This window comes from Lissotriton vulgaris, chromosome 2_1 (assembly GCF_964263255.1).
Source record: "Lissotriton vulgaris chromosome 2_1, aLisVul1.2, whole genome shotgun sequence".
NCBI classification, from domain to species: domain Eukaryota; kingdom Metazoa; phylum Chordata; class Amphibia; order Caudata; family Salamandridae; genus Lissotriton; species Lissotriton vulgaris.
In genome coordinates, this window is record NC_141687.1 from 1,657,421,216 (window position 1) to 1,657,493,304 (window position 72,089).

Sequence of the window (72,089 nt, forward strand, 5' to 3'; positions counted from 1 at the left end):
CAACTGTACTAGAAAGTTGTGGCAGTCCCGAAGAAGGATCGCTTTTTACGAGGCTACCAGGAGCCTAACTCCCCCGCCCGGTAGAAGCGCTACGACTTTTATGGTGGCCGTGCTGGACATCGCTGCTTTAAGGCTCTCTTTCAGAGTTCTTTACAGCCATTCCCATTTGTCATTACAAATGGTCACCGACATCTAGTTGGCGGAGGTGGTCTACACAGACTCTCCCAGATACATTTATAGGAACCACATGTGTGGAGGCAGGGTAATTGTGGACATTTTAAAACTAAATGCAGTAGCTTTATTATGAAAAGAAATGAAACTATTTATAGAAATGTCTTCTACTATTGGCTAGGCTGTGTTTGCTAATGTGATTAATGCAGGTGGAGGCAAGGGTGGAAATAAAGCATGACACTTCCCCTACTCTCCTAGAGCTCACTTGCCACCTACCCTGCCCCCTAGCCCACAGCCACTTACTGACGCCAGCAATTGTGCACGAACTTGCAGTATCTTAGAATCGCTGTCAAAGAGAATTATAGAGAACACAAGTGAGGTGCCAGTTCTCCTCACCACGGAAATGTAAATCGGTCGAAAATTCAGAAGATTTGATTATAAAAAAACAATCTTTCAAGAATAATGGGACCTGGCGAGAGGGTTAATGAAGATCCTGGCTGAAGTGCAATGCATTGAACCTCGGGGGCCTATAAAAAGTAAAAATCTACTATAGTGTGGTGGCAGAGAAAGTACAGAGAGTGCCAAGTAGTCAAACAAGCACCAAGGCGCCTGGATACGTGTGTGATCTGCTGCAAACCTCCCATATTTACCATTTTAAGTGGGAGTGCCTAATTAGAGCCAGTGGTTTCCTGTCCTCGGCACGGGCACTTAAATGTCAAAATACATAAAAAAGAGCATTGAAAATGCAATAGGTCTCACCTTTGATTAAGTTAAAGCCATTTGCTTTGCTAATGGTATTGTATAGCAAAGCAAATGGCTTTAACTTAATGAAAGGCGCAATCTATTGCATTTTTAATGCTTGTTTATTTTAAGAGGGAGAGTACTGGCACTTCTCAAGAGTGAGGTACAGGTACTTTGGTACAGAGTACCTGCTCTTCTATTTTCTCATTTCAAGCACTGCTCACAAGTCAAAGATATTGCAACCTCAATTCCATACCTTGAATGGAAATGGTATTCAGGCCTAACACGGACCAAGCGTTTACGATACCAATGCTCAAGCTGCACATCCGACATGCAACACATTTTGGTGTTACTCCGCATTACCTCAGCTGCTATGCCTCCAGGTACAGGCCAATTCTGTAATTGTTCTCAAAATTTACTTCCAGTGAAGCCAGCCAGCATGGTGAGTCTGCGTTCTAGCCTCTTGTGGTACCCCTTATCTTTTAGGAACATCGTATTTTCGTCGGCGATGTTACAATTACATAAAATCAATCAATTTCGAGAGAACAGGTACCCTAAGATAGTCCTACCAGTTCTTAAACACACGTCACTGTGTAAGCATAGTTTGTCCCGAGACATTAAAGAAGGAAAGGGATGAAACACGGATTGCGCCGTGTCCAATATGCTTTAAAAACACATGCACCAAATACTTTAAGATGCTTTTAAGTAAGAACCTCCCTCAATTCCTTATGCCCTTTTAAAGGTGTCTTTATATCACAGTCTCGTTCTGTCCATTGTCACTGCTGCTTTGCATACACAAACAAAAATATTTGGCTAAGGCTCCTTGCACTCAGGTCAAATCACCTTTAAAATGTGTATCACTTTCTAACCTGGATAAAGTAGTCGTTAAGCCTGATCAGTTATAACCCATGCTACAAGCTTATTGGGCTTTACAAAGGAAAATATTCATACACACTTTGAGACATTTCCGCGTAAAGTGAAGTGCTAGAGAATGTCCCATTTGTTATAATTTCAAACAGGAAAAACTGTGTGTGTGTGTGTGGGGGGGGGGGGGGGGGTTTGACCTTCTCATCTTTCCCTTGGCGCCTCGAAATTCTGTGACCCGGGGATAGTGCTCAAAGCATTAAGCAGCTATCACGCACGTTTTGGTCTGTTGTCGCCCACTGATGCACCATATTTTAACCCAGCCTCTCATGGTGGCTTGCCCCTGCACACTGACCGAGTAAGAGAAACTGTAGCTGTAGGCACTTGAAAAACAAAAGCGCTCACGCCTGGTTGCTCGCTAGCTAGGGTTTAAAATAAACGAATTTATCTGGCCTTCCACTTTACCCCATTACATCCATTCGCCCGTGTGTTATATAATGTATAGTCTGGGTAAATATGACTTCCATAGGAAGCCTCTTATCGTCAATAACCTGATCGAAATGTGGCTATTCACTGCAGTGGTGGTGCAACAGGAGTTACTAAAGTGATTATTAGCCGCTGTGTGGTGGCGTCACCCAGGGCAAGGCTGGCCTCCCTTCGTTTCCACAGACCTGGGCATGGCAGCTGGCAGTCTCACCAGAGACGGGGGTGGCTCTGTGTCTGCACTGACTCCCTCCTCTCCCGCCGGAGCAGGCCTCTGCAGCCCCACGCGAGGTGAGATAAAGCCGGGCAGACTTTGACTCGTGCTGAGCTGCTCTCAGCGTGACGAAGAGGTGCATGCAGTCCCCAGTGATGTAGGCTGCGCACCAGCCAACACGAGCAGACCTGTTTGCGCCTTAGGGGATCTCCTCGCCTGTAGTCTGGGTGTCCTGTCCAGTGCGTCATTGCCTTGGGGGACGGATGAGCGGCGCAGGAGACAACGAGGCGAGCATAGAGCTCCTACGAGAGCGGGCACGCACGGCTCCCGCCTGTGGCGCCGAACGTGACGTCACGCAACCTCACGTCACGTTGAATATTAGATGGCGCTAATGCGCTTTCAAGGTCGAAAAAAGTTCACTCAAGGGGCAGCGCCGTTTCTATCATTAGGCAAGACTTGGCGGCCATTCACTCAAGGGGATTTCCAAATTCCTGGTTTTTGCCGCCCTCCCTTTTTTGCCGCCCTAGGCAGCCGCCTAGTCTTGCCTAATGGTAGAAACGGCCCTGTCAGCTGTCTGAGAACAAGGACGTCACGTCCCCACAACTAATACCTGTCAATGCTCACTGCAGGCTGCCCAGAGCCCTTTCCCACACAGGAGGGCGCAGTCTTCTCCAGTGAGAGCTATTCATGCACGAGACAGCCTCCCACAGAGGGCTGTGCGCGCAGGAGGCCCTCATCCCCAAGGACGGCTGTCTAGAGCAAGCCCATTAGCCGTAAAGTGTGCTGTCGGAGTCCTGTGAAGTCTTTTCCATTCAGAATTGCAGATGCAGCTGTCGTTGGGCCTCCTGCGGGCTCCCCACCTGTGCCGGTGACATACAGGCCTAGGGACGCTGCTCTGCCTTCCCGCCCAGGCCGCCGCGCCTCCTTACTTTCCTAATGCTGCCATTAGCGCTTTTATCGCCGTCAGTTAACGGACAACGCGGCTCGCGCTGCAGAGACAGCAATCACGATGAGATAGAGATCCAGCTGGAGCAGAGCAAGCAATCAGCCCCCTGGAGAGGAGCCCATCCCCCCTCCCGGCCGTCATCCGGCGAGGCACGAGAGCAGAGCGGCTCGCGCCGAGCACCTGACGTCTCTTGTTCGAGGTCTTCGCGCGCGACCCCTCCCCACAGTTCCCCCAGAACATCCCTATCTGACGCAAATAATCACACGGAGTGTTAAGCTTCGGTTGGCCGAGAACGTTGCACCTTAATATATCAAGGCCTTGCACCCGTCCCACGTTAACAATAAGGACCTTCTCTCCCATCTAAGCAGTGGTCTAGGAGCCAAGCTGCAGCTACAAAGGGAGGGTCCCCTGGTGATGGCGGTGATGGGCTTTTGTTTTTTAAGCAGTCAATCAGCCAATCACAAACATGCAATTACCCATCAGGCTGGAACTTCTAGTGTCTGCTAGGTCTTTAAAAGTAGACGTAGCCGCCAAGTGTTGAGTTGGCTTATACAGGACATTCCCACGTGTGCAGTGTGTTCATGTGTGCAGTGTGTTTATGTGTGACATTTTTAAAGCTTATGAGTGACACTTTTTTGCGAGTGAATAACACTCTTTTGTTACCGGTTATGATTTAAGATGGACTTGAAAGAACTGGAACAACCTGAAGCCATCACACAGGTGGTGTGGGCTATAAGACCTGATTCTGTGATCCACAGAGGATTCATAAATTGAACCTGTTGTTACCCAGTCTGTCACTCTTATAGTCCTCCCCCTCCTGTCACTCACTCCTTTCGTTCCTCTTTTTGTTTCTCTCACCTCTCCCTCATGTTCACACTCCTTGTCTCATTCTTTACTCCCCTTGACCTCCTCCTCCTTCCATTCTTTCTCCTCCCCACATTCATTTGTCTATTTTGATAAATAGAAGAGGCGCATCCCATCCTTGTCTCCAGTATTATAAAGAGAAGAGGCTCTGAGTTGAATGGGAATGTCTCTGTTAAGCCTCATGCAGTAGCACATGCTCCAGTCAGCAGGAGTCAGCTGTGGAATCTTCACATGATAGTTGGTTAAGGAATATTGTGATGTGATGTGATTGGGTTCTTGTATAGCGCGATCACTCCGAGGAGTATCTTGGCGCTGAGACTTCCTGTATCTAGCAGATGACAATGTCTAGATCGTTCGAGAAACTGGAAAAGGATCATATTAAGGTTTTACATACTGTGTCTGGCAGTGAGTAGATCCTTTAGTTGTTTTCTGAAGCTTAATTCTGTATTGGCTGCACGGAGAGATTGGGGTAGTTTATTCCATGCTTTCGTGCCAACCACAGATAGGGATTTACCACCCTTCGTCGTCAGCCTGAACTTTGGGACGGTAAGCAGATTTGATGAGGATGATCTCAGTTCACGTACAGGATGGTATTGTTTAAAATATTTTTGTAGATAGGCTGGGCCTTGATGATGAAAAGCTTGGAAGGAAATTGTCAGGACTTTGAGCAAAATACGCTTTTGTATTGGGAGCCAGTGTAGTGCGCCTAGCGCGGCGGAGGCTGAGGATGTTCTTGCCCAGCCTAGAACTAGCCTAGCTGCGGCATGCTGTACCATCTGCAGTCTATGCAGGGCAGATCTATTTAGCCCTGCTTACAGACTGTTGCAGTAGTCCAACCGGGATGTAATCAGTGCCACTGCAACAGTCCGTCTGGCACTCAGAGGGAGCAGCTTGAAAAATTTTCTCAGACCTCTGATAATATTGAAACAGTTTCCAGCTACTTCTCTGGTTTGTTGGTTAAAAGACAAAAGTGTTGTCAAATTTAACCCCCAGATTTCTTGCTGCATTGACAGTTTTGGGTGGAGCTTCTGCCTCCTTGGGCCACCAGGATTAAGAAGAAAAACAATTATTGGGGCCGAAAGGTATTATTTCAGTTTTGCCAGAATTACATTTTAGATGATTGCTGGTCATCCATGCAAATACTGCCGAGAGGCATTCTTTCAGAGTGATTTCAGCATTCAAAGCATTTTTATCCAGTGTTAGGATTAACTGGGTATCGTCGGCGTATGCTATTGAGTCAATGCCAAACGAGGAGATAAGTTTGATCAGGGGAACCATATAAAGGTTGAATAATGTGGGGCTCAAACTTGAGCCCTGCGGAACCCCTGTAGTCAGCATTCTCTCCTTGGAGCGGAATTGACCCAGCATAATAACCTGAAGCCTGTAGGCCAGAAAACTTCTGAACCATTCAAGCACGGTTCCTGCTATGCCCGCATTTGCTAGGCGATGTAAAAGGATAGCATGGGATACCGTGTCGAATGCTGCAGAGAGATCTAAAAGGATCAGGACCGCCTTCTTGCCTTGATCCAATGCAGCTCGAATGGTTTCGGTGGTAGAAAGTAGGGCGGATTCGGTAGAATGGTGTGCTCTAAAACCCACTTGGCATGGGCGGAGGGTTTCGTTCTCCTCCAGAAACGTCATCAGTTGTTTATTTACACAGGATTCAGTCAGTTTACATAAAATTGGAAGAAGCGAGATGGGGCGTAGGTTGGTAAGAGTGGCAGGATCTTTAATAGCTTTCTTTTGTAGAGGTCTGACTTCTGCTACTTTCCAGTTTGAAGGGATCTCGCCTGAGGAGAGAGAGGCATTAATGATGAAATTTATTCCGGGATTTACTTCATCTACTATTGCTTGCAGCAATGTAGGTGGACATGGATCAAAAGGAGATCCAGATTTCATATTCAATATCGCCTTATGCGTATCTTCCAGACTGATGGGGTCAAAGGTGCACCAGCCGGGTTTTTGAAAGCTTAAATTGGTCTTATGTTTTTTATAAACAAGGGAACCCCACTTAGTAGAACCTGGGGTGGAATGATGCTTTTTCAAATACAATGGTTCAGTTTTTGGCCTGAATAGGTCCTAGAGGACAGGTATGGGTAGCGAGTATTCAATAAACGCTAGGGAGCAAAGGCTGTAGGTATAGGTAGAAAAAGTTATTTATTTTGATCTTTTCTTTTTTTAGATATACATAAATACTTGAACTTATACTGTATTTTCAGGTGCTCAGGTGAATAGTACGGTGCAGGACGTGACAAGAGTGAACAAAGTGAACGGACTGTCACACAACAACAAACAAGGTTAAAAAACAATGATATACAATAGAGAGAGTAAAAATCCTTGGGTATGTCGACGGCGTTTCGATCTATGTAACTTTAGATCATCATCAGGAATGATGAGCTTCCTGAAACTTGCCAAGGCATTTTTCAGACAAGGGTGATATTTGGATACTTTAGTTGAAGGTTGCTTTCTGAAGAGAGAATATAGTAGTTAAAGAAAATGTTCTCTCAGTTAGATGATCCAGGTAGCGCTCTGTCACTTTAACTTAGACGAGGGTCCTACATGGATTGAATGTTTTGGCAGAGCGAGGGAAATTGTTTGTTCCTTGTCCTCGCTTTGGAAAGTTCAATTACGGGCGCCTAAAAAATTGAATTTCGGCGAGATTTGAAGCAGGTAGGGGGTCTGCTTAAGCGCGTTCGTCGCTATGCATGTAATGGTTTGGGCGCCTGGAAATTATTTTTGGCGCGTTCGCGGAGCAGGTAGGGGGTCCGAGTCTCTCACCAGCCGTTAGGCGCCCGTAATTGAACTTTCCAAAGCGAGGACAAGGAACAAACAATTTCCCTCGCTCTGCCAAAACATTCAATCCATGTAGGACCCTCGTCTAAGTTAAAGTGACAGAGCGCTACCTGGATCATCTAACTGAGAGAACATTTTCTTTAACTACTATATTCTCTCCAGAAAGCAACCTTCAACTAAAGTATCCAAATATCACCCTTGTCTGAAAAATGCCTTGGCAAGTTTCAGGAAGCTCATCAGTCCTGATGATGATCTAAAGTTACATAGATCGAAACGCCGTCGACATACCCAAGGATTTTTACTCTCTCTATTGTATATAATTGTTTTTTAACCTTGTTTGTTGTTGTGTGACAGTCCGTTCACTTTGTTCACTCTTGTCACGTCCTGCACCGTACTATTCACCTGAGCACCTGAAAATACAGTATAAGTACAAGTATTTATGTATATCTAAAAAAAGAAAAGATCAAAATAAATAACTTTTTCTACCTATACCTACAGCCTTTGCTCCCTAGCGTTTATTAAATTGGTCTTAGCCTCAGATTTCTCTTGCTGAAAATTTGGAAAGTCTTTTGTGATAGTCTCTATTTTCTGAGAGAAGTAATCAGCTATCTTATCGCATAGATTCTGTGACGGCGGGATATCTTGTGTTAATGCCTTGGGATTTCTGAAACTATTTACAATATTGAATATTTCTTTTTGGTTATTTCCTGTTGCTTCAATCTGTGCTTTAGCATTTTTGATGGCGGCATGGTATTGTTTTCCCCCTGTCTTATAAGTTCTTTTATTTTATTTTATTTTATTTTGCGTGTTTATAGAGCGCTTGAATAGACTCCCAGGGGAGTATCTCCATGCTTTATGACTGCCAAACCTACCAGAGAACAAGTTATATAACTGTAATCCAATTCTGAGACTTGTAAAGCTAGACCTGAAACAGAAACGTCTTCAACTTTTTCCTGAAGGCCAGATGATTTTCAAGCTGCCTAAGCTGGAGGGGGAGGCCATTCCAAATCTTCGGTCCCCTTACCGACAGAGCCTTACCCCCTTGCCTTGCCCGCTTGATCCTAGGAATCATAAGAAGCAATTGATCACTGGACCGTAGAGCACGGGAAGGGACATACGGCACAAACTTGTCTGCGAGATAAGAGGGACCCAAACCATGAAGACCTTTATGTACCGTACAACAGATCTTAAAGGTGACTCTCTGCCGGATGGAGAGCCAATGAAGCCTGGCAAGAAGAGGTTTTGATGGTGTTCTGGGAGGAGCATTTACCACCAGCCTAGCTGCAGTGTTCTGCACAACCTGCAACCTGTCCAGATCCTCCTCATTAGCTGACAACAAGAGGCCATTACAATAGTCGAGACGACTGATAACCAGCGCCTGGACCAGGGTCTTTCTAATAGTGTCTGGAAGCAGTGGAAAAACTCGGCGTAGTAGCCCTATAGTTCGAAAACAGGACCCCACAATGTTGGTAACATGCTGCTTCAGGCTGAGTTCTTGTTCCAGACGGACCCCTAGATTCTTAACTATCTGCTTAGGCTCAGGGACTGGGCCTAGGTCTAGAGGCCACCAGTCGGGAGCCCAGCAGATTTTAGCCTCACCAAAGAGCATAACCTCTGTCTTTGAGACGTTGCACTGCAACTTGTTCAAAGACATCCATTGGGAAACTGCTCTCATCCCCTCAGAGAAAGAGTGTAATACCTCTGGAGTTAGATGGTCAAAGGGAAAGAGCAGCTGAGTATCGTCAGCATATGACACTGGGCAAAAGCCAAAGGCTCTCAGGATGTTCGCCAGGGGGGCCACATAGATGTTGAATAATGTAGGGCTCAAACAAGAGCCCTGTGGCACCCCCTTAGTAATCCTGGTCTCCTTGGATCGAAAGTCTCCCATGGTGACACATTGGGTTCGATCCAGAAGAAAGCTCTTTAGCCAAGCCAGTGCAGTGCCCCCTAGTCCAGTCTCAGTCAGGCGCTCAACCAAAATTTCATGAGAGATGGTATCAAAAGCTGCCGATAGATCTAGCAGCACCAGGACAGCTGATGTTCCTTTGTCCTGGAGCATGCGTAGATCATCGGTAATTGACAGCAATGCTGTTTCCGTGCTGTATTTTGGTCTAAAGCCCGACTGAGATCCTCTAGTTCATAGTAGCGTCGCCACTTTCGCTCTAAAATTTTCACAGTGGTTAACATATCTTTGAGTGGGCCTGTAAACCATGGTGATGAAAACTTTCCTTTGTTAGATTTAGAGCCTGCTCTTGTGGTAGTAATCTTGTTACCCATTTTGTTCATCCAACCATCGAATTTCTGGTTATCAGTGTGTATATTTCCTGTAAAAATAGGTTTGTTATCTTTAGCCCAGTTTTGCAGGTCAGGATGTTCGATGATTTTGCCCCAACAGGGTGCCGGTTTATCCTTAATGTTTAAATCCTTCTTATTTCTCTTAGTTTCATTAGTGCTAAAATTAAATTCAATTAATTTGTGGTCCGTCCATATTTGTTGTAGCGGGGATTTCACATTCATCATCTCAATATTGGTACCAATACAGTCAAGTATGTGTCCTGCCGAGTGAGTAGGCTCCGAAATGTGCATCGCCAGACCTAGAACCTGCATGATTTCTTTGAAATCTGCGGAGTGTTTATCATTGGGATCGTCCATGTGGAAGTTTAAATCTCCTAGTACAGTAAGATTTGCGAACCTGAGAGTTTGGCCACTAAGTGCTTCCCCTATAGTTTCTAAAAATTGCTTGGCATATCCTGGAGGCCTGTACAGTAGTACACCAGCAAAGGAAAAGGAGTCTCCTATTTTAATGCAAAAACTTAGGCTTTCTGCTCCTATAATGTCAGTCCGCTCTGTCGTTGTGCATTTGAACGTATCCCTATGTATAATTGCCAAGCCACCGCCACGGTGGACTGGCTTATCCTGCCTCTAAATTAAATAGCTGGTGGGTAGAGCATGGGCTATGTCAGGATTCGACCATTCACGTAGCCATGTTTCTGTGATGAATAAACAGTCCAAGGCGTGTTCTGTGATAAGGTCATCGATGTGGAGAGCATTTTTACACATAGAACGTGCATTTATTAGCCCCCCTTTTATAGATATGGATTTAGCATTCCATTTGGGTTTGCAGTGGGGTAATAGTGTTAACTTACACTTCAGACAGCTTGTCGGGCCTTGCCAAGAGTCCACACTGATGGTATGCTGACAGTGTTTGGAGTGTGTGTTTAGGGATAATAGCTCCTCTCTTGACTAGATAATTGATGGGGCAAAGTGTTGAGCCCTAAGCCCGTCCTTAGCGCGGACGGGCGCAGACGGGCAGGACTTTGGCTTGACTTCGGTGCGACTAAGGCACGACCGCTGATCGCGTCCGCTGCGCGGAGGTGTGGCCATCTATTTTTATACTAACTTTCTTGAGGGCAAGAGCGCTGGTCCTGGGTCTACCCCTAAAATGGCTGCCGGTTTTGTGCTCGATCCTACCCCCTCACCACTCAGTACCTAAGTCGTCTGAGTGCGTGGCTTTCAAAGGAGCATGAAATCGGTATGTACAGAGTTTAAAATTCTGTTAATGCGGCGCAAAACAACATTGCATAACTAAAGTAAAACTGCAGGAATTAACAGTGCTGGTGCAGACAGTCTCCCGGCTTTCCGCCTCAGGAGCGTAGGAAGACACACGGGGCAGCGCGTTTCCTGTTTTTATACTAACTTTATCGAGCGCTAGAGCGCTGGTCCTGGGTCTACCCCTAGTATGGCCGCCGGTTTTGTGCTCGATCCTACCACCTCACCACTCAGTACCTACGTCGTCTGAGTGCGTGGCTTTCAAAGGAGCATGAATCCGGTATGTGCAGAGTTTAAAATTCTGATAATGCGGCGCAAAATGAGAAAGAGGAGGGGGAGAGGGAGAGAGGGAAGCAGAATGGAAAAGCACAAGTAAATTACAGCATCTACCCATTTCCTAATCTTTCCTTCCCATTTTGTCTGTTTTATCCACTCACTTCCATCCATCCTACCTTTGTTTCTCTCATTGTCTCACTCCTCACTCCTACAGTTGTCTCTACTCCCTCTCTTCTAACTCTTCCCCGTTGTCTATCTCCATTCCCTCTAACATTTCCACCTCCTCCCTTTTTTTCGCTCAGCTCTCCCACAACCCTTTGTCTCACTCCTTCCTCATATCTTTTTTTATTTTATTTAATTTTAGAAATTTTATATAGCGCTAGTTTGACCCGTAGGTATCAGAGCGCTTTACATACACACTCCTCACCCTCCTCCATTTGGGATCCTTTTTCCTCTTACACCACGTTTCTCCTTTCTCTCACTCCACCACTCTCCTAAATCATTGTGACTCCTGTGCATATTTCGTGTTCCTGCCTCTTTTGTTTTAAAAAGGTGTCCGTTAGTTGAAGTTTTGTTTCTAAACAGTCCTTTAGCATGTGTGACACATTATTCTAGTTCATATATTTTCACCTACATCATGTTGCATTTTGGGGCTCGTAGTTTCACTTTTCAAGTTTCACTTTAAATGGCCAAAGTGCAAAATGATGTTTGCTAAAAAGCTATGTTGGGAAGTGGCTAACAGTGTCAAACATGAGGAGTCACTTGGCACCTGTGACAAGTGAAATACCTGAACTGGTTATGTGAGAGTGGGTATCTGAGTTGCATGCCCCCGGGATTCTGTGGCCTCTCAGGGTATCCTTCGCAAATGAGGAACTTCCTGCGGGATAGCTGTCTGCGATCTAACTGCACGTAACTGCAAAGTGGGGGTTTGAAAGGGTCATGCTGATTCAGAGAGAGGCCTTCAACTGTACATGACCAGGCCCACCTACTTTCAGGTAATGCCATCAGAAACAAGGGAAGAACAATGCTTGAGAGGGGGAATAACTGGTATGAATCATGACCTCTGAGCCACCAGAAATCCGAGCTTACTGCAGCCCATCCAAGGCGTGGAGAGTGAAAAAAACTGTGCTGGTTGTGAGGCCTGGATTCCTGTGACCACTGATAGATCAAAACACGCATTTGCAACTCAATAGGTTTCGCATTTGCGAGAGTTTGAGCCATTGGCATTGTAAATGACTATGCCTTTTATTTATGTGTTGTTTATTAAATGGATAAATAAAAGGCATTGTCATTTACAATGCCAATAGCTTAAACTCTAGCAAATGCATTCCGCACCCGTGCTATAAAGCTTTTTAAAAAAGCGTCAGGAGAGATCGTGTCCTGCTTGCAACAGGAGGCCAGACAAATCTATTTGAGAAAATAGTGCACAGAGGTTGTTATTAAAGCCGACAGAGTAACAACACACATAACATTGGGCATCCTCATGGGAGGTTACAAAATGAGATAAGGAGGAACTAAGGAGGGACTGCTAACCCTATTGTCCAATGAAAAGCCACAGTTTACAGTGGATAATCACACAAGCCAAAGAAAAATATGGGCGGCGAGTGGGCGGAGCTTCAAATCCATACCTGAATAGAGCATGTATCACAGACCAGCGCCTGCGCAGCCCAGGCTCAACCTAAAAATCTTATAGAACAGATTGGCTTGCAATCTAGCGAGTATGGTGTCTGTTGAGACAGGTTAGATATGTGTGCTTCCATGTACTGGAAAGACATAATGTGTGCTCTAAAACTTGTAGAGAAACCAATGTGATTATAGGAGTGTGTGAACCATGGGCTTCTCCATTCATTAGAAGTATAAAAAAAACCTCAGTTTGATTGCCTAATTGTACACAATAACCTTTACGTAGCAGCAGTGGTCCTCATAGCTTGGATAGCTGCCACCGACCATTCCTGCACAGGGAAAGTTCACTTGCTCTCAGTGTCTCACCACACTCACAACTCTGCTGTTACCCTGCTTGTCTCTGGGTCGTACCACCGGGCATGGGAGGGGGGAGGGATGACCCCATTGCAGTTATCGTACCCGTCACTCAATGTGATGACTCAAAAACTCTATGCGTTTTGTTGCTGAAATTGATTGCAGGAGGGAGTGGTGCCTTTAGCAATTCGAAGAATCTCCTGCAAGCACTGAGAGATAGAATCCCAGTTTTCTAGGATGAAAATATACCACTCCAGAGTACGGTAACACATACACAGGTCTAAGTTCCTGATATGGAAAGCAGGATTGTAGAAGGCTCAATGAGCAGAAATAAACATAGGACTATTCATGAAAAACGACTCTTCAGTTTAGTGAAAAGCCACCACGTATTGCAATAGGATTTTGTGTTAAAACAGCTAATTAAAAATTTGCAAACATTCGTGACAAGAATTTTCAATTCTATTAAGGACACGGAGGCGAGGATTATGCTTTCTTAATTTCTTTACTACCAACAGCAGCCAATAGGAACATAGTAAAGAAAAAAGCAGACTACAAATCCCATGAGCCCTTAGGCAACCATAGAGACTACATCCTATACAAACAACCATAGAGGACAACACTTCCTCTTTCTTTGTCCAGTAAATTGAAAACAGTCAAAAGTCATTGGAGAAATACCGCTGAACAGCGTGAAGGAAAAGAGCCAAAGGCTACTGCAAAAGGACCAACAGGAGACACGTAATCATCCAAGGGCGAAGAAGCCGTATCAGGAAACACAGCAGATCCAGGATCCAAAGTGGCGGAAACGATGCAGGAGAGACCACGACGGAGAATCACTTCTGGTCTGAACCTGAAAGAAAATCAGAGCCGTAATACACAATCTCAAAACCCTGGAAGGTAGCATCACATAGGGCGGGGAAAAAACAATGCAAGAAACATTTCAGAATCATAGCAAAGCAAAGATGCAAACATAAGCAATGCAGTAGAATACATTTGGGTGGGATAATCCTCGCCTCTGTGTCCTTAATAGAATTGAAAATTCTTGTCACGAATGTTTGCAAATTTTTAATTCTATGGCAGGACAGGAGGCTCAGATTATGCTTGTTTAAAGCTGGTCCACCACAACAGATGCAATATTCACAATGGGTTTGAAATAATACATTTTAAACACAGTATCGGAAGACCAATCAGCGGTCTTCACAATGTCTTGCAAACTCACACCAGCATGAAAAGCCTTAGAGGCCATGGCACCTCGCGCGGAATGAGCTCCAAAAATGGGGACATCAATTCCTGCTTCAGACATAAGCCAGCGCACCCAACGAGCCAGGGTAGCTGGCGCTACAGGCTTAAAAGGCTTTTGCAAAGCAATCAACAACTGTCCAGACAAATCTTGACGAAAAGGAGCAGTACTCACCTCATAATCTTTTATGCACTGGACCACACATAACTGTGGGTTCTGAGGAAAAGCCGGATAAGTCACAGTAGACAGATTAGTCTTGGTGCGCTGGGAAACCGTAAAAGTAACCGCTTCCGGGGAAAAAGAACGGCCCGCGAGGTCTAACGCACGTACATCCGAAATGCGTTTACAGGACACCAAACATAAGGGCATCGTCAACTTTTCTGAAAGTTGCTTACGAGACAGAGAAGAGTTGGGAGGCCAAGCTTCCAGAAAACGTAAGATAACAGAGACATCCCAAAGAGCCACATACTTTGGACATGGCGGCTTAGCCATCCGAATGCCACAAAGCAATTTAGAAATAAGATGATGTTCTCCAACAGGCTTCCCGTCGACAAAATCGTGGCCCACAGAGACAGCGGAGCGAAAAGAATTGACTGTCCTATAAGCAGAACCAGAAGCAGCGATGGAAGCAAGAAAATTAACAACTAAAGCGACATCCGCTGAAGCGGGATCCAAGTCTCGTTCAGAACACCAACCACACCATCGTCGCCAAGCTGATGCATAACGCTTGCGCGTGTTGGGGGCCCAAGCCTCATTGATAAATCTCTCAGCGTCTCCAGATAAGCCAGGAACTTTCCAGCATTCCCTGAAATACGCCACGCCACCAGTCGGAGCTGGCCCGACAGAACCAGAGGATGTGGATGGAGCAGAGGATCCAACAACAGGTTCCACTTCTGTGGAAGCAGGAACGGAGTCGAGCAACTCATCTCCAGAAGGTCCGGAAACCATGCTTGAGCCCTCCAAAGAGGAGCAATCAGAATGATCTCCGTTTGGAACTGCTTCGTTCTGGCCAAGACTCGTGGAATCATTGCGAATGGGGTAAACACATAGCAAAGATGAGGAGGCCAAGTCTGGAGAAAGGCATCCGTGGCCAGAGCTTCCGGATCCAGACGCCAGCTGTAAAACTTGGGCAACTGAGCATTGAGGCGAGAGGCGAAAAGATTGATCCAAGGCCGACCCCAAAGGCGAGACAGATTCTGAAATACACGGGGGTGAAGCCGCCAGTCGCTGAAATCCAGCAGATGGCGAGAGTTCCAGTCGGCCACTTGATTCTGGCGACCCGGGAGATACTCTGCAATAAGAGTGATCTTCCATTGAAGGCAGATGTGCCAGAAATCCTTCGCAATCTCCGCCAACAGTTTCGACCGTGTTCCCCCCAGTTTGTTCACATACCTCACCGCAGAGATGTTGTCCATGCGGAGCAGTATGCAACAGCTGGTGGCCCGAGGAGCAAGGCTGCGAATCACAAAAGATCCCGCCAGAAGCACCAGACAATTGATGTGAAGGGCTAGTTCATCCTGTGACCAACGGCCGCCCATCGTCACATCCCCGCATCGGGCTCCTCAGCCCCAAAAACTCGCATCCGACTCCAGCACCACATCCGGAGTCGAGCCGAACAGGGCTTTCCCGTTCCAAGCCTCCATGTGATGGAGCCACCACAGCATCTCAGACTTCGCGTCCTGTGACAGAGGAACAAGGTCGGAATAACGAAGACCCTTCTGCAAGTGCCGGATCTTGAGACGTTGCAGGGCCCGATAATGTAAGGGACCTGGAAAGATCGCTTGAATGGATGAGGCCAACAGTCCGACAATCCGAGCGATCGACCGCAAAGATACATTCGGTGCGGACAACAGTAACCTCAACTCCCTCTTGATAGACCTGACTTTCTGGGAAGGTAAGAGAAGCTGGCAAGATATTGAGTCGACTATGAAACCCAGGAACTCGATCGACTGAGTGGGATGTAAATGAGATTTTTGAGGATTCACTAGAATCCCGAGAGACTGCAACAGATCGATCGTCCATGTCAAATGGGAACGTAGTTGTAGTGGACACTGAGCCATCAACAAAATGTCATCCAGATACACGATCAGACGCACCCCGCGCGCTCGCAACGATTCCATAACCGGTCTCAGGAGCTTCGTGAAGCACCACTGAGTGGACGAGAGGCCGAACGGAAGAACCGTGTACTCGAACCACTCCCCTGACCAGTGGAACTGAAGAAAGCGGCGATGAGGCGGAAAGATGGGGACGGACAAGTAAGCGTCCTTCAAATCCAGGCGAACCATCCAGTCGCCCTTGCGAAGAAGATCCCTGAGAAGATGGATGCCCTCCATCTTGAAGTGGCGATAGACCACCCCGTTGTTGAACTCCTTTAGACTGAGCACAAGGCGAGAACCTCCCCCTTTCTTGTCCACCAGAAACACATTGCTGACGAACCCCTGAGGATGCAGGGACGTCCGCACAATGGCCCCTTTGAGCAGAAGAGAGTCGATTTCCCTGGATATCACCTCCCGATCTCGTTGGGAAAAAACAAGGGGAGAAGGGAAGTGACCTTGAAGGGGAGGGTGATATAATTCGATGTGATACCCTTGAACAGTTTGTAATATCCATGCATCGTTTGAGATCGTGCGCCAATTTTGCAGAAAAAATTGCACCCTGCCCCCCAGAACAACACTGTCGTAGGGAATCAAGCTCACCTGTAGAGGAGAAATCCTGGCGACCTCCTTGGTTTCCACCATAGCCTCCTTTGTTGCCTTGACCAAGACCTTTACTGGAGGGATAGAAAGTCGTTTTGGAACCTGAATAGGATGATTGTTGTTGTTGCTGTCCTCCGCCCTGGTGGGACTGCTGGCCACGCTGCTGGCCAGAACCTCGGCCGAACGAACGTCCCCTGGATCGTCCTGCCCTGCCAAAAACCGTCCGGAACGCCCTGCGTAATGAAGACTGCGCCTTGTCCAGGCCACTAAAGGTTGCCACAAACTTAGTCAACTCCTTTAAAAACGGTTGACCAAACAGGAGACCCTGAGCCAGGGGACCCGACTCAGACGTAGCAAGTTCAGATAACCTGGGGTCCATTTTCAACAAGATGGAACGTCTACGCTCGGTAGATAGGGCACAGTTCGCGTTCCCCAGTTGACAGATAGCCCGTTGGGCCCAACCAATAAGCTCATCCGGGTCGATGCCAAATGCAGACCCCTGAGGTTGATAACCTAAATCCAAAATCTTTGTTAGAGGGCCAAGAAGATCTAGCAACTTATCCTGACACAGGCGCCAAGAGCGGTCAATTCCCTTTTTGGGATCCTTGGTGAATTTCTTGAGGTAGGTTAGAATAGTCGGGTCCACCTCCGGGGTGTCATTCAACTTATCCGCCAACTCCGGGCGAGGGCACTCGGAGCGCAACCGAGAGCGCACCTCCTGATCGAAGGGCTCACGGATGTGTGCCTGGATATATTCCGCAACCTCTGGTGCAGGGAGCCAAGACTTGGAATTTGGATGGACTATACCAGTTGGCTCAAATGTCAGGACCGGCGGATGCGAAGAGGCGTCAACAAAATGTTCTTTTCTAGATCTTTTAGCAGGGGGAGGACCAGAGGGACTTGAAGAAGAAGAGGAGGAGGTGTTGTCCGTGTCCGGAGGAAGTGGACGAGACTGTTTGGAGTGGACACAGTGTAGGCAGACAAAGACTTGGCTAATTTCACAAAGTCAGACTTATGTGGGTTCTTTGGCGACTTAGAGGAGTGCTTGCCTGAAGAGGACGGTATCCAGCCCTGTTGCTGAGCATAATCGGTCAAATGGCGTTTTAACGGTCCAACAGAGCGGACTAGCGCAGTATTGACCGAATGCTGGACCCCTTGGTCAAGGGCGTCGACCAAATCGTATTCAAAAGACTCTTCCGGCTCCTCATCATAATAGTATTCCTCAGAATCGTCATAACCAGCCATGGTGGAAAAATGACAGTGCACACAAATGAGGAAAATAATATATAAATATATATATGCCCACTAGTCAACAAGACAAAGGTCCAGGTGTAAACTCAAGTGACTCTGTCAGGGGGAGTGACAGCCCCTGGCAAGCCAGAAAGGCAGAGCAACTACTCAAACCAAATGAAGTTCAAATTCGAGAGTGGAGGGACAGGCTTGCAGAATAAGTCACCGCCTCTAGAAATTATACAGCCCAGAAACTCTATTGTGAGGTACAGGGCGTCACGAGGGACTCTCCGGCAGGCAGTGGGCTGAGGCTCAGGAGAAAACGCCACCTCTCAGCGTGTCCGGGCTCCGTGAGACACACGGAGCGTAAACAATGCCAATGCGCATGCGCGGAGGCTCGACTGAACTCCGGAAGAGGAGCAACGCGCGACGCTAGCTCGCGAGTCCCCGAGTCCCGGTCCTGCTCCACTAAGGAAGATATACGGGCACGAAGCGCCCAAAATGGCAAGAGAGGCGACACGCGCTCTCATAAACAAACAACCAGAACCAAGGCCGACCAAAAGACGGAATAGAAAAACGCCAAAGGCAAAGAAACAACTACACGGCGAAGCGGCAGTATAATCAAATCATGCAGCAGAAATGCGTCGTACACAATGCAAGTAAGCAGTAATACAATATACATGAACATGCAAATACAACAAGAAGTTCAGAAAAGGACAACTGGCTGCAAAGCAGCAAAGAAAGAGGAAGTGTTGTCCTCTATGGTTGTTTACATAGAATGTAGTCTCTATGTTTGCCTAAGGGTTCATAGGATTTGTAGTCTGCTTTTTTCTTTACTATGTTCCTATTGGCTGCTGTTGGTAGTAAAGAAATCGAGAAAGCATAATCTGAGCCTCCTGTCCTGCCATAGAATTCAGATGTTACTATAATCATGTACAACGTTTTAAAGGGTGATCAGTGAGCCCTGTCTTGATGGCTTGTACCCTCTTTCAGCAATATGCGGGTGCACAGCTAATGCAGCTCCTCTCCTAGGTCTCGGATTGTGCCTCATAGTACTAGTGGTGTCAGGAGGCACTATAAATGTGTCACCAATGCATTTTAGTTTGGTGATGCGGACACCAGCACCAGAAAGCGTTAGTCTAACATCTCATTGTTGGCAGGTGGCAGAGCTGATCAAATGATGCATGGGCCTCTAGCATCTCGGGAGGAAGTGTGGCAAATCTCCTTCCCACCTTGGCTTTCTTCTCAGCAAGACCTGGAGCTAATCTGGTAGGCAACATTACATTCCTCATCCTTCTTCCTCATCACAGTCCTGACCTTCGAACACTATGAGTTCGGGGCACAGCATTAGCCCATAGGAAAAAATCCTCACCCACAATGTTGATCCAACAGAAAGTTCCTGTCGCCTGATCTATAAGGGTGGGGCCAACTCAAACCACATCCTGTTTTTGTCTTCTGTGTCTAGATGCAAACGCCCACAGAAGTAAGTCATTTAAAAAAAAAAGAATAATATGCTTTTGCGGACTGCTGTAGCGGCCGTAGGTTTCATGTTGTTATTGTTTTTCCCACCACACTAGCACTGAGTGATTCGGTGAGGCAGTTATTGTTTTTTTGTTGCTTTTAAAAAAACGTATTTTTATTATAATACTGCATTGTAAATCATAAGAATTAGCACATTCTACATTTCTCGTATTCTGCCCTTGGGGCCATTAGCAAGGAATACATTGTGGTATGCGTAGTGTACCAGAGTTTACTCACCCAAGCACCATTTGTGTGCAGTAGTATTAATTAAAATCCACATGCAGTAATTACAGTGGTAAGAATCATACAGTATGAGGAAAACAAACCTATAACATTATGCAGCAGTGATTACATTTTCTCTAAATATTGTGACCAAAAGTTTTAATCGTTCGTTTCGCAGGACCGGGTGTCTGCCTATCATTCAACGATTAATTTGTCAGAGGAGGGGGGCACTGCCCAGCGATATCTGACTTCCCTGCGCACGAGTGCCCAGGTTATCCCCCATGTCTGTATGTGCCAAAGAGGTGTTTGGTTGCGTTCCTTGTGTGTTATCTGAGTCAGATTCTAGCTGAGAGTCTGGCCTTTGCAGCGTTTCCAACATGTGTCCCCAGTACTCTAGGTCTCGTTCTACATTCTCGTCTGTATGTCCTGTTTCCACATGACTTTCTTCTGCTACACCCCACTCCTGCATGTCTGACAACCATGTATCAAGCTGTGGGGGGGAGGGTTTGAGTCCAATGTATCGCAATGCGCCGTTTTGCCAGTACTAGGCCTAAGAGTACAAATTCGTGTCTTGTGCGTGTTCCCTTTTTTGGTACCGGGAGTACCCCCAGTAGTCAGTGTTTGATGCTTTGTTCTAGCCTAACCGCTGTGACAGCAGAGTATCTGGAAGACCTGATGCCAGTACATTTGTAGTCGGATGATTGTCCAAGTCATGTGCATAAAAGATGCAGGGTCTACACCCCACTGAGAGCAGTGGGCAGGGCATTCTGGGTTAAAACAAGCTGGTCTCTGAGTTGTCAAACAAGTGCGATATAGGTAGTGGAACTGGGTAAGTTTGAACCTAGCGTTGTTAGCCACCTCCCGTACCTGTGCAAATGCCCTTTTCCACTCTCCTTCCGTAAGGGGGACTATTGGGTCTTCAGACCACCTGTCTTTTATCAGGGACGTCTCATTTGTGCAGTCTTCTTTAAGGGCCTTGTAGATGTGGGAGATTAGGCGTCTAGTGGACCCCGGGTTGAGCAGCAGCACCAGTGTGAGTGACTCTGTCAGCTCATTTTGAGAGAAGGGCCACATTCCACAGACTGAATGGGATATTTTAGTGTTTTGTAGGAAGTGCCTTTCAGGTATTTGGTACCATTTCATCGCTGTCTTATATGTTGGGAAGGTCCCATTAGCAAATAGATCTCTGGCCAGCAAGCATCCACCTTCGTGCCATTTGGAAATATCCATAACTGATTGGATTTGGCAGATCCCTGCAACCATTGTAAGGGAAGTGAGTTTGTATAATGAGCCTTGCGGATAACCCGGGGGACCTGTTCCGAGATTGCTGCTGCCTTCCGGATTATAAATGGGCATGTGTTGGGGACCCGAGCGCCCATCATCAGGTACTTCGGCAGGTCTGAACTTTTGTTACGGCCTACTAGTAATGAGCTCTCTATGTTGTGCCCCTCCATGCACCACCGCGCAGCATATTGTAACAGTCCAGCAAAGTAATACAGCCTAAAATCTGTGAGGCCTAGCCCCCCTGAATCCATGTCTAGCTTGAGTGTGTCCAGGTACACATTACTTTGGCCTCCAGCCCATACCTAAGCATGGGCGAATTTTGCGGATCTCGCGTTCGCGAATTTTGCGGATTTGCGAATTCGCAATCCGCAAAATCCGCGAATTCCCGCGAATTTGCGGATTTTTTTTTTGTGTTCGCCCGTGTTTCTGCCAGTTCGCGAGGGTTTTTACAATTTCGCAATTTGCGAACTTACCTGTCGGGTCGCAAGTTTTGCGAACTTGTTGTTTCTACGTGTCCAGACACTCTTCTTCATCACTGCCACTCTCTGTCACCACTGCCACTCTCTGACTACTCATGCCACCCTCTGGCCCACCCATGCCACCCTCTGTTTCATCACCACACCCTCTGGTTGTCCAGTGTACATTATTTTCGGCAAAGCAAAGCACACCTTCCCTGCCTCAAGTGACCTGAATTAATTTGGGGCTGATTAATGTGTCACAGAATATTTTTTTAGCTGGCACCTGCTTCCTTAGTGCGCCCTGATTAGTGATCTTTTGCACTTGCTAAGTGCTTTCATTGTTGCAAAATTAGTTACAACACCTGCCCTGCCCCAACTGACAATAATGAATTAGGGGCTGATTAATGGATTTTAACTTCCAGCCTGGCTCCTGCTTGTCTCCCTTAGCTGTAATTCAGGACCTTTGTGGCATATGTGTAACTATTCTGAGGTTCAGAACAGGGTCACATAATAGTTGCAACTGGCAACTGAACTCTGGAGGGGCCCCTCAGGAAGCACTACAGGAAATGGCTACTAATGATGAGCCTGAACTTTTGAACCTGGCAAGTAGTTTCAGTTTTGCTAAGATCGTATTTCTGCAATTTAGCACTTATTCGCGGGGCGCGAAGTTGTACTGGGAAGCCGCAAACTCACGCGAACAGTGCGAGCAGTGCGAGCAAAATCCGCTGCTCGCGGATTTGCGGATTTTGCGGGAGATTCGCGAATCTCGCGGATTGCGGATTTCCCGAAAATCCGCAAAATCCGCGAGCGAAACGGATTTTCCGCCCATACCTACCCATACCAGCGAGACCAACAGCTTATTCAGGGTAGCGAATATAGAATTTGGGATAGGACAGAATGTATTCTGTAATACATACAGGCACCTAGGCAACATGACCATTCTAGCCAATGCAACTCGTCCTAGGATGGAGAGGAGAAGCTGGTTCCAGAACTGGATTAACTCCATCAGATTGGCAATTACTGTCCCTATGTTTAGGGTATATTGATCTTCGGGAAAGTGTGTCGCTTGCATGCAGAGATACCTAAAATGGTCTATCTCCCAGCCGAACCCTACTGGTAGGAGGTCTTGTACAGCCACCTGCATCAGGGCAGCCAAGGGGAAGATGACAGTCTTATGATGATTTATGCAGAGACCTGATGACTGTCCGAATGAGCGCAGTAACCCTAATAGAGCTGGTATCGCAATGTGAATGTGGCCAACAATTGTGATTCCCCATCTATCCATATCTCTCTGTAACCAGATTGCCAATGACTCCATTGCAAGGGTAAAGAGCAACAGGTAGAAAGAACACCCTTGCATGGTACTTCTCTCAATAAATATGCACTCCAATATTTAGTCCCCTGTGCGCATGTAAGCCTGCGAACCCTGATATAGCAGCTGCACCCAAGTGATGAACTCATCACTAAGTCCCATTTTTCTGAGAACATCCCACTGATATTTCCACCGTAGGGTGTCAAAAGCTTTCTCAATGTCAAGGGCAACTACCGCCGCCCTATTGGCTCAGTCAGTCAGTGAGTGCAGCACATGTGAGAGGAGGTGAATATTCATGTGCATTCCCCTTCCTGGTATAAACCTGCACTGTTCTTCATGGACCAGGTGGGACACCACAAGGGTGAGGTGAGTAGCGAGAATCTTGGCTAGTATTTTTGCATCAACGCCCAGCATTGATAGGGACCAATATGATCCCATATCTCGCGCGTCTCTACTTGGTTTTGAGAGCATAACTATGCGGGCTTCTCCCATAGATTGTGGGAGGGTTCCAGTTACCTTCACTTCCTGCAGGGTCTCAAATAATCTAGGGAGTATTAATCCACTGTACGTCTGGTAAAGTTCTACTGGTAGGTCGTCTTGGACTGGGGCTTTGCATCTGGCCATTCTCTGCACAGCCTCACGTAGTTCATCTAACTGAATCTCTGCCCCTAGGACCTCTGCCTGTTCTCCCGTAATTGGAGGCAGAGGTATGTCCTTGAGAAAATCAAGATTGGAGATCTGTACAGTCTCTGGGTGTTGAAGGTATATTGTGGCTAGGTGATTGTGCAAGCAGCTGTTAATTCCTGCCTGTGTATTTATTATGGTCCTGTCCAGGAGTTTTAGCATAAGGATCAGTGGAGGAGAGCGTTCCCTCTCCAGTAACCATGCTAGGAGTTGTCCCAATTTGTCACCTTCTTTATGTAAAAGCTGGCGATATTCCCACCTGGTGAGACAGTCGAGTCTGTCACATATTTCACTCAACTGGCGATGGGCCCTCAATAGGGAGTCAATATGTTGTGCCGGCGGTTGCAGGCCATGTGGCAACCAGGACAGTTTGTCTTCCGCTTCTTTTAAGTTTTGTTCTAGCTTGCATCTCATCCCCCAAACTTTGGAGATGCACTCCCCCGGATCACCACTTTAAGTGTTTCCCATTCTAGTCCTCTGGAGTTGGCAGTGGACCCGTTCAAGTTAAAGAATCCAGCTATCTATTCTCCAAGTTCCGTTCGGAACATAGTGTCCTGAAGCACATCAAGACTTAGCCGCCAAATGGGCAGCTTTGGCCTGGCACAAACTGGAACCACTCAAGCAGGACTGGGGAATGGTCAGAAAGAAAGATACAGGTTTGTATGGCAGCTGGTACGGCCTCGCCGGCATAAAGCAGGTGTATCACTGCGACTCTGGGTAGGTCTCTCGACAGATATCTTCGTATAGCAGGTGATGCATCACTTCCTGCAGTGTAGATATCATGCTTGGCTTGGTGTGCATTTTGGGGGATGGTGATTCTGCCATAAATTATGCAGTTGAAGCCTCCTACCCAGATGGTGGGTATAGCTGCATTTGGGGGAACATGTCCGCCTCCCTGTTCCAGGTGCATTGGGCTTGCAGGCATCTCTTTCATCTGGTTTACCATCTGATGGCGCACTGGAATCTGGGATCTCAGGATTACAATGGCTTGGGTTCTGTGCCAGCAATAATTTCTCTGCAGCTTCAGTGGTGTTTGCAGCTGTAGAACTTGGCAAAGGGGTGCCCTTGGACCCACCAGTACCATGTTTCATGACGACCGATGAAAGCCTTTGGGGGCCCACACACGGGTCTCTATCTTCTCAGAGATTTTGGTCAACTGTGGAGAGCTGGATGACTTCAATTGGAAAGAACTGGCAGCAGTATTCAAGGCTCTTCTTCTACACTTTGCCCTGCTTCTCATGGAAAAGTTTGTTCAGATCAAAACGAACAATCAAGTGGCCCGGGCCCATATCAATAATTTGAGGGAGACTTTTTTCTTCTTTTGGCACTCCAGATCAGATAGGAGTCTGGGCAGAAGATAATTTGTTGACGCTGACTGCGATCTATCTCCCCGGGAGGAAGAATGGGCGTGAGGATCAGCTGAGTCACCAGCTCCCTTCCTTATTGTCGATGTCTCTGACACCTCTGATTTTTCAAGAAATCTTGGGGAAGTTTAGGGGTTACATGGCTAGACTTTTTGCTTCCCCGCAGGATGCCCGTTTTTCAAAATGTTGCTCCCTTTTTCCTTGCTGAAGGCCTAGAGGGTGGATGCAGTGGGTTTCCCCTGACCAGAGGTTCTTCTTTCCCTCTTTCCCCTTCTCAGCAGGGTTCTGGAAAAATCATGAGGGAAAGAGTGATAGTACTGCTGGTGGTCCCGTTTTGGAGTTTGCAGCCATGGTTCCCCCTGCACAGTCTGGCGATTGCTCCTCCATGGAGGTTTTGTGTGTTCCCTTTCCCCACTCAGGTTTCCCATCTGTCCCGCAGTTCAGTCAGGCAGCTGGCATTGGGGGTTTGAAAATTGAAAGGAGGAGACTAGTCAATTTTGGTTGCTCCTTAGATGTAGCTGTTTCAATGCAAAATTAATTGAAAGGTCAGCACTTTTTATGTGTTTGAACAGCACTGGAAGGCTTTTTCTGTCTGGTGTTCTTCAAGGGGGTTTCTTCCAGACACTTGCGAGGGTGGTTCTGTTCTGTAATTCTTGCAGGATGAGTTCTTGTTGGGGCTCTCTGTTTCTACTCTATTTAGCCAGTGGGATGCTACTAAGGCTATCAGAGATTCCTCTATTCTCCCCCTTGAATCCTTGGTTTCTAGTCTTCTTCATAGTTTCCACCTCAAGAGACGATTGGTGTTTTTCCCCTGTTCCCCCTTGGGACCTGCTACTGGTCCCTAATGCATTACAGAGATCTCCATATGAACCCTATCTGTGTTGTCTATGAAATTTCTGACACTGATGGTTTGTTTCCGATTGACAATCACATTGGTGAGGCATTTGGGGGAAATAGGGGCATTACTTTCTCACCCGCCCATTTAAGATATTTTCCGGATAAGGTGGTTCTTTGCCCTGATACAGCATTCCTTCCTAAGGTTCCTTCACCGTTCCATTTGGCTTAGGATATTGTACTCCTTGCCTTACTTCCTGCTGTGTCTATGGTTGAGGAGGTTGTTTTATAGTCTCGTGATCTTTCAAAGGTTCTTATGATTTATCTAGAGAGGACTCCCTCTGTTCGTCAGGTGGATTTTTCTTTTTTGTCAATTTTGGGGTGGCAAGGCAGGGTCATCGCCCTACTACTGTGACTCTTTCTCATTGGGCCAGGTCTGCCGTTTACTTTGCCTACCTTCACTTAGGGGTTTTACTTCCTCCTGTGGTTCAGGGGCTCTAGACCATTAGATTTGCATCCTCATTGACATCTTTTAAGGGTGCTTTGTTGAGGGACATATGAACGGTGTCTACATGGTCTTTCCCTCAAACCTTTATCTCCCATTATAAATGAGGATGGGAGAGGTTTTCTGGGGATTATAGTTAAGTTGTTTTTGCTGCAGTTCACTGACTGTATTTGACTGAAATAAAATGTCTCGGCATCTTTGTGGTGTTCTCCTTTTGTTTCGTCATGCCCTTTGGTGTATGCTCCAAGGTCGGGACCGCAATGAGGAAGACGAATGAGGAAGATGATGACTTGTTTACTTACCAGTAATCTTCAGTACTCTGAGTCATATTCTTCCTCATCAAAGTCCTGTATCCCTTCCTCCCACCCTGGGAGTTAGAGGACAAATGGTAAAAACAGTGTGTATGCTTGTGGCCCAGTGATTGGGTGCCATTTGTGTTTCTCAAGTGATTTGCTTTTTTGGTCTCTATGATTTGTTGGGTATTACTGGATATGGTTTGGGTCAGCCCCACCCTTGTAGGTCAGCTGACAGGAACTTCCTGTCAGATCACCATTGTGGGTGGGGATTTTTTTCTATGGGTAAATGCTCTGCCCTGAACACATAGTGCTCCAAGGCCAGGAATGTGACGAGGAAGGCTATGACTCGATGTAATGAAGATTACCAGTAAGAAGCCCAGTCAACTACAAGCAGCTAATGTTGCGAGTTGAAATTTCTGGTTTGCAGATGAGCAAAGACAAATAGGGCCAGATTTTGCACGCGTGAACCGCTCAGAGGAAGAATGAAGGAAAATATAATTCTGTTTCCTTCTGCTTCAAGTTTGTAATCACTTCAGTGTCTCTTGAGCATGTAAATTAAATATATGGACAGGAGGCACGCAGAAGAGAAGACTTAACTATATTGGCTCACACATTACACACATAAGCTGCATCTTCTGTCACGCAACCTTACATTCATTCCTTGTTGTGGCATAAAGATTGGTACTCCAGTTTTCTTAATCCTACAGATATCCTTGATTTAATTTGTCTTGCTCTGAAAAGTCCTTGCATCTCTGTGCTAGCAGACATTTCATCAGTGCGTTTTGTGGATTGTCCTTCTTCACAGGACGATTAGTATCCAAGTATGTGCAGCTATTTCTGAAACAAACAAAAGAAAACATGAAAATAGAGAAGAACATAATCACATTGTTCATTTATCTACTAAGCATATGTTTATAATAATAATCATACACTGAACCATAGGACATGGTTTAGACTTCCTAGGCAATGGTGATAAAAAAAAAGCTTGTGGAAAAATACAGATGCAGGACCAACACTGGTTGTACTCTTCTAAATGTTCGGGTGGCTAAAAGAGCTTTGCTGTTTATCCCATTTGCTGGTTATTCTATAATTGGATCGGTTCTGGGGCCTTATTATAACTCATTTTTCACAGATGTCAGAACTCGCCTGGGTCTGTGTTTTTCCACTAGCCTTTCTTATCACCTCCCTAGGGGTAGCCATACTTTTTCGGCCAATCATTAAAGTCTAAATAGTCTAGGCTAGAAAGTCTTAACTATTTCACGTGGTTCAGTGCATGACTAATTTTGTAAGCTTATCTTTAGCAGATAAATGAACAAAGTAGCCAGGTCATTTTCTATGTTCTTTTTCATTTTTCGCTTTCTTTGTTTTTAGAAATGGCTGAATAGACTTGGCTGCGAATCGCCCCGAAGAACCGCAATCCACGAAATTGCACTGAGGAAAGTTTTTGAGCCCCCAAATGTAATTACTTTTCAGTGCAAGACAAATGAAGTAAAGCATCTCAGCTGTATTAGGAAAACTGGGGTACAAATCTTTTTGCGACAACAAGGAATGATAAAATTGCCTAACGCCCAGCGATCGAAGTGAATGAAAAAAAGTATGGGAATTGTGATGCTGCGCGTAATGGGGGTGGGGGTCAAAGGTATGTCTAAAAACAACACAATATTCTGTAACCTTTTTTCAGTCTTTCACGTTCAGGTAACTATTTATAATATAACGCAGAGCTTAAATGAAAAATAATTGCAAGTTAAGTTAATCAGTGGGAAATGCACTATTGTGCATCATGAAACCTCTATTAGTTACTCTACGGCATAGGTCTGTCATGTAACCAGAGAGCCAAAGAATTGAATCCTGGTTGCTACAGAGAAGAATAGTGACTTGTGTAGGTTCAGTAGGCCGATGTCCTGGTCTGTGACAAAAAGCACTGTGAATATGCAAGTCATTATTTTAAACTTGCAATATACACAATATAAGATTGGCTGCTACAAAATGAGCAAAAACTGGTTTAAGATAAAAAAAAGTTAATCAAAAATATTGATTTTAGTGATAACCAGACAGTACCTACTGCGATTGTTTTCAATATTTGTTCGTTATAGCACATACTTCACAGTTTAGCTGGTAACTCCCTGCAATACCACTTAAAAATAATAAATCTGTGTCATCAGGTAGCTTCAAGTGATTATGTTAATTAAAACTAGTACCAGCTTTACATTTGCAGATTAACCAGTTGTGTACATTGAATGAATGAATGACATTCAAAAAGCACAAAGCTGCTTTTCAAGAAGCATGCTGGGCCTGGGGCTAAAACTCCTGTAAGAAGGGTACTTTAAAGCTCACGGAAAAGATGAGTTTTTTTTTTTAAACCTTTATTTAACATTCGTAATCAAATACAGACAAGGGCCTACATGGGCGTCCGCAGACATTTTTCCAGGGGGGGGGCAACATTTTTACTTCATCACCATCCTCCGACATGATTGAGCACAAGTATTAAATAAACAAATAAAAAAATCTAATAAGACAAAGAGCTTAAATAAACAAAGAAACCCATGGGGTGGGAGGAACATCATGTGAGGCTTCACAGCAGATTACCTGGCAACCACTATGAAACAGAGGAAAAAACAAACAAGCATTGGCATAGCCAATAGGTCTCGCCTTTGGGACCTTATAAGTGTTTAACCATGCAACACTTGATGTTGTTGCACCAAGGATATTGTCCTAGACAACTAAACAATTATAAGGTCCCAAAGGGGAGACCTATTGGCTATGTCAATGCTGTTTTGTTTTTTAAATGACAAGCAGTGCTATATGGCTCCGGCTGCCACTTAGTCCACCACATCACACGTAGATGCTGCAGCCATCTTTGAATGGTTTTAAAGCCAATTCAAAAGCTGTCACCAGTGTATGTTAATCCATATCTCAACTGTGAGACTGCTCTCCTGCTTCCCAATTCTATTAAATACAAATTATGTAAAAAGAACATCCCTTTCTGAGCTGCACGGCTCATCCTACCCACGTTTCATGCGCAGATTTGAAATACTGATGGTTTGGGCTTCCCGGAATTCAACTGGTTGAGAGGTGGACAGGTGTAGAGAGGTAGAGAGAGAGAGGTGTAGAGAGATAGAGAGACAGAGGTAGAGAGAGGTAGAGAGAGAGAGGTAGAGAGGGAGAGGTAGAGAGGTAGAGGTAGGCAAAAAGAGGTTGAGGTAGGAAGAGAGAGAGATGTAGAGAAAGAGGTAGAGGTGTAAAGGTAGAGAGAGAGGTATAGAGATAGAGGGAGAGGTAGAGAGAGAGAGGGAGAGAGAGAGAGGTAGAGGGAGAGAGGTAGAGAGAGAGGTAGAGAGGTAGAAGTAGAGAGAGAGTGGGAGAGGTAGAGGTAGAGAGGGAGAGAGAGGTAAAGAGGTAGAGAGAGAGGAAGAGAGAGAGGTAGAGAGGGGTAGAGTGAGAGGTAGAGAAGGTAGAGAGAGAGTTAGAGAGAGAGGTAGAGGTAGAGGTAGGGAGAGAGAGAGAGAGAGAGAGAGATAGAGTGAGAGAGGTAGAGAGAGAGGTAGAGGTAGAGAGGGGTAGAGAGAGAGAGGGGTAGAGAGAGAGAGAGGTAGAGAGACGTACAGGTAGAGAGAGAGAGAGAGTGGTAGAGAGAGAGAGGTAGAGAAAGAGAGGTAGAGAGAAAGGTAGAGAGAGAGAGAGAGTGGTAGAGAAGAGGTAGAGAGAAAGGTAGAGAGAGGTAGAGGTAGGGAGAGAGAGAGAGGTAGAGAAAGAGAGGTAGAGAAAGAGAGGTAGAGGGAGAGAGGGAGAGAGGTAGAGGTAGAGAGGTAGAGGTAGGGAGAGAGAGGTAGAGAGAGAGAGGTAGAGAGAGAGAGTAAGAGAGGAAGAGAGAGGAAGAGAGAGAGGTAGAGAGAGAGGTAGAGAGGCAGGGAGAGGGTTAGAGAGAGAGATAGAGAGAGAGGTAGAGAGAGAGGTAGAACGAGAGAGGTAGAGGTAGAGGTAGGGAGAGAGAGGTAGAGAGAGAGGTAGAGAGAGAGGTAGAACGAGAGAGGTAGAGGTAGAGGTAGGGAGAGAGAGGTAGAGAGAGAGGTAGAGTTAGAGAGGTAGAGAGAGGGGTAGAGAGAGAGAGAGGTAGAGGGAGTTAGAGAGAGAGATAGAGGTAGAGAGAGAGAGAGCGTTAGAGAGAGAAAGAGAGGTAGAGAGAGAGGTAGAAAGGTAGAGGTCGAGAGAGAGAGAGAGAGAGAGTGGTAGAGAGAGAGAGAGAGAGAGAGAGAGAGAGAGAGAGAGAGAGAGAGAGAGAGAGGTAGAGAGGTAGAGAGGTAGAGAGAGAGAGGGGGAGAGAAAGAGGTAGAGAGGGAGAGGTAGAGCGAGAGAGGTAGAGGTAGAGGTAGAGGTAGAGAGAGAGGTAGAGGTAGAGAGAGAGGTAGAGGTAGAGAGAGGGGGAGAGAGAGAGAGGTAGAGGGAGTTAGAGAGAGAGATAGAGGTGGAGAGAGAGAGAGCGGTAGAGAGAGAGAGGTAGAGAGAGAAGTAGAGAGGTAGAGGTCGAGAGAGAGTGGTAGAGAGAGAGAGAGAGAGAGAGAGAGAGAGAGAGAGGTAGAGAGAGAGGTAGAGAGAGAGAGGTAGAGAGAGGTAGAGAGAGAGAGGTAGAGGTAGGGAGAGAGGTAGAGGTAGTGAGAGAGAGGTAGAGAGAGGTAGAGAGAGAGGTAGAGAGAGAGGTAGAGAGAGAGGTAGAGAGAGAGGTAGAGAGAGAGAGGTAGAGGTAGAGAGAGAGAAAGAGGTAGAGAGAGAGGTAGAGGTAGAGAGAGAGAGAGGTGGGGAGAGAGGTAGAGAGAGAGGTAGAGAGAGGTAGAGAGTGAGAGAACATAGAGAGGGAGAGGTAGAGAGAGAGAGGTAGAGAGGTAGAGAGAGAGAGATAGAGAGGAAGAGAGAGGTAGAGAGAGAGAGAGAGGTAGAGAGAGAGAGAGGAAGAGATAGCGAGGGGTAGAGAGGTGTGGAGAGATAGGTTGAGGTAGAGGTAAAGAGAGATGTAGAGAGAGAGAGAGACGTAGAGAGAGAGGTAGAGAGGTAGAAATAGAGGTAGAGAGAGAGAGGTAGAGAGAAAGGTAGAGAGAGAGAGGTAGAGAGAGAGAGGTAGAGAGAAAGGTAGAGAGAGAGAGAGGTAGAGAGAAAGGTAGAGAGGGAGAGAGGTAGAGAGAGAGAGGTAGAGAGAGAGAGAGGTAGAGAGAGAGGTAGAACGAGATAGGTAGATTGGAGATCCTAGCATTTTCAGAGCATTAAAGGCACTACTCATTTGTAGCCTCATTCCTTTCACTGCACATTTATTTTGTGGTCATAAAGCTTACAATTTGCAGCATCACAGTGGTTGCTACTGCAAACCCCCTTTTTAGAGTTGTGTATAACCTTCATGATTGACAAAAGGGGTTCTGCATCTAACTCCATATTGAAATTTGGAGGGGCAGCGAAAAGGGTGCTATCTTCAAATTGCAATTTACAATCACATATATCAATGGTTTTCAAACGCAATGGCAGTCGCAAACCATTGATCTTATACCAACACTGAGCTGCAGTTGGTACATGATTTAGAAAAGAAAAGTTGTCTCTGTGGGGTAGTGTTGGACAGGCCCCATGAAGGGCTCGCTCCCTCCCCGCATGACACCGGCTCTCCAGGTGCTACCCACAGAAGCAACCCGCAACCCGTCCCCTACGGGACGCCTGCCCCCGGATATCTCTGTATCACTGGCCCGGGCCACCGTCAGCACCATTGCCCGACCCAGCCTCCATCTTGGACACTGCACCACGAGGCCGCGTGGCCTCAGCTCGACCCCAACCCTGGGCCTGGCCAGGCCCCGACATCCCGGCACCACCATCCACCCAGGAGGTGAACGGACCACTTGGAAGGTCAATGGGAGAAAGAAGTGTCGATGGCTCTCCCCCGCCAGGTGCCGATCGCTCCCAGCCTCCCCGGGTGCTGGCTCCACCCCCCTGCTGGGTGTCTGGACTCCCTCATCCCGGACCTCCCGACCTCCAAGTGCGAGGGTCCGGACATCAAAGGGCGCCAGACCTATAACTGAGGCAGCTCCAGAGCAGGAAGGCAGTTGTATCCTGGAGTCGAGAGACACCGTGAAGAACTCATCCTTGACGGACTGTTGGCGCTGCCGCAGCCCTGCCTTGTGAACTGTCGTCCTGCCTGCTGGCGCTGCCGCGGCCTTCTGCAACCATCATCCTCGTCAGGGCCTGCTGGCGCTGCCGCGGCCCGTTGCTACCTACGACCACCTCGGAACCTGCTGGCGCTGCCGCAGCCCGCTGCTACCTACGACCACCTCGGGACCTGCTGGCGCTGCCGCGGCCCAACCTTCCCGAACGCCGAGCTCGAGGATTGTGAGCTACCATCATCTCATCTCAAATACCAGATTGGTAACAAGACTGTCCCGCTACCCCCTTTCCCTTCCAGAGACTAGAATTGAGAGGATCCTCGTGTCCTGATCCCATTGTACCGTACTACCTTACTTCAAGAACTGCATATAAAGAGCGTTAACCTTATCCTTGTGTGGTGTCCATCTGTGGGGGGGAAGTTACTTGTCTGTACGATCGCTGGAGACGGCCCTCACCGGAGGCCTCTCCCCTTGTCCTCGGCCGACCCTCCAGGTCCCTGTCTAACATTGGTGGCCAGCGGCGGGATCCGAATCAACGCGTAACGTACAGAAAGTGACTCACGCCACGACTCAACCACAATGACAACAAAAGAGAGCGGACCCGCAGAGAAATTCCAGATGGAAAAGCTAGAAGATTACACCCATCGAGAGCTAAAGCAATTTTGCATGGAACTGGGCATTGCTACCACCGGGCTGAGCACAAAAGAGGACTTCAAACACGCCCTAGAATCTTGGGCAGAAACGGGTGCGGCTGCACCCCGGAACCGAAACAGCGAGACACCCGAAATACCACCACTCCGACGGAAGAAAGGAGGACGGGTCTCTCCCCGGAAGAGATCCAAGAACGAGAGAAAAGCCGACTCCATGAATTGGAGTTGGCGCGGCTCCGGTTGGACGGAGAGCTGAAACTGGCCGAACAAAAGATAAACTTAGAACACTTACGGCTCCGAGAAGAGCGGGAAGAAAAGCAAAGGCAGAGAGAACTAGAAGAAAAAAGACTGGCATACGAACACGAGCGCAAGCTAGCAGAGATAGAAATGCGGAAACAGAATAAAGATCTAGGGGTGCCCGAGCGCCCGCACACCCCGGGCACCACCGAACCAAAGGTCCACATCCCCAAGGATGTGGTCCGTGAATATTTTCGGAACGACGACATACAGCAGTGGTTCAAGGCCTACGAGATCGCCATGACCTCCCACCGGATCGATCAAAGTGACTGGGGAGCCGGTCTATGGGGGAGGTTCGTCAACGAAGGCCGCGATGCCCTGCTACAGCTCCCGGACCATCAAATGACGTCCTATGACCACATGAAGGCCGCCCTCCTCACTCGATATGGGCTTACGCCCGAAATGTACCGCCAGAGGTTCCGCGACTGCACCCGGATCCCGGGTACAACTTGGGTAGAATATGTGAACTATTTCAGCCGAGCCTTCGAGGGATGGATCAAGGGTAGCCACGTAACAACCTACGAGCAGCTCTTCAACCTCATTGTGTGGGAGCACCTCTCCAACAACTGCTTCGTCGAGCTCAGGCAGCACCTCCTCGACAGTAAATTGACTGAACCACGGCAGCTCGCCGCTGAGGCTGACCGGTGGGAAAGCACCCGAGTGGCCCGGAGTGGGCCCAACGAGCAGAACAGAACCAACCAAGGTCAGCATCGTCCCCGAGGAGGAGGAGGAGGCCAGGGCCGGGGGCAGAGACGCCGTCCCGGCCGCTCCCGCGAACAACACCCCGCCCCCGGCCGGTCGGGGCAACCCCCCGATGCGCCCGGGGTTCCGAGCCAATGTTACTTGTCACCGATGCCAGCGAGTCGGCCACTATGCCAGTGACCCGAACTGCCCAAAGAACCAGACTCCTGGGCCCCGCCAGGTGGCTGCCGCCGCCTTAGGAGAAGAGCAAATCTCCGAAGAGCATGAAGAGTACGAACAGGAGCAGCCCGACTGGGAACCTGCCGCCATGGTCCTGGCTTGCCTAGGGGGAAGAGACATGATCCCGCGGGCTCCCCTACCTGCCAACACCAGGAAATACAGCCAGTGGGTGAACATAAATGGGCGCAAGGCCGAAGCCCTGCGTGACACGGGGGCCAGTGTGACGGCCGTCCGCTGTCACCTGGTGACCCCAGAACAAATCCTGCCAAACGTTCTTTGCCCCGTCCGATCGGCCGACAATTCTGAGAGCCTGTGTCGGATGACCTGCGTCCCCTTTGAATGGGGAGGAGTGTCCGGTATGCTAAAAGTGACTGTCCGGGATGATGCCCCCGTGGACTGCCTCCTGGGAAATGATCTCGAGAGTTCCCCGTGGGCGGCCGTTGAAAGAAGAGAGCACCTGGGGATGTTGGGCCTCCCGGACTGGGCGTGCGTAACAACCCGGTCCATGGCCGCCCGCACCATCCCCAAACCTGAAGAACCCGAATGGCCAGCACCTCCTCCCCCGATCGCTCCAGAGGTAGACACCGTCCATACCGACCCCCCGGAACAAACCCAAGAAGGGCCCGCTCAGCCCCAAGACCTTCCAGACCTGGCTCAGTGGCGTCAAGAAGGGGGACCCACCCAGGAGCAATTCCGGCAAGAGCAGAAGACCTGTCCCTCCCTCGAGGGACTGCGACAGCAAGCACTCGCCCAGAGCGCGGGAGACACTGCAGGAGCCCACTGGATCTATTGGGACAATGACCTACTGTACAGCGAACAAAGAATCGCGGAGTTGGGGGCCAGTCGAGTGCTGGTGGTGCCCCTCCGCTTCAGAGATTTCCTGTTGAACTTAGCCCATGATGTCCCCCTGGCTGGACACTTGGGGCAAGACAAAACCTACCACCGCCTGGTAACCCACTTTTACTGGCCAAAAATGAGAAATGACGTCTCCAACCACTGCCGGTCCTGCCCCACCTGCCAGGCCAGCGGGAAGAGCGGCCGCAAACTCAAGGCACCCCTGCAACCATTCCCTGTTGTTACCACCCCGTTCGAAAGGGTGGGCATAGACATTGTGGGGCCCATAGACCCCCGAACGGCACAAGGGCATCGATTCATCCTGGTCCTGGTGGACCACGCCACCCGCTATCCCGAGGCCATTCCCCTTCGAACTGTAACAGCGCCAGTGGTAGGCCGAGCCTTAATGGGGATCTTCTCTGGTGTGGGCTTCCCCAGGGAGGTCGTCAGCGACAGGGGCACGAACTTTATTTCGAAGTATATGAAATCCCTCTGGCAGCAGTGCGGAGTCACCTACCGATTCACAACCCCCTATCACCCGCAAGGAAACGGACTAGTCGAGCGGTTTAACCGCACTCTCAAGGGGATGATCATGGGGCTGGAAGAACCCCTACGACGCCAGTGGGAAGCGCTACTCCCGTGCCTCCTCTTCGCCTACCGAGAGGTCCCCCAGAAGTCCCTCGGCTTCAGCCCCTTCGAACTCCTGTACAGACACCCTGTTCGAGGGCCCCTCAGCCTAGTTAAAGAAGAATGGGAAATGGCCCCCCTGAAGACCCCCCCAGACGTCTACAAGTACCTCCTGACCCTCCGCAATCAGACCAGGCGATTCAGAGAGATCGCCAAAGCCAATCTTGAGGCCAGTCAGGAGGACATGAAGAAATGGTACGATCAACATGCCTCCTCCATCGAGTTCGAGCCTGGTCAGCAGGTATGGGTGATGTCCCCCATCAAGCCTTGTGCCTTGCAGGACAAGTGGACGGGGCCCTTCAAAGTGGTCGAGCGCAAGAGCCCCGTCACCTATCTCATTGACATGGAATCCTCCCGGAACCCCCTCCGGGTCCTCCACGCCAACAGACTCAAACCACACTTCGTGCGCTCGGAGCTCAGCCTGCTGATGGCTACAGACAGTGGAGCGGAAGAAGACTCCGAGCCCCTCCCTGACCTACTGAGAACCCGGGAAAAAGATGGTTCAGTGGACGGGGTCCGACTTTCCGATGCCCTGACCCCGGAACAGCGCCAAGACTGTCGGACCCTCCTGTTGCAATTTGCAAATCTCTTTTCCCTCACTCCCGGAGTCACCCCCTGGTGCCTGCACGACGTGGACACTGGGGACAGTCCCCCTATCAGACACCGGGCGTACCGAGTACCAGACCGGGTGCGCGCCTGCATCCAAGAGGAAGTCTCCAAGATGCTCGCACTCGGAGTCATCGAACCCTCGGACAGCCCCTGGGCCAGCCCAGTCGTACTGGTCCCCAAGGCTGCTGCCCCGGGCACCACCCCCGAGCTCCGATTCTGCGTCGACTATCGGGGTCTGAACGCTGTCACCCGAACCTACGCTCACCCCATCCCCCGAGCAGATGAACTGGTCGACCGCATGGGGGCTGCCCGCTACCTAAGCATCTTCGACCTGACAGCAGGCTACTGGCAGATCGGCCTCACCTCCAGGGCCCAAGAACGATCCGCTTTCTCCACCCCGGATGGACACTACCATTTCACAGTGATGCCATTCGGCATGAAAAACGCTCCAGCCACTTTTCAACGACTTGTGAACCAGGTATTGGCGGGCCTCGAAGAGTTCAGCGCCGCCTACCTGGACGATATCGCGGTATACAGCCGCCACTGGTCAGACCACCTCCGCCACCTCCGAGAGGTCCTGCAGGCCCTCCAACAGGCCGGCCTCACAATCAAGGCCAGCAAGTGCCAAATTGGCCAGGGGTCCGTGACCTACCTCGGACACCAAGTGGGGAGCGGTCTGGTGGCCCCCCTCCAGCTCAAGATCGCTGCCATCCAGTCCTGGCAGCCACCCGTCACCCAAACCGAGGTCCGAGCCTTCTTGGGGCTCACCGGATACTACCGGCGGTTTGTGAAGGACTATGGCAGCATTGTGGGGCCCCTCACGGAACTCACATCCAAGAACCACCCAAAAACAGTGAACTGGACTCCCGACTGTCAAGCGGCCTTCGAGAAGCTGAAGGCCGCCATGTGCACCGCCCCTGTGCTCCAGGCCCCCGACTACAGCCGCAAGTTCATCGTCCAGACTGATGCCTCAGACCATGGCATTGGGGCCGTCCTCTCCCAACTGAACCCCGAGGGAGTCGAACAACCAGTGGCCTTCATCAGCAGACGCCTGCTGGCCCGAGAACAGCGCTGGAGCACCATCGAGCGGGAGGCCTTTGCAGTAGTATGGGCCCTTAAGAAGCTCCGGCCCTACCTCTTTGGTACCCACTTTCGGGTGCAAACAGACCATCGCCCCCTGCAATGGTTAATGCAGATGCGGGGGGAGAATCCCAAACTATTGTGATGGTCCATCTCCCTGCAGGGGATGGACTTCACTGTGGAGCATCGCCCTGGCCAAGACCACGCCAACGCGGATGGCCTGTCCCGCTTTTTCCGCCTCGACGAGGAGAGTCCCCAAGAGGATGGGTGACTCTCCCCGCCTTCAGCTGGGGGGGACGCATGTTGGACAGGCCCCATGAAGGGCTCGCTCCCTCCCCGCATGACAGGGCCCGGACATCGGCTCTCCAGGTGCTACCCACAGAAGCAACCCGCAACCCGTCCCCTACGGGACGCCTGCCCCCGGATATCTCTGTATCACTGGCCCGGGCCACCGTCAGCACCAATGCCCGACCCAGCCGCCATCTTGGACACTGCACCACGAGGCCGCGTGACCTCAGCTCGACCCCAACCCTGGGCCTGGCCAGGCCCCGACATCCCGGCACCACCATCCACCCAGGAGGTGAACGGACCACTTGGCAGGTCAATGGAAGAAAGAAGTGTCGATGGCTCTCCCCCGCCAGGTGCCGATCGCTCCCAGCCTCCCCGGGCGCTGGCTCCACCCCCCTGCTGGGTGTCTGGACTCCCTCATCCCGGGCCTCCCGACCTCCAAGTGCGAGGGTCCGGACATCAAAGGGCGCCAGACCTATAACTGAGGCAGCTCCAGAGCAGGAAGGCAGTTGTATCCTGGAGTCGAGAGACACCGTGAAGAACTCATCCTTGACGGACTGTTGGCACTGCCGCAGCCCTGCCTTGTGAACTGTCGTCCTGCCTGCTGGCGCTGCCGCGGCCTTCTGCAACCATCATCCTCGTCGGGACCTGCTGGCGCTGCCGCGGCCCGTTGCTACCTACGACCACCTCGGGACCTGCTGGCGCTGCCGCGGCCCGCTGCTACCTACGACCACCTCGGGACCTGCTGGCGCTGCCGCGGCCCGACCTTCCCGAACGCCGAGCTCGAGGATTGTGAGCTACCATCATCTCATCTCAAATACCAGATTGGTAACAAGACTGTCCCGCTACCCCCTTTCCCTTCCAGAGACTAGAATTGAGAGGATCCTCGTGTCCTGATCCCATTGTACCGTACTACCTTACTTCAAGAACTGCATATAAAGAGCGTTAACCTTATCCTTGTGTGGTGTCCATCTGTGGGGGGGAAGTTACTTGTCTGTACGATCGCTGGAGACGGCCCTCACCGGAGGCCTCTCCCCTTGTCCTCGGCCGACCCTCCAGGTCCCTGTCTAACAGGTAGCTTTCCCTTCGTGAATCATGTCAGGCGACAGTGAGTACAAACAGTGGTCCAGGGGTTACACTCAATGAACATGAGGGACTGCCCCTTTGGAGCTCAAGGCGTAAACTCTTTAATCCATCTCATCTGCAGACCCTTCTGTAATACTAGTGCTTATGGTGCAAAAAACAGGCATATCGTGTGTGGTGCAGACACTTCTGTTCAGTTTTAACTCTTTTTCAGTTGTCAACAAAATATTTTAATTCAAATTTTGGTTTCCATTGTTAACTGTTGGTATACGTTTTTTAATATATCCATTATTTTAGTTTAGAAATAATGGATATATTAAAAAACGTATAACAACAAATAACAATGAAAACCAAAATATGAATTAAAATATTTTGTTGACAACTGAAAAAGAGTTAAAACTGATTATTACCTTGGAAAAGAAATTGGTGAAACTTTAATGTTCGCTGAAAAGTGCACACATCCATCGGAACAGAAGTGTCTGCACCACACACGATATGGTATACGAAAGGTCACTTAAAGACTAGGTACCAGGATGTAGTAGCACCAACAAAAGAAAGGAATATAGCCTGAGTACGAATAAATTACGAGTTGTGTAATTCGGTGCTGGCGCTAATGAGGCTTTGATGGTTTTCACCCCTTCCTAGGGCCCCTGGCTGCAGCTCTACTCTTCCTTAGCTTGAAAAATGTGAACCCCCCCCGCCCTTCCCCCTCCGCCCCCCCCCGAAATTTGACTCTAGGTGCGCTTCTGCTTCAAGCTGTGGGAGCAGCCAGAACCCGACCTTCTCTCTTGCCCATCAGCAGCAGTTTTCCCGTTCATCAAGCAAGACCATCATTAAGCGCTTTCTCACGCTTTTAAAATTGACTGCCATGCAGACAAACACCACTGTGGGGGCTGTCAATAGTGACGGACCGGTGTTCCAGGGGGGGGCAAGTGCCCCCCCTTGCCCTCCCCTGCGGACGCCCATGAGGGCCTACAACCCCCAGGGCTGGCCGCTAAGCATTTTAGTACGTTATTACAATCCAACTGCAAGTCCGCCTCCCTGGGGAGCATAGGATCTCCATCCACAAAGCGCATCGGTTGCAAAGGCAATTCAATTTGGACACAGGATAGGAGGTTTTCATTTTAAAATAATAAGTAGAAAGAGTCAGGTGTCGCACAGTGTCTCGGATCACAAAGGGGGGGCGAGCAAAGAAACAACGTGTCCAAAATAAACTCGCTATAAAATAAGTCAACGGAGTTAAGACATACGACATCAGGATAAACTGGCACATTATTATTCGTCTACTCCATCATTATTGTCCGCCCCAGAGCACCAAAACCTCAGAAAAGTCAAGGTACAGATGTAAGAAAGCCGAACCCACTACACTAAACCGGAAAAGGAAAAAGAAGAAAAGACAAGGGAAGAGAAGGAAGAAAATAGGCCATAGAACAAAAATAAAAACGAACACCTATCCCCACACCCCCCCACCCTGCACCCCTGCTGATGACTACGGCCACCCCCCTCGCAGCGTGCCTGTCGCCCAGTAATCAGAACCCGAAATATAGAAGAAAGGGAAAGAAAGAAAAGGCAAAGAACCCCACTCAATGAGGAAAATCGGAGGAGGGCATATTTCTACGGGCTCCCGGTCCCCTTCCCCCGTCGTAGCCAGCCCCGCCCCGGACTCCGTCTCAACCCTGGCCCCGTCGATCAAATTCACTGAAGTCGTCAATTAAAAAAAGCCCTTTCCACAAATTACTGCAAAAGTCTACAGAACAGGAGTACACAGATGAGAAAAGAACGGCAGTTCTCAATGTAGATGGTTGGTGCCAATGTTGCCCCTCCCTGTCTTCGAAGCCAAGCTTTACCCCATTCGCCATCTTGAAAGACCGACAGGGGAGGGGAGTCAACACGGTCCGAAACAGCAAAAGATAAAAAGTAGAAAGTTCCAGAATGGGGACGACATGTAAATGTTCCAAGGGATACACAATCGGGGGTTCCAACGGCTCCATTGGGTGATCGGGCACAGTACAGTCAGGTAGATCCAATACAATAGGGGCAAACCCCGCTGCCAGCGCCGGGTCAAAATACGTCTCTGAAACATCTATTGAAAAGCAGGCTGGCTGCCGGGGCGCGGGTGTCGAGTCAGGATCCGGTCTCAGGTCTGTGAGTCCATCCGTCGCAGACAACAAACTGCAAGTCTGGATTTCAATAGTCCCCTTAAGTGCTATGAGTGCCTCCAGCACCGTTCGCAGTGACGGGCCAGTTCGAGCCTGCTCCGCTAGATGCCTTTCTTCCTCCAACATGGTGGTCCCCACGGAGAGGCGCCTTCTCCGGGGCAAAATTAGGCGGAGCAGGAGTAAGCCATGAGGGACTGACGGTTAGCAAGCAGTAGTACGCAGCGAGGCACCGACCCGGGGGTATCGACGATGCGAATGCCGAACCCCCGGTCCGGGACCCCCGCGACACAGCACCGTGCGTCACTCGTCACCTCACCTACTGTAGGGCACCAGGCAGCTGATGGTAGCAGACCAATCAAAAAGCAGACCAATCAAAAAGTCCGAGTGTTCCAGAGAGCGGACCCGACCACATTCAGCAGTCCGTTGTTATTCAACTCGGAGCCGGCAGAGCCCGCACTCGAGACCCCGGCGTCCCTACTGGGTTAGGCCTCAATGCGACCATCGACATAGCTCCGCTCCACAATGGCGGAGAAACTCCGGTATTGCACCACTGGAATGCAGGTCGGATCACACACACGGATCCGGTGCAGGTAATCAGGATAAGCGACAGGATAATAGATCAGAGGACGGAGGTCACCGGAGCCGGGAGACTATGCGGCCATCTTGGTTGGTGTTGTAGCTCCTCCCCCGCAAAAAACGATGAGTTTTTAATGAATTCTTTGAAAGCATTTTCTGTATCTGAATCTCTGAGCACTTTAGGAAGCAAGTTCCAGCAGCTCTCTGCTGTCAAATGTGCAAAGGAACGTACCCCCCAGCATGTCCGTATGTATCACACTAAACCCTGGTTGGAAGAGCGTAAGGTTCTACTAGGGACATACTGTTTAAATCTCCCTTGTAGATAGAGTGGCCGGATTGCTGTAAGGCCCCATAAGTAATGGTCAGGGATTTAAACATTACCCTCTATTTAATGAGGAACCAGTGTAGAATATTCAAGTTCTGCCTGGTGGATTGTATTCTGGGAGATTTGAAGATAAGACGGGCAGTGGGATTTTAGACTATTTTTATTGACAATTCCACCTGGAAGTCCTAGGTTCAGTGAATTTGCCTAGTGCAACTTCCCCGTGATCATATCTATCATGAATCACCATCTTGTGAGAATGGTCCGGTAGAAATCGTAAGGTCTTCTTTAAAGATTTTAAAAGGATAAAGCAAGCTGTTGTGATATTTCTCCCCTGTGGTTTAAAAGATAGTTTATTATCAAATATTACACCTAAATTCCTTACCTCACCTTTGGGAATCAGAGGAGGACCCAAGTCATCAGGCCACAGAAATGTGGCTGCAGTTGAGCTTGACGCCCCAAAGAACAGAATTTCAGATTTATCTGAGTTCATCTTTAGATAACTTCCTTTCACCCAGCTCACTATGGTGGTCAAGCCGCTCTGTGTGTTTTCCACCACATCTATATCCAACAGTGGAAAGGAAACCATTGGCTGTGTGTCATCAGCACAGGACACAAGATGAAAAACCATTATCCACTTACTTGCCCAGAGGTGCAAGATAAATATTGAATAAAGTGGGACTTAAAGCAGATGGGGACCCACAACGCATTTTCTTGAAGTCCGATGTGAACGGGGGAAGATGTACAGCTTGCTCCCTATCCGATAAGATGGATTTGAGCCACTTATTGGCCATGTTAGTCATGCTGGCGGCTCTCAGCCTGCCCAGCAGAATCTTATGAGAAACAGTGTCGAATGTGAGGTCCAGTAAAATGACCACTGCTTGTTTACCTAAATCTCAATTCGTTTTGATGAATTCTGCCACCTCAAGAACATGCAATTCTTTTGGGAAAGAAGGAACCTTGGCAAGAGGACTCATTAAGCTGCCTGCCCCTCCTTCGGTTTCACAGCAAAGGAGACTCCCTACATTACAATTCAGCTGAAGCTTTTCAACTATCCCCAGATGGTTGTCTCTTCACAATTAGTAGGGGGAACTGTTTTTCTTAAACTAAAATAAAGTATGGGCACTTCATGTCCCTCAGGTTCCTCCCACTTTGACCACTGCTTACTCCCTCAGGTCTTGTAAGGCTATGAGACAAGAGACACACATGTCTATGACATGTGTGTCAAAATGATTACTACAGGGATCTCATGCTCAAGGGAGCTGATCTTCTCAGCACACTGCCCTGTCTCGAGTAAGATTTGACTTTATGAATGTGAAGAGTACACTGGTCTAAGGCTACATTAATAATATAGCCAGGAAAGAACTTAAAGGCAAACTTTCTTGATCTGCTCATCCTATGTCATTCATTATAAATTTCCCCAGGAGCGTATCTATCGGTGGTGCCGTGGCCCATATTTTTGGCTGCAGCCTGCTCAGATTAATTCTTTTGTGCTGGTGTCTGTCTGGGGCTGATTCTCTCAGTGTTTATTCATTTAGAGAGAAAGTGAGGTGGGTCACGTAGAAAAGCAACAGACTGGCCCAGGCAGGCAGCTAAGAGGAGCAGTGATTTCTTTTTAGGTGAATTTCCAAAAGGTTGCCAGGAATTGAGGTGCTTTTTAATTGAGTGACCACAGTGTTAGTCACACAATCACAAAAAGGCTCAGCCTCCAGCAGAGGCTGAAGTGGGCGGAATCTGTGGGGAATGGCACACCCATAATTCCACAAGCACAGTTCCCCTACTTTTTGGTAAAAAACACAACCATTCCAAGTATAATGCTAACAGTTGAGATGCCTCATCAGAAAGGGAAAGGGAGAGAGTCTCCTGTGCTGTGGATCCAAGATAGGGACATAGAGGAAAAAAAGTAACGTCTTCTCTCCAGGTGCCTGCAACCTGAAAGAAATGTAAATAGAACCCGTAGATCCCCAGTCTGGGCCGCACAGCCCTCAAACCCAAATGAGACACTGACAAGACAAGCAACTGTTTGGGGGTACAGGTCATGTTTATTACAGGCATGAGAAAAACACAACCTAACATGTACATTCTAAGGGTCAAGTGGGATAAACACCATACAGCAAGCATTGAAATACATCTGCCAAAATCTAGACTAACACACACTAAGTGAAATGAGTACATGTCCGAAAATCTAAGGCTAGCTTACAAATTATTTACACTAGGCCTCCCGATGTGAACACTCCAACATCAAGGTCTTTGTCAATCCTTCGTCCTCTAAGGACCAAACAGATGGAGCCATCTGCATCTCTGAGGGGTAGTCACAATGTCATCAGTGCAATGGGAGCCTACCTCCGCAACGATCTGGATGGAAAAAGTTGGATTCCAGGGGCTGACCGGCCTAAATACCCCTGGCCTTTTCGGCGGCAGAGGACAGAAGTGACACTCAACACATGCGACAACCTTCCGCTTTCCGTTGCCCCTCCTGCATCTCACAAGATTGGCAACAGGAAGAAACCTAGATGTGAACCCCCCTTCCCAACGGAAAGGCCAGATCATTTTGAGCTGAGTTTTTTGGTCACTTCACGGAGTTCCCATAGCGAAACTCCACAAACTCCGCCCAGGCCTAATTGGACACCAATAACTTAGCATAATGAAGTGTCAGTAGTGACAGTCTCACAAAAGAAAAGGTTTACTGCTGACACAGCTGATGGAAAATGCTTACGAATGTACATTGGTTCTAAAAATCCCCTTTAGGCCCTGTGTTCACTTAGTTGTTGGAAGTCCCACACAGATGCAGGCTTCAGAGCAACAGGAAAGCTGTGTTCTTTCATATTTTAAAGGATGCACATGGTGCTTATGTGACTCATCCCTGTGTTGGAGGACTCTAGGGAAGTTTTAGGAGTGCTGCCAGTGTGAGCATCTGTGGGGCTGAAAGGCTGACCCCAGGATGAGCCTAGGGCTTGTTTCCTTGTGCCCTTTGTGATTTTAAATATGAGTAAATACACAAATATGACAATTCAGCCAAGTGCAGTAGGGCAACAGGACAGAGTGTGCAGTGGCCATGGGTCTTCTGTGAGCTGGATTGCAAGTTTTCTGTACATGCCCTAAAACCTTTTTCAATAATGAATATTCTCCTGCTGACATCCTGTTCTGTTTGGCATGCCTGCTGTCTACCGCATTATCAGCTGCAGGCAACAGATCACTAAATACGTAAATGTTCTCTTTTTAAAAAAAAGATTATTTTTATTAAACAGATACATAGGGCATTCCATAAGTCTCAATGGGCCAGATGTAGGTGGCTAAATACCGGTCAGTAACGCCGAAATTCGTTAAATTTCAGCGTTACCGACCGGTATTTACCCATGTGCGATGCAGGTATTACTGAACGCCATCCGTAATAAGGAATCAGTAAAAATAAGGGAAACCAGTTACCAATTCCTTATTTACCGATTGGCAGACACCAAAACACTAAAATAGAGAGTCGGTAAATAAGAAATCGGTAATAAATCGCAAATGTGATGTACCAAAAATCGGTAATACCGAATTTGCTAAAAATCGGTATTTAAGAATCGGTAATTACCACTGACTTAAAGCAGGTGGTAATCAGGTGCACTGCATATAAACAGCCCCAAAATGCAACAGTGTCAACACAATGCTGACCCTCTACATTATAGCAAGGCATCTACGTTTGCGAGCAGAAGGACTGAGGGTCTGGAGACAGGAGGAGTGTGTGTCCACTGTTCCAAATGACTGAGTCAGAAATACATGAGAGGTACAGGCTACACCCACAAACCATCCAAGACCTGATACTGGACCAGCACCCATTCCTGGACCATCAGACACCAAGGGCGCAAGCCATACCAACACATGTTCAAGTGCTCTGTAGCGTGCACCTACTTGCATCAGGAAATACCAGGGTCTGATAGCTGTGGCAGGTGGTGTGTCATAGAGTTGCCTGTCCTGTTTCTTCAACTCCTTTTTGGATGCCATGATGCAGAGAATGCATCACTACATATGCTTCCCCAGCACACAGGCGGCACTGCAGAAGACAAATCTGGATTTCTACCAAAAGGCACAGTTTCCACATGTAATAGGGTGCATTGATGGACCCACATACCAATCTGCCCACCTGCTGCTACATAATACATATACAGCAACCTCAAATCCACACATTCCATAAACGTTCAGGTGATATGTGATGCAGACAACATCATCACTGACATCATGGGCAAATTTCCAGGGAGTACCCATAACTCCTACATATTCAGGATCCGTGGGATCTACACACGCCTGGCTGGTGGTGAATTTGGAGAAGGATACCTGCTAGGTAAACTAATGTGACACACCCTGATGTATACCTTGGATGAATGTATTGTTGACTCAAATTAATGGCATTTCATTTCCCATTTAGGTGACAGCGCATATGCCGTGTGATCATTTATCCTGACTCCATACCTCCACCCTTCCACCCCAAGTGAGAGAAGATACAATGTGGCACAATAAAGCACGCGCAACGTTGTGGAGCACACCTTTGAACTACTAAAAAGCAGGTTCCGTTGCCTCCTCAAAAGTGGAGGTGCACGTCAGTACTGCCCCATCATCTGCTGCAAAATAATAGCCACATGTGCAATGCTGTATTACCTTGCCACAAAGAAAGGAACAGAAGTGGAACTAACTGACTCTGAGGACGAGGGTGAGGACTGTCCACAGCCAGAGTAAAGCACAGCAGGTGTGGCAGCAGCACCGGATGCTAGACATAGACAGGCTGAGATAACACGCAACTATTGTTTAATGACAATAGCACACCACCACAACTTGAAGTGCATCACATGTTAGGCCTAGATCAAAAGCAGTATCCATACAAAAAAATGGGTTACATTACCCATTTGAGGAAAACCATGTTATGGCTGGCTCTACTTCCTGCGCCCACGCGCTGCACTGCTGAGTTCCTTGGCCCCACTGTCCTCACTGCCAGTCTGTCCTGTGGCAGTGCTGTGGCATTCGCTGCACCTCCTGGACTCTGTGGGGGGGTGTAATGCTACTACGGGTAGTAGCCTCTTCACTTTCACCCACATCACCTGTAGTGGCTACCTTGTCAGTTTATAGCACTTCTAGTGCACTGGTCACAGTGACCAGCCCCCTTGCCACATCACGGCTGCAGTAGGCCATCTCCACCTGCATGGCCACCGAGCGCCGGCAGAACAGAGAGGTGGCAGTGGAGAGGCGGTTCACCGCCTTGGTGTAATTGTCAAGTTTCTGCCTCTCCCTGTGCCTTCACAAATGGTCCACATCGATTTTACTGCACAGCAGCCTCACTGCCTCGGACACGGACACGTCCCTCATGCCCTCAGCCACCGTAGTGTTCATGGAACAGATGCCCTCCTCAATACGCTGCATGTGGCCATCCATCTGTCCCAACTGCCGCTGCACTGACCTAATGGCCTTTCCTTACAGGCGCTGGACATTCAACATGTTCCCCTCAAGGCCAGCGAACACACTCTCATCTTCGCCCTGAGAAGGAGGACTGGCTGCCCTTGCCCTGCGGCGTCTGGAACGTGTGTGGGTGCGCTCTATGGGGGACAATAAGCCTGCCCAGTTGGCATCCTCAGTCACCGTGGACTGTTGTCCTCCTGTGTTACCCTCCTCGGACACCTCCATCTGCTGGAGGGTAGCCACTGCATGCCTCCTGCCTCCCGTGCTGGTGGGGTTGATGGTAGCGGTGGTGATGGTGGTGGTGGTGGTGGTGATGGGGTGGTGTGCCCTGCAGGCAACTGGACCTCCTCCTCTCATGTCCTCTCTGTCCTGGGTGTCTTTGCTTTGCTCCCCTCTGCTGCCCTGCGAGATGGCTCGCCTCTGAAGACATAATGTACATTTGCTCACTTATCTGGCAACATTTGTATTGTAATACATTTCATGCCTGCTAATCACACTGACTGTCCTCTGCTTGCTAATTGCTAATTGGTGTCACATACCTTTTGGTTCAGTGGACTGACTGTTATGACATGTGTTACTTCTGACTACATCTCCCATAATGCATTGCAGGTTTTAAGTAAAACATGTTCTGGAGGGGGAGTCCCTATGCCTCTTTGGGGATTTGGGGTAGGGAGTGGGGGGCACAGCATGCTGTGAATGCTTCTTACCTTGTTTGTTGGCAGCTCTGGCTGTGCTGTCTGCATCCCCAATCCCACTCACACTCTCTGGCTGGAGGGTGAAGTCGACAAGGAGATCCAGGGCAGTTGGTGCAGGTGCTGTGTTCCTCCCTCCACCTGTGCGGTTGGCTTGCTTCTGCCACTCATCCAGCCTCGCCTTTGCAGACTTCCTCAGATCATACCATCTTTTTTTAAGGTCCTCAATGGAGCACTGGGTGACTCCAATGGCATTTATTTTTTCTTGGATTGCAAGCCAAATCTGCCTTTTCTGTGAATCAGGCATGTGCACGGACTGTTTCCCAAATAATTTGTTGTGGTCCTTGGTCACATCCTCAATAAGGACCACAAGCTCCCTCTCACTGAATTTGTGCTTCCTTTTTCTTTCACCTGCCTCCTCCTCCCTCACCTGCTTGTCCATTTTGCTCAGTTTTGTTTTCAAAATTCAGTTGAGTTGCTCCTGGCTTCTCTGCTCTGCTCCCTGCCTCACAATCAGCTCCAGGTTCAGTGCAGCTGCATGGGTGTTCTACTCCTTCTTGGCAAAGCTAACAATTGTTGATGCCTTAGAAATTTATGGAATCCCACCCCACCCCCCCTTTTTAATGAATTAAAAAGCTCCACCACAAAAGGAAGCAATTCTTTGGAAAAAGTTGTATACAATTCTATAGGAAAGCCATTGTTGCCACAGGCCTTACCACAAGGCATTGCGGCCAGAGCCAGTTGGATTTCTAATGCTGTAATATCCACTTCTAATCCTTCCGATTGTATGCTTGTCAGTTGTGGCAGTTTTATAGACTCAAAATAATGATATATAGTCTCATTTGAGGCCGCATACTCAGTTATGTTATGTTATGATAGGTAGTTTTGTTAAGCGCTTGAAAGCCCATGGGTGTTTTGGTGCTAGCTGAAAAGACCGCAAAACAGATAACTCAAAGAGACTTTTAGCAAGACAAGAAAAGCCAGGTTTTAGCAATTTCCTGAATGCCAGCAGATTTGGCATAGATTTAATGTGAAGGGAAAGGTTGTTCAAGGCTTTTGAGGCTCCCATGACAAAGCCTCTTCCGCTACAGTAGGCTCGTTTGTACCTAGGTACTGATACCAATTTGGCAGAAGGGGGTTTTTAATTATTTGGAAGGTGAGTACCATCTGAAACTGTTCTTAAAAAATTCCAACCTTGGTTTGCAAGGCCTTAAAGACAGTACAGAGAGCCTTAAAAAGCACTCTCTCCCTCACAGGGAACCAGTGAAGCTTTCTAATGGGGCCAACAACTGAGTGAAATTTCTACCACCTTCTACAGTAACTGAAATTTGTTTGGCACCTGCAGATGAGCATTTAAATACAGCCATTTGCATAGTCAATTCTTGACAACACAAGCGAGGTGACTATGGTTTCCTGTAAATTATTGGGTAGAAACGGAAGTATCTTTTTGATTAATTTTAAGGTGTAAAAAGCAGCAGAAGTGACTGATTTTACCTGATGTAAGAGAGCAAGTGAATCATTTATAATTACTCCCAGATTGTTTGTTTTCTTCACCAGGCCTTTTTCGTGGGCCTACTCCACAGGCCACCATTCTGGAGACCAGAAGAATGGTTGAGAACTGAAGACAAGAACATCTGTCTTCCCTGAGTTTAATTTTAGGCAGTTTCTGGCCATCCACAAGCTAACAGCTTGCATACATTCTCAGAATCTTGACCCAATAGCTTCATCCCCACTATCCAGTGAGACAACTATCTGTGTGTCGTCTGCATAGGAAGTAAGGGTGAAGCCAAAGGATCGGATTAGGTCTGCCAGAGGAGTGACGTAGACATTAAATAGTGTAGGGCTAATTGTTGATTCCGGGGGTACACAGCAGGGTCAAGAAAAGTCCTGAGACAAGAAGTCACCCAATCAAACTGACTGTACCTGCTCGGTAAGAGTCGATTCGAGCAATCCCCATGCTGCCTTTGTTATTCCTATACTGCTCAACCTCTCGATGAGCAGCCCATGATTTACCGTATCAAAAGCTGCTGATAAGTCAAGCAGGATCAGAGCCGCTAAGCCCCCATTGTCTAGAGAGCTTCTAATTTCCTCAGTAACTTTTAAAAGGACAGATTCTGTGCTATACTTTGCAGCAGACTGGCCATTTCAGCTGCTCAAATAGTATTCTACCTGAGAAATGAATCCCAACTAGGGCAGCCTACTAAAGCATGACTAGACGAAATGTAGCTAATGTCATAGAAAATTGCCCTATGATCTGACCATAAAATCGGTAAAGTTGTAACAGTGACCAGATTGGGACAATTAAAAAAAACATTCCATCCACCGTATGACCCGCTAGATGCGTGGGCCCTACCACCCTCTGTGTAAGGCCAATGACCTCCATGTACTGAGATAAATGCCTGTGTCAGCATCAGTGGGCTTGTCCAAGTGAAAATTAAAATCCCCTAAAATAGTGAAATTAATAAGTAAAATGTTTGCTTCGAACAGACTATTTATTTCACAGATAAAACTAGTGCGAAGACCTAAAGGGCGATAGATGAACATGCCATTAAACGAGTAATTATCCAGTGTATGTGAACAAAAGGTAAAGGCGTCACAGGTTGAGGGGAAGAGGGAATTGTAGTGAACCTTTATATGAGAGTTGTATACAAGTGCAATCCCCCCTCCCCCCCCCCACACTTGTCTGCCCTATCAAGTTTATAGAAGGCTTATCCTTCTGGAATGGCTGCCATAAAATCAGGATCTGATTGCAAGTTAACCATGTATTTGTGACAGACTAGGGCTGGAGAGTGAGATTGAATTTGACATGATGCTTAATCATTGAGTGCGTGTTTAAAAGTATGCAAGACATGCTAGATTCTACTTTAGTTTGGGGTGTGATATTACCCTCAATCAGATGTCTGTCGGTACCTGGCATAAACCCTGCTTTGGCTGCAGCTGAGAGTCCCAGCCGGCTGCAGTGATGAGGTATGGTCTTATCTTCAAATTGCATACTGAGCGGTTCATATCTAGAGCCCTTTGAATTTTTAAACAGGGGATTTAGAGCCAACAGAGGCTCTTGTGTATAGGCCAGTCTTGGCCACGGTCAGGACGTAGACAGGTTTGCCTCTGGCGAACCAGTGGTGCACCAAAGGCACGGACACTCTGTGCGTCTGTCTAAGTATCTCACCATGTTTGGGGGCATGGCAGAGGGCGTGGCTAGTTTGTGCTAAGCAAGTCTTTTATAAGTTGTTATAATGCTGCAAAAACTTTTTAGATATCTCATTGTAATCAAAAACTACAACTCCTGTCCTCGGTTCCTCCAGTTCTGTTATCCCTACTACTTCCTGCTTAACACTGTTTGACCAACCCAAGAGCTTCCCCACCATCTTGCTTTCCTCATACGCTTGCTGCTGATACAGCCATGTATTTACAACAAGGGGTGGTGAGGGACAGAGTCTCTGAATTAAGCAGAAAGCTCTCACTCAGTCAAGAGATCAGGGCTAGATCCAACACCGTTTTTTAGCTCACTGCACCTTCCCAGTTTCAGAACCTGGCTGTATGCAAATTAGTCTGTTCCTGTCCCAGTGCATGATGGGAACAGGGCAAACCAAACTACAAAAGCCAATTCTTACACTGGGAAGGAAAGAAGCTCCCGGGGACCGGTTTCTGGCATTACAGCCGTCTTCGGCCCGGTTTGCTTGAATCCTGATGGTGCAATGAGCAAGGGTCTCACATCTGAGAATACCCTTCCACGCTTAGGGTGGACAAAAATATTTACAACAAGGGGTGGTGAGGGACAGAGTCTCTGAATTAAGCAGAAAGCTCTCACCCAGTCAAGAGATCAGGGCTAGAGCGCTGTATTTCCTCTAAGATAAATAATTCTCTTAACTCATGCTTTACTTGAGTCAGCTGAATATCTACTGAAAGTTGGGTCCCCAGCCGGCTAGTCTTTTTACGGAAAGCGGTATTGACTGCAGATTGGAGTTCAGCTATACTTATCACCTGACTTTTAGCTTGTGAAGCCATAAATGCCACCATCTGCCCCGGGATTGTTGCCTTAAAGGCTCCCCACACTGAAAAAAATGATGCTGTGCCCATGTTTAACTGAAAAAAATCCCGTATTCATTTCCTCATACTTGCAGTCCATTCCAGATTGGAAAGAAGGCGGCAATCCATCTGCCACCTGGACCTCTCCCTCTTCCTGGTTTCAACGTCCAGCCCAATGCTAACCAGTGAGTGATCAGAAAAGGCGTTAGCCCAAATTTCTTAACCAAAACAGTCAAAAGAGCGGGAGAGTTAAAAAAAAGTCTTTTTGAGAAGCTGATGAGCTCTCCACCATGTGTCTACCAATTGATACTTCCATTTCATTTTATCTATTAATTTCTTAGTGCACAGCTTTAACTGTTTGTAGTTTTATTTGAATTATCTCTTGCTGAATCCTGGATAAAATTATAATGACTTCCCATGACTATAGGGTCCTCTGCTCCCATGGCCACCTTGTTAATCTGCATGATCTCTTTGAGTCATCCACTATCAGGGCATAATAGTTTAGTAGGTTAAATGGATTCCCATTTAGCTGGGCTGTAATCCAAGTCTATCTATCATTAGGATCCCTACGAAATTGTATATCCACCCAATCAACCCCTGTCCAAGATACACCGCTACCCCTCTCACCGTCAACCCGGCTGAAGTGAAATATGTTTCATAATAGTATTTAGGAATAAAAAGCTTTGGTGTATTGGTTTTAAGATGGGTCTCCTGAAGCAATAGAAATTGTGGAGAAAAATAAGTTAGCCACCTAATTAAGGCCCCATACTTTTGTTTGTTGGATACCCGATTAACATTACACAATAATATTTGAATTTTAAGACCCATCGCCTGTGTAGCTATTTTTCATGAGAACCTTCTTTTTTATCCCCACGCTTCTCTCTATTACATTACCTCCCATGACTCTGCTTATTTGTTCCCCCTGTGCTCCCGTGCTCTCAAATACCTAAAACACCCCCAAGACCCAAACCTCCACAATCCCCTTTGAGATAGGAATAACTCACAATACCCCTCTCATGGTGATAAACACCCCTTCTGGGTGCCACGGTATTGCACCCAGATAGACTGCCCTTTCCCTCATCATGACCAGCGAACTCTGCCACCCATTCGGCTTTCTATCTCCTTACCCCTCTTTTACCCTCCTCTCACATTTTCCTCCCTTGCCAGGATAGTCAATATTTAGTTTGAGATCTTTTGTAGCATTTCCTGGGCTTCAGCGAAATTAGTGAACATATGAAATTTGCCTTTTACCATCACCCTTACTTTAGACTGTTGGGCAATTGCTGCCTGTGCGCCCTGTGCTTTAAACAGATAAAATAGCTTTATGAATTCCTTACTGTGATGTGCTGCCCCTGCCGACATATCCGAAAAGATATGGCGGCAGGGTACTTCATCAGTAGTGAACTGCTTTTTCTAAATAGCTCTGGTTAAAATCCATTCCTTTATGCGATAGTCAGCAAAATATACCAAGATTGCCCGTGAAAGTTGAGTATGGCTGAGCCTATGTTCTCACCTGATTGTAAGATCTCCTGAATGCTCTGATAATACATTTTTATTTATGAATGCCTCGACTCACTGAAAGACTTACACCCCCTCACAACCTTCCGGGACCCCTACCAAGCATAGATTGGAACAGTGTGAATGGTTTTTCAACTCATCCATTATAATTTCTGGTGAAGATTTTTCCTTCCTTGCTAGGGTGACTTGTTGCTGCATGACATTCATCTAGTCCTCCAACTGCGAGATCCTTGACTCAGTTTACTTCTTCTTCAATTTTAGACAGTCGCTGATGCAGGGATTCTATTTCACTTGCTTGTGTAGCTTTTAATTCTCTAATTTCCTTGAGGACCTTACTGAATTGTCAACTACTAAAGTTCCTTACCATACACGAGCAAGCTCTACAACAACTAAATCTCGAGCTAATGCCCGGTAACATTGAACAAGGCTGCTTGGCCTTGGAGATCAATATTGTATATTAAAAACACTGGAAAGCATGTCAAGAACACTTGAAAAGTATTCTCTTTAGCATAGCGGCTTACGGGCCAACTAACACTTACGTTCTAATAACTGTTAATTACGAATATTCTAATCACTTGAACATTATTAAGTGACCAACTAATCATTAATGGACATTTTACATATATTTTAGGATTAATAACTGCTAACAAGATGATTTTAATTCAGAAGGAATTTATAAAACTTTTACTGTCCTCTGTTTTTTTATTTTTTATATTGTTATGCTTTTAATTAACTGAAACAATAAAACATTGAAGTTGAATTTCCTTGAGGATGAGGTTCTGCCTTGTCTGTATATCCCACTGCATAGTAGTCCCCCACCATGCTGTCATTTTTCAAGTTGCTTCTCTCGGGGTTTCCCTAGTTCTGGAAGAATCCGATCTTGCTAATCTTGCATATCCGAGGATGTATGTGTTGTCATCGAAAATGTTCTCTGGTCAACAAAGGGTTACTGCATAGCTTCGTCTGGCTTGGCTGTCTATTTTGGAATCTGAACAAAGGGCTGCATATTTACTGGAAACCCTGATTCACTATTCAGGAAGGTTCCCTGAGATGCCTTTGAGGGTGTTTTCTCTTTCACAAAAGGTGGGTAGTCTTTTGGCTTGCCTGGGCGAACTGGTATTTGCTTCAGTAATACTAATCTGTGCAATCTTTTCCCCCTCGCTGTCCTATTTACTTTCTCGCTTTGCTGAAGTCAATGCTGCCCGGTTTTTCTCATCAGTGCGGCTTTTTTCTACCCCAGAATCTCCTAATCCCTGCAGCGCTTGTGAGGCAGTACCCTGGGCAGCCTCCACAGATTTGGCCTTGGTTTATTTTTAGGCTGAGGCCTGCTCTTGCTGCTGCTGAACTCTTCATTTGGGCAGTTTTCTTTCAGTTTTGAGGGCCACTGTAGTATCTAGATTTCCCTTCATGTTGCCCATTTTTTAATGCCTGCCCATTTTATTAGAGCTCCCTATTTTCAGTCATTGTTTAGGGATGAGAGACCATGCAGTGACCCACAACCAGATTACCTTTCAAATGCATCAGCATTCGCTTAGGTACTTACCCCCTGGTGTGAAACCTGGTGGTTTCCCTCTGGTGCAGCCTCGGGTATCTTCTTTCTTGCTCAGAAAATCCAAAAGAAGGCAGAAGAAAGTGCTGCTGCGTCTCTGTCCTGCCGCACACTCAGCTGTTATAAAAAGCATGTCCGATGCTCCTTCCTGTGAGACTGCTTAAGTCTATCAATGGGAGAAGAGGAGAGAGGACGGGTGAGGAAAACTCTACTCCCCCAACTGGGAGACTGCTCCAGTCTACCAAGGGGAGAAGAGGAGGGAGGGCAGGCGAGGAAAACTCTACTCCCCAACAGGCTCCAAACCAGGAACCCATAGCCAGGAGTCCTACCGTAGCGGCGTTGTGCGCTCCATTCTACTCGACTGCTCCAGGCAGCCATACCTCACCACGCCTCCTCAGCCAGCGTCCTACAACCTGGAAGCAAAAACTGCTACTGCATGGTGAGTTGTGGGACAGGGTATGGGGGGCAGTCTCCTAGATGCAGCGCATGTGGGATTGCCTGCCAAAATTTCGTAAATGTCCCCTCCTGTGGCGTATCACTGGGGTTATTTACTAATTCTCACAGTGAATTTTTTTTCGGATTGGGTATTTAAAAAACCCAATGTGGGCAGTGGTTGCAGACCGCTCTCCCATTTTAGGATGGTCTGAAGTAGGACTCCAATTATTTTTGTCCGTCATCATTTTCGCTATAATATCAAATATCAGTAACAGGTTTTTGAATTCGGTTTACTATAATCTGAGGCAGGGGCGTAACATAGTTTTGTGCTGCCCCTGCGGCGCAGCATTTTCCCCAACACTCCAAGCGGCCCCAACCCTTCTAGGGAGCCTGAAGGTCAATGCAAATCTGTGAGATATGGAAGACTCAGGGGCCCCTCTTCACATTATGCGGGGAGTTGGGGACATCATATGCGTTACGCCACTGGTCTAAGGTGGCAAAGTACTAATTTCTTCTCAAATTTTCAAACAAACTCAGTGGCATTGTGCACACTGTACCTTCTCTAATCATCTAACCAATCCTTTTATATTACATTGTTGGTCCATTACGAAATTTAATTTGGAAGGTGTTTAAATGATGTGTTTTGGATGAACAAAACAGGAAAATTGGGATTTTGGGACTAATAACTTCATATGGTATACTGAACGGGGCAGACAGATAAAGGTGAGGTTATTTATAAAAACTCTACAAAGTGCTGAATGAAAAAGATAATAAAAGTCACTTGTGTTTGTTTCCCTAGACCCTTCAAAATCGTGTCATCTTTGCCCCCTTTCCTAAAATGCCTTGCTTGTTTTTGCATGCCACCCCCATGAGTTCATAGTCCTGAAGCATCTTCTCAGTTTGCATTACAATTTCTAACTTGTGGATTGCTTTTCTTTGTCTCTTTTTTCCCATTGCGGAAGGAGTCTTCCATTGTAAAGTGTTTAGAAGGCCTGCTCCCTCTTAGCCATTCTCTCTGTGTTGCAAAGCCAAGGCCAAGGCCAAGAAAATGACTGCAGGTTGTTTGCAATGAAAGTTTTCAGGGCAATCCTTCACTGATATTTTGTCAAGGCAGCAGAGTGATACGATGTGCCTCCTCCTTCATGACACTTTTGGTGCCTTCATCTGCATTCCCTCTGAAGAATAGGAGAACCTTTGCTCCAGCATTGGCAGAATCTCTTTTAAAGTTGAGCGTAAGCGTAGGGCCTCTTGTATACTTTAGTATACATTTATCCATGCCATTACTTGCTTCTCATTTGTTTGTTTCAATGTCCTTTAAAAATCCTTGCTTACTAGTGGTCAGTCCTGCCTCTTTGTCCCTCCTTTTTCCTCCAAGGAGCTGGGACTTAGTACAATATCTCCTCATTAGTTTTGCGCCGAGGCCAAAGTTTTTCCTTCTGGAAAAATGTCCCCTTTAAAATGTGCATTTAAATGTATTACATTAAATAAAAGCAGAACAAGGACACAGGGCCAGCACAAGGGCTGTGCATTTGCACTGGATTCTGACTTCAGAGGGGCAATGTTTCCGAGTTTATTTTGCTTTTAAAAGCACTCAACATATTTCTGGCCTCCTGCAATTTCCAGACATTAAAAATCTCAAGATAACTCTGATGATTGATATTCTTCCTGGAGAGATCGGAGTTGTCTAGTGGAAGAATTTTTAAACTCATTGCAGTGTAGCCAAAGGGTTAATATGCCAGCAGCAAAGAAAGTGTACCATGCAGATTACAAAGTGCATAACATGTAAATAGGTCAATGGGTTACTGCTATTCGGTTACTTGTAACTTATAAATTTAAATCCTAACAGAACAGTGAATTTATAACTTTCATCAAGAACTACATGCACTGCAAAGTAAAGATCCGAGGAGACAATAAAGTAGCAAAAATGGTTCATCTGAATGGAAATTGATTATTTTATTTTAGAGAACCCCAACTATGGTGTTCAGTTTTCAATTTTTGTGTTTGTGTTTCGGGGCTCAAGCACTCTTTAGTATTGCTGCCTACCAATATGCATGACTTGTGACTTCTACACCCTTTAGTCCTCTGTGTTATGTAACATTTCTTTACACTAATTTATACACTTATGATTGTCTCTGTGTAATTTGGGTGTGATGCAAAGTGCTCTGACACCCTACACTGGTATGGGTGGTGCTTTATAACAAATTAAATGCATCTTAACATTAGTGGTTATGGGGCCTTAAGGGACACTGTTAAAGAGTGGTGGTTAGGAAATCCGCATCACTCAGCCTTACCGCAACATCACCTGAGCACCGTCTCAGCATCAACCCAGCACCACCTCCTCATCAGTGCACCACCAGTGCATCACCAACTCAGCATCAGCGCAGCACCACCTTAACATCAGCCCCATCTCAGCATCAGTGCACCACCTCCAACGCAGCCCCACCTCAGTATCAGCACACCACTACCTCAGCAAAGCACCAACTCAACATCACTCAGCACCACAGACTGGCAGTAAAAGAGACGCAGTTACTGCCAGCTTTGCTTCTTGTAAGCAAGGACTATAAGTACAAAGTGTGTGTTTATGCACCTCTTACAGGTTTTCAAAACACATAAATAAAAGGCATTGACATTTACAATGCCAATAGCTCAAAATCTCGAAAATGCGAGACCAATTGCATTGCAAATGCTTGTTTTATGTTTGCATTATATATCCATTATACATACCCATGTGGCGATTATCATGAGGTCACTGCTGCCTTTGCACACATCCTAAACTCTTGATATTTCCTATACATGGGACCAAACATTACTTTGCGCCTCCGCCCTTCAGATCACCAGATGTTCTTGTTTAGCTGGTCTAGCAGTAGCCTTTCAGAGGATAGACTGCTCACCTGATTCTAGTGCTTAGCAAAATTACATAATATAGAAGTCTCTGATGTAAATAATGCTGCTTTCTACAGCTTTGCGTCCTCAAAATGCACAAAGCCTCCTTTGTATTTCCATGAAAATAGACCTTGGTTTAAAACTTCCAGTTGTCTTCTCTCTTTTTCTTTCAAATGGACCTTGCCTTTCTTTCCATCGTCTTCATGTCTTCTCTCTCGCAGGACACATTACTCTAAAGTACATGTATGTTTGCTTTAACCTCGATTACTCTTTATATGCAAATATTCCACACCTCATTTCAAAGATCACAACCGTTCATTTAAACGTCATGCCCCTGTAACCTAACAACACCTAAACTCCTGTAGCTCATCTATTAACCCCTTGCATGCTAATGACGAGCCCAGGCTCGTCATGCAGTACGGTGCTCGTGTGCTGGTGACGAGCCTGGGCTCGTCACGGCCGCCGCAGAACGCCCCACGCGGGGATAATTCCCCCGCTGTGCTGGGCGTTTCATTGAGCGGGTGGGGCCATGACGAGCCCAGGCTCGTCACCAGCACATGAGCACCGTGCTGCATGACGAGCCTGGGCTCGTCATGAGCACCGCGGCACCGTGCACGGCCCCCCTCCCCCACACGCCGTGGGGGAATTAGCCCCGCTGCGAAGGGGTTAATACTGCCAATCAGTTGTACGGGCTCATGTGCCCCCTCCCTTAAAGATTGTGCCTAACCCTTGTTGATTTAATTTACCACACAGAAACTGGAATAAATAAATGGAATGTTTTGTTTAGAGCACAAGACTAATCCCAGTAAGCAACAATATCCACTGAAAAAAACCTAATCTTGGGGTTCGGAGCAGCAAATTGCCAGACATTAAGCTCTTTAATGCCTCATCTGGGGTAGTACTATAAGAATACAGGAAAATGCAATGTGCCTGATTTCTGTTCCTGAGTGATAAGCCCTTGGCATTATTAGAGGTGCCCCCAAAGTCTTTGTATCATAATGGGTGGCAACTGGCAAGCTGGTTTCAGGAGGTGAACAATATGTGTCTGCTGGTTAGTAGGGACGAAGAACTTTGGATGGATACCCTGCAGACCGACCAATGGAGTACCTGACCAATGGGGAACAAATATTGTATTGCAATCTGTCTTCAGGTGCAGGGTTTTCATGGCATGTGTCACATGACTCCTTTCTTGGTCGAGTCTCCATTAGATGGGCCAGATCAGCACTCCTGGGAGCACTGCATGTGACGGATTATCCCCAGCTCTACTAGATTTCCAGAGGCCCTGTGCTTTCTCGCAAATTCCAAACACATCTGTCTTTTTCTCACTTTAGTGTATTTCTAGAATACAAGTTTGTCCAAACATCTCGGCATTTTTTAGTAAATCACTCCAGCATTGCCGCTAACTCAGACAGGTCAAAAGAGGATAGACATCTAATAATAAACGATTGGCAGCAGGACTTTCTGTTACCAAAATATAAGGTTGTGGAATGGATACACTCAATTAAAGCCCAACATCCAAAGAACCCTCAGTGGCTGCTCTGTGGTAATCACTAACAATATTCAAAGCGTTCAGCATGCGCTATTCGAAAAAGGCCTGGGGACATGACGCGTAAGAAGGCATCAGCTGTGGCGATAGATCTTCTGGGAAGAAAACAGACTTATGCATTTCATTAGCAAAAATAAACAGTTTTTGCTTTTGTTTTGTCTAACTGAATTAGGTTACAGTTTTCCTCCAATCTGTGTTTTTCTAACACACTTTGTGATACAGTGCAAGTGGTAAGCATTTTCCTCTACGTTTGTCTCCTTTAAGAGTAATGCAGAAATATTTCAAAGTATTCATGCATTACAGATACTACAGGTGTCAGTTGTTGGAAGGTGTAGGTAGGTACATACAGCTGGTAATAACACCACAATCACAAATAAGGTCCAGTCAAGCCTCAATAAATGAATCCTTGCTCAACCCTTGGTGGCTTGGCTGATGAGCAGTCAACCTTAACTTAGGAGACAGGTATGTAAAGCATTTAATACCTGCAAAACACTAAATAAGTAAAAGGCACAACACAATAAAAATCCAACACCAATTTGTAAACATAGAGTATATTTTATCTTTAACATGACACCTAAATGACAAAAATCCAAAGTAGGGAACAAGGGATATAATTTTCTAAAGTTTAAATAAGAAAATGTGCCTTCTAGCACCAAAAAATGTAACACGCCATCCACGGCTATCTGGTAATGCTGGAGCGGGACAAAGTCAAAGTTTTAGGCCGACTGTGATGGAGTGTGGGTCCAATTCGCTAAGTGATTGGGCCCACTCAAGCCGCAAAAACTAGAACATAAGTTTATAGATCTGGCTCCCATCCTGGCTAGTAGACGGATCGCTCTTGGTTCGAAATCAAAGCATCCCCCTCTAGTGGTGACTTGGGAAGAAGACGTTACCCGTTGGGCCTGATCAGAGGAACAAGCCTTGCTAATGGCGGATGGCGTGTTACATTTTTAGGTGCTAGAAGGCACATTTTTTATTTAAATTTAAAAAAATGATATCCCTTGTTCCCTACTTTGGATTTTTGTCATTTAGGTGTCATGTTAAAGATAAAATATACTCTATGTTTACAAATTGGTGTTGGATTTTTATTATGTTGTGCCTTTTACTTATTTAGTGTTTTGCAGGTATTAAATGCTTTACATACCTGTCTCCTAAGTTAAGGTTGACTGCTCATCAGCCAAGCCACCAAGGGTTGAACAAGGATTCATTTATTGAGGCTTGACTGGACCTTATTTGTGATTGTGGTGTTATTACCAGCTGTATGTACCTACCTACACCTTCCAACAACTGACACCTGTAGTATCTGTAATGCATGAATACTTTGAAATATTTCTGCATTACTCTTAAAGGAGACAAACGTAGAGGAAAATGCTTACCACTTGCACTGTATCACAAAGTGTGTTAGAAAAACACAGATTGGAGGAAAACTGTAACCTAATTCAGTTAGACAAACCAAAAGCAAAAACTGTTTATTTTTGCTAATGAAATGCATAAGTCTGTTTTCTTCCCAGAAGATCTATCGCCACAGCTGAGGCCTTCTTACGCGTCATGTCCCCAGGCTTTTTTCGAATAGCGCAAGCTGAAAGCTTTGAATATTGTTAGTGATTACCACAGAGCAGCCACTGAGGGTTCTTTGGATGTTGGGCTTTAATTGAGTGTATCCATTCCACAACCTTATATTTTGGTAACAGAAAGTCCTGCTGCCAATCGTTTATTAGTAGATGTCTAACCTCTTTTGACCTGTCTGATTTAGCGGCAATGTTGGAGTGATTTACTAAAAAACGCCGAGATGTTTGGACAAACTTGTATTCTAGAAATACACTGAAGCTGAGAAAAAGACAGATGTGTGTATGGTTACAAAACGACGTAAACTGTTGGCAGAACCCCGGGCAGAAATGGTGAAAATGTGGGAACAACGTCATACACTGGAACAAGCTCAGATCCCCTCTGCCACCAACTCTGAAGGATAGCTAAGGATGTTCCGTTAGGTATCATGACTCTGTTATTCCTTTTTTCATTGTTGATGTGGGGGTCTCCCCCCCTGCCATTTAGCCCCCCTGTCGACTTTTGACTAGGATGTTTTAAACTGATGCCACATGCTTGGGTGAGCAGACCTCTGGTCGTTTAGATTTCGTAGTTGTTGTATGTTGGTTTAATGGGATTTTTTTTTTTAAATGGTATAATTTATTGTGTTAGAACTGCTTGAATATTTGTTACAGAGGAGGGTAATGTAGACAGCAATGACATGTTTATGGGCAACCAGATGGAAAAAACAATAGAAATAAGCATTTACATTGCAATGGCCTCGGCTTTGTTAAAGTTAGAGCTATTGGCATTGCGAATGGCATTTTTTCCATTTTTTTGAAAAAAAACGTAAATAAATGGTATTGTCATTTACAATGCCAATAGGTGAGCATTAGAGAGTAGTAGAGAGTATTAGAGGACACAGAGCCACACACACAGAAACCACACACACCCACACAGAGCCACACACACAGACACACAGAGCCACATGCACAGACACAGAGCCCAAACACACACAGACACACAGAGCCCCACACACAGACACACAAAGCCCCACACACAGACACACAGAGCCCCACACACACATACAGACATCCCTCAGTCTAGGTCAGCCACACGCCCATCTCTGCCCAGTAACGCCCCAGGGAACAGAGGCAAGAAAAAATCGATGACAAGCAGGGAACGATCAGAAGCAGGGAACAGAGGCAAGAAAAAAAACGATTATCAGCAGGGAACAGAGGCAGGAAAAACAAGAAAATCGCGTACAAGCAGGGAACAAAGGACAAGGTGAGGTGGAAGGAGCGTAAGGCCACAGATCTTATCTCATTAACACAAGGTCGACCTACCATTTCAGCATTGGGGAACGTCTGACCAGATTAGGCATGCAAGGCGGGTCCAAAAAACCAAGAGGAATACCGGGTTCTCCTCCAGGAATGGCGGCCACAATCAAGCGTCCCAAGCTTCAGGGGAAGTGACGACGTGACGACGATGGCACCCACTCACCCTATGACATAGGCCAGGATGCCGAGCTGCACCAGCCTGTTCATCAGCCCCACCTGCCGGCTCTTGATCAGCACGTTGCGGGGTGTCGTACTGGAAGACAAAGCCGTAGAGCTGCTTGCAGCACAAGGAGTCCCCGCCCGCCATCCTGCCTGGTGCTGCCCGCTCCCTGGACCCGGCGGTCATATGATGAGGCTGAGCGAGGATGGAGGAGGGAGAGGAAGAGGAGGGCCCGTGAACTTCCACCCACCGCAGCCTCACCTCCGGGATGTGCACCTGAGCATGGGGAGCGACCACACCGGGTCCTGTGGGGTTCCGTTAACGCACGGTTTCCGGAGAAAGAGGGGTTGCTGCTGCCGCTGCACCTGGCGAACTTCCACACTCCACCTTTCGTGAGGTTGCCACTTTTGTCTTTGTAGAATGACGGCTGTTTGTTTATGTTTTTGAGATTCTGGAAGGAAGTCTCTGGTTAGGATGTTGTGTAAAATGCTCTGTTATGTTTGGCAACGTGACCAACGTGTGTTTGCTTTAAATAAACTTACAAGAATAGTTTAGAGTGCTTCTTTTATATTCCATTTTAAGTGGGAGAAAGTACCAGCATTAGCAGAAGACGTTGCACCCAGGAACAAGATACGCGGCGACCACGTTTCTCCGAGGCGAAGCAGAAATGCCTTGGAGAAACCACCGTGATTTTCGGATTTGGGGGCGTGTTTTTCTTTCTCTCCTCTTCCCATTGGCTGGAATGTAAAATTCCAGCCAATGGGAAGAGGAGAGAAAGAACCTAAAAAAACAATCCCCTCAATCCCAAAAACACAGGGCTTAAACAGACAGACGCCCCTCTCCAATGGCTGGCCTCTGTTTAGGAAGCCAGCCAATGGAGAAGAGGGAAGGGTTCAAGCCCTCACTGAAAAACATAAGATTTTGCCGGCGAGACTGCGCAAGCGCAGCCTACGCAGGCAGAGACCTAAAAATGGATGCCCATTAACTTCCCATGGAAATGGAGCTACTGAACGATTTGATTATTACAAAAGTGCTGGTATTTACTGGAAATTACTTAGTTGCATAGTGCTGTATTGATAAACGATATTGAATTTAAGAATGTATATCATTTTGAAGGAAGCACTGGTAACATTATATCTATGATGTTTTTGATGGATCACTGAAATAATATCGAGGGACAGAATATCGACTACCAAGAATATTGAGGAAAAAATATCGACAGACATAATATCGAGTTCGTATCTACAAACAGGTAAGTACAAAAATATCGAGTACAAAATATCGTTTACAATTATATAGTTTATAAAAATATCGACTTAATTAAAAACAGTGTTAAATTAAATTAATGTTAAAAACGAATTACTAAAATATACTTAAAACTAATTAAATTAACTTATAATAATTAAATAATTAATGAAAGTTATAAAAAAAATGTTCACAATCATATTTGTTAAAACATATATATATAGTACCATAATATAATTAAATAATATCCAATATTATTACTGTACGATAGCAGAAGTGTAAAAAATACTATTCCCACTCCAGAGAGTGCAACAGTAGGGAAAGCGTTGGATAGCGTAGGGGTTAAAATTACTATTCCCACTCCAGTGGGTGCAACAGTAGGGAAAGCGTTGTATAGCTTAGGGGTAAAAATTACTATTCCCACTCCAAATAGTGCAACAGTAGGGAAAGCGTTGGATAGCGTAGGGGTTAAAATTACTATTCCCACTCCAAAGAGTGCAACAGTAGGGAAAGCGTTGGATAGCGTAGGGGTAAAAATTACTATTCCCACTCCAGTGAGTGCAACAGTAGGGAAAGCGTTGGATAGCGTAGGGGTAAACATTATTATTCCTACTCCAGTGGGTGCAGCAGTAGGGAAAGCGTTGGATAGCGTAGGGGTAAAAATTACTATTCCCACTCCAAATAGTGCAACAGTAGGGAAAGCGTTGGATAGCGTAGGGCAGAGGTCTTCAAACTTTTGGGTGCCGAGACCCCCGTGTCAACATTTTCCGTCGTAAGGACCCCCTCCTGACAAGCATTTCTAAACCTGTAGGCAGGGCTTCTGGAATTACGAGGCAGGTGAGGACCAAATTACACGAAAGGCTTGACTAAATTGTGTGAGAGGAAAATGTAAATAATGTTATGTGATGCCACGTTATTTTGGGATAGAATTGTTTCATTATTTTGAAATTTTTTTCTCACAATAACACAGTACCAGTTGATAACCAAAATACAGCAATTAACATCAGAAAGATGTCTAGTCAACTTTTGTGATGGGCCTTTCACTCAGCAGGAATACGTGCTGCCACATTAGAAGCTCACCTGGCCCTGGCCGGGAGCAGCAGGGGTCCCTTAAAACCCTGGCGGTCTTGTGCAGAGTTAAGCAATTTACCCATGCCGCTTTCCTCTCACCCCATCCCTTCCATCCCTCTCGCCTCTCTCAACCCCGTATCCCTCTCTCATATTGCCGGCATTTTATTTCACCCCTTTTTACAACTTCTGAACTCTCCCCATTAAACTTCTCACTTCACCCTTAATCACCTCTTGCCATTCTGTTCTTTCACTGCCCTCATCTCTAACAGTTTCTAGCATTTATCTCATGGCCTCTCTGGCCCCGTCACCTCCTGTGCCCATCTGCACTCCTCATTCACCTCAAGTCTCTCCATTCAAATTGTTGTCTATTTGTATCTTACACCTCTCCAGTCCCCCCATTCATCTTTCACATCTCTACTTTGTTCTTTCACACCTCCTTGAACAAATGTCCCTCTCCCCTGTTACCTCAGCACCAGTGCTTAATTAGAGCAGGTGGTTTCCGGTGCTCCACACTGGCACCTAATTGTGCACAAAGGCACTATGACCGTATGCCACATTTGCTCTGTCTGTGTAATTTAGAGATGAGCACAACAGCTGTTTATTAATTCAATATACATTAAAAACGATAAACGCCTGACATCCATGCCATTCCTATAGCTTTGGGGGCTTGAAATAGTCACACTTGTACAGTGTTATGGTTGATAGTTGCATAGGTATTGTCATTGGCTGCACAGGCAAGGCAATGGGTGGGTGGTTAAAGTTGCAGTGGCACCAACAATGCACCTCATCTCTCTGTAGCACCTTTCTGACAAACATTTTTTTTTATAGTGCTACGCATAGTTTACTCACACTCAGTTCTGTGATCTGCATAGTACATATTCTTTGTAGCAGGCACATTAACCCTCTGCCCTCCGTTGATGAGAAGAGTGCCCATGTGAGTGCACGGTGAGCGATGCAACAGTGCGAGAGTAGGGAAAGAGGAGTGACTGCAGGGTGAGTGAGGTGGCCATATGAATTTGGGTGTACATATAAGTGCAGAGTGGGATGAATGAATGCATGGTTAATGATGGACTTCTTTGAGCGAGTTGCACATTGAGCAGTGAGGGGGCAGGTGAATGAGGTGTCATATGAGTGCAGATGAGTAGTGTGACTGCAGGCTGAGGTACAGGGTGAACAACGCAAGTGCATTATGATTGCAGAGTGATCACTGTGCGTGCATGGTGAGAGGGTGAATGATGTGAGTGCATGGTGATCAGTGCGAGTGCATTGTGAGCGCTGTGAGTGCAGGGTGAGCGTGAAAGTGAAGTGCAAGAATGAGAAGTGAGTTCTCTCAATGCAGGGTGCATTTCCAGACACTTGACGTAACTCAACATATTATTAACGGCGGCGTAGGGTTTAAGACATAAGTTACACTATTGCTATTATGACATTAATCCGGGATCAAGGGTGGAGGAAATAAATAATATGCTGATCTTGCAACATACTTCCAGTCCTATGGTTAGGGTTGCCTGCTCATTATTTTGATGTCCCAGACGGTACAAAAATAAGCAGTCACCTAAAGCTGTCTATTTGAGCACTCATCTGTGCATACTTGGAACAGCAAATCTAAATAGAAAGCACTTTTAATTGTGTTCTAGGGCTGCCTCAATGATCCATAACTGATAATTAAAGGGAACAAGGACAGAAAAGTCACAGTACAAATGTATTTATTCATGCGTTTTTATATAGCGCGGACTTTACCCGAAGGTGTCAGAGCGCTTCACAATAGGAACAGTAATGTTACATGAGGAGAAAATTACAAGTGAACAAATTACAAAAGCAAACGTTAAGTTACATGAGGCAAAAGTGACAATAGTGAGCAAGAAAAATACAAGAGGTAGCAAACGGTACATTACAGGAGGAAAAAGTGATATGTGTTCAGGTTACAAAAGCGTAAAAAGTACAAGTAGAGGTATAATACTGCAATAAATGGCAGACACTCAAATACAAGAACAAACGTTACGTAGGCAATTGTGGCACTTGTGCAAGTATATAAAGCAAACAAAATGTGAGAGGTAGAAAACAGTGTGTTACAAGAGAAATGGCTGGTATTTTTTTCTTCTGGCAACTCTGCTTTTTATTTCTTTTCATGAAATGCATTCTCACACTATTGCAGTAAATGTAAATACAAATGTATGGAAAAGGCTGAGTTGGGGCCCAGGGGGTACTGGAACTATAAAAAAAAACTAAGCCTCAGTAACCAGTTTTCAAAAGGTATGTAAATATGCAAATGGTCGTTAACGACCTGTGAAACTCAGGGGTGCCGGGCTGTGCTGGAGATAAGACTGCAGACACAGCTTAGCGGAGCTCACAGCAGTACGAGCTGAGACACACTATGGGGGAGGAGGGGGGCTGAATCCCTGTAGTCAGATGGGTCTGGGTAGAAGTGTGATCGGGAATGCGCGACCCCCTTTCCATCACTCCACGGCCCCCCAGGGGGTCGCGCCCCACACTTTGAAGACCCCTGGCGTAGGGGTTAAAATTACTATTTCCACCCACTCCAAAGAGTGCAACAGTAGGGAAAGCGTTGGATAGGGTAGGGGTAAAATGACTATTCTCACTCCAATGAGTGCAACAGTAGGGAAAGCAATGGATAGCGTAGGGGTAAAAATTACTATTCCTACTCCAGTGGCTGCAACAGTAGGGAAAGCGTTGGATAGCGTAGCGGTAAAAATTACTATTCCCACTCCAGTGAGTGCAACAGTAGGGAAAGCGCTGGATAGCGTAGGGGTAAAAATTACTATTCCCACTCCAGAGAGTGCAATAGTAGGGAAATTAAATACTTCATATATTATTTAAATAAATATAAATTAATATCTTAAAAAAATTAATTAAAAGTAATTACCAATTTAATATAATATAATAATTAATCTATTTAAATTACAAATTAAATTAATTATTAAAATTATTTACCTATTAATACAAATTAATTACTAATTAACAATTAATATTTTAACATGTAAAAATTATTCAACAATTAATTAAAATTAAATACAATTAAATAAATTGATGAATTTAATTAATTATAAATAAATTACTTCCCTCCCTATTCCCCTATAAACCCACAACCCACTACAGAAAATAAATTATTAAAATTAACATAATTAGCAATTAATCAATTATTTGAAATAATTGCCAATTAAAATTTAAATAATTACCAAAAATAAACTAATTAACAATTATTTATAAATGAATATCAATAAATACATTTACATATTTAATTAATTTTAATTACATTACTTCCCACCCTATTCCATATACACCCACAACCCGCTACAGAAATAAATTAGTAAAATTAACATAATTAACAATTAATCAATTAATTAAAATTAATTGCCAAATAAAATTTAATTAATTACCAAATATAAATTAATTAACAATAAATTCAAAATGAATACCAATAAATAAATTTACATATTTAATTCATTATAATTAAATTACTTCCCAACCTATTCCCCTATAAACCCACAACCCGCTACAGAATTAAATTACGCAAAAATTAAAAAAACAAATTTCTTTAATTAAAATAAATTATAACATAAATACACACTTTTCTCACATATAATAACATAAAAAACACTATAAAATATTCAATATTATTAAAAATTCGATAATTTTAATAACCTATATTATATACTTCGATATTTTAACAGTCTATATTTTTAACATTCGATATTACATTACTTACCTTAAAAACGATATTTTTGATGTCTATATTCTGTCCAGTCGATATTTTGTCCATTCTATATTTAAAACTCGATATTATGTCCATTCGATATTTTGTAGTCGATATTTTGACTGTTTACCGTTTTTGTTATGTTATGTTATGTTATGTTATATCTTGTTTTATATAGCGCACGGCTACTCAAAAAGAGTGTCCCGGCGCTTTTATTGAGCCCTATAGCAGAATAACACAACACAGTGATGTAAAAACAGATTTGATAGGCTGCAATGACTGCCCTCTTACCGTGCTTCACTTATTGTATGGATTCTTTTTTTCAATACATGTGAAAATACCAATAAAAAGAATTTTTTTTTTAAGTGATTGGGCCCACTCAAGTTTTTATCTTCTTACCTAGTCACTTTTTTTGAGGTTTTTCTCTCAATGTCGAGCTTTACGGTCCTCCGATCTGGATTTTGATTTGACAATGACATTTTGCTGCAGTGCAATGCCTCGGTGAAATCTGGAGGTCTTTGTCTTTATAGTTGACAGTGAGGTGCTTCAGAGCTTTCAGCGGGGCAAACCTGTGTGGTCAGGCCAAGATGCGATTCGACGTCGCCAGGTTGGTTCACGCCGTTGATGCCAGTCTTCTTCTGGAGCTTTTTCACGAAAGTTAGCAAAAAGTTCCCAATTTTTTTTATCTTGTTCTGAAATGTAACTAGTGGGTCAGAAAGGGTCAGCAACAGCAGCCAAAGGTTTAGAAGCTCTGGTTTGCCTCTTGGAGTTCTTGGACTCCAACTCCGACAATGCACCTGGTCAATCCAGGAAAACCCAGGAAAAAGCTGGTCAGCTGGAGTTGTCCTCTTAGTGGATATTGCAGGTGGCTTCGCCCAACACTTTTCTACCTGTTGCTGCTCAGGGAGTCTACTTCTTATTCTCTAAGACAGGCAAAGTCTTTATTGTGTTTAGCCTTTAAAGTGCAGAAGGCTCAGTACTTCTGAGTGCAGTCCTCTCTTGTGTAGTCCTAGGGTCCATCAGGGCAGTCCTTTTTCACCATATGTTTCAGGCAGGGGTCTGAGGTGCTCTTGCAGCTCTCCCATGTTTATTCCCCATTCTGGGAAAGCAAGAGGGGGGACACCCCAACTAATGGGGTTCAAGTTGCTACCCTTTGCCATGTCAACTTCCTGGGAAGTGTGGCATATTTTTGTCCCAGAATGCACATCTCTTAAAAAAGTAAAATAGAGAAAATATCTCCTTTGTGTTCAGATTTGGCTTACCCATCCCAGGGGTGTGGCTGACCTTTCCGTACAATCCCTTTCCAACCCCTCTCCTAATATATTTAGAGGGACTCCCATCTGTCTGGGAATCAAGGAAGTGGGGGCAGGCCTGGGTCCTGTGACATCTGTGCTTCTACCATTGAAGCCTAGTGTAGTAAATAACAGCACTACATAAAAGGATGAAAGGTTCTTTATTGTTAAGATGAACACAAGGATGTCGTCAGCTGTCATTTGTGAGTGGCGCTGCTCTGTCAACATTCTAGAGCGAGCGCCTGTTGACACATGGGGTGTACCAAGTACAGCTGTAAGGGAGGGGGGGTTGGACACAAGGGTGAAGGGCCATGCCAAGGGGCAAGTTACAACACATCATCCTCCCTATGGAAACAGATAACAGAAGATGAAAACATATGCAGAGCAAGAGGGTAATCATAAAGGAGCTATCTCATTAGAAACTGTTTATGCCATTGGGGAGTGTACCTTGGCCTGCCACTTCTCCTGTCCAGTCTTGTCTCCCCTCTGACGCCTCCACCCTCAGACCTAGTAGTGTGTGACCTGGAAACTTCCCCTCCTGCTGGCACTACCCTGTCCTGGCTCCACATTCTTCCATCTTCCATGACTACGGAATGTTTGTTTAGTGTCTTGATCGTGCTGGGGGCATAGAATTTGTCTCCTCCTATTCTCAGTCTCTCCGGTTTCTTTACATAAACTCTTTGTCCTTGCTGGAATCCTCTCTCCTTAGCTCTCCACTTCTTGTCATACCACTCTTTGTATTTGCGTTGATTGGCTTCAATTTTCCTCTTGATCTCCTGGGGGTTGGCTTCCACAATTTGACTTCTTCCCATCCAACTGGGTGTGAGTTTAGTGCCCGCTTTTCTTCCTCTCAGTAGCTCGAAAGGTGTGCATCCTGTGGTAGACTTAGGCGTGGTATGGTAGGCCCACAGCATGTCCCTGAACGCTTCTTCGATGTTCCGTCCCGCTTGTTTTGCCAGCTGTATGCACTCTTTCACCATGCGGTTTACTCTTTCCACCTTGCCGTTAGCTTTGGGGCAGTACAGTGGCGTGCGGACATGTGCAATGGAACAGTCCTTGAGGAATTCCTTCATTTCTTCAGATATAAGCTGTACGCCATTATCTGTCACCAGAGTCTCAGGCACTCCTTCTCTTGAGAACACCTCTCTCATGAACTCGATGATCGTTCGGGTGTTCACGTTGTGGACTACCTTGTAGGTCACCCAACTAGAATAGTAGTCCACCATGACTATAAGGTACCAGTCTTGAGGCCCCTTACCATGTATCGGCCCGGTTATGTCTAAGCCAAGCTTGTTCCACGGAGCTTCAGGTACCTCCACTGGTGACAAGGGTGCTCTTCTCACGGTCTTGGACTTGTCACTCAAGCTGCACGTGTAGCAATCACGCACTTTGTCCTCCATCTCACTGTCCATCGTTGGGAACCAGTAGTCCGTACGAAGTCTAGCCTTGCTCAGGCTTCTGCCTAAGTGACCTTCGTGTGCTAGCTCCACTATTTGGTTTCTCAA